At 38.0% G+C, this 72089-nt stretch overlaps 4 protein-coding genes and 1 pseudogene across 4 annotated transcripts; 3 read left to right on the top strand and 2 right to left on the bottom strand.

Annotated features, from left to right (window-relative positions):
- Positions 1–5429: 5429 nt before the first annotated feature.
- Positions 5430–32827, bottom strand: LOC134384404 (testicular spindle-associated protein SHCBP1L-like). Its single transcript, XM_063105925.1, has 7 exons — positions 32823–32827; positions 30412–30600; positions 25110–25215; positions 9578–9731; positions 8132–8382; positions 7159–7281; positions 5430–5681 (listed from the first exon to the last, which is right to left on the bottom strand). Exons 1-7 carry the CDS (start codon positions 32825–32827, stop codon positions 5430–5432), a joined length of 1080 nt encoding a protein of 359 aa, XP_062961995.1.
- Positions 11100–13493, top strand: LOC134383442 (polyadenylate-binding protein 1-like). The gene has a single exon (XM_063104491.1). It carries the CDS (start codon positions 11115–11117, stop codon positions 13023–13025), a length of 1911 nt encoding a protein of 636 aa, XP_062960561.1. The 5' UTR covers positions 11100–11114; the 3' UTR covers positions 13026–13493.
- Positions 21484–23848, bottom strand: LOC134383309 (protein NipSnap homolog 2-like). Its single transcript, XM_063104216.1, has 2 exons — positions 23796–23848; positions 21484–22009 (listed from the first exon to the last, which is right to left on the bottom strand). Exons 1-2 carry the CDS (start codon positions 23846–23848, stop codon positions 21484–21486), a joined length of 579 nt encoding a protein of 192 aa, XP_062960286.1.
- A 2366-nt stretch (positions 32828–35193) lies between the features above and the next one.
- LOC134383441 (liprin-alpha-1-like) lies at positions 35194–38461 on the top strand. The gene is given in 3 exon segments (XM_063104490.1): positions 35194–36114; positions 36250–38250; positions 38252–38461. Coding segments are annotated over 3 exon segments (3132 nt in total).
- Positions 38462–49448: 10987 nt separating this feature from the next.
- On the top strand, positions 49449–49740 carry LOC134383445 (procollagen galactosyltransferase 2-like; annotated as a pseudogene).
- The last annotated feature ends 22349 nt before the right edge of the window (positions 49741–72089 follow it).

Raw genomic sequence — 72089 nt, forward strand, 5'->3', positions numbered from 1 at the left:
ATCCAGTGCTTATACTTACACTGTGAGTAATTTAGTCTAGTATGAAAGCTTTTTTTAGTGTACATGAGCTGTGTATTGGATAGTTGGTCCTACTGGAAGAAACTTCTTAAATCCCATTTGAGGAGTAAAATTAGGATTTATCTTCCCTTGGCCTAGAATACTGGTTAAGATATAGGCAGTAGGCAGAATAATGGTCCCCCACGTTTAAACCCCATGTTGAAATCCCTAGATTCTGTGCTATACTTAACAGGGCCAAAAGGACTCTGCAAATGTGACTAACATTAAGGACCCTGAGATGGGAAATTTAACCTGTATTATCCAGGTGGGCTCAATCTAATAACATGAGTCCTTAAAAAGTGGAAAAGGTAGAAAGAATTCGGAAGACTTGCATCTGTTTCAATCTTATGGAATAGTTTGTAAAGAATTGGTGTCAATTCCTCTTTGAATGTTTGGTAAAATTCTGCTGTGAATCCATCTGGTCCTGGGCTTTTCTTTGTTGGGAGCCTTCTGATAACAGCTTCAATCTCCTTTATTGTTATTGGTCTGTTCAGATTTTCTATATCTTCATGGCTCAGTTTTGGGAGCTTGTGTGTGTCTAGAAATTTATCCATTTCCTCCAGATTTTCAAACTTGTTGGCCTATAGTTTTTTATAGTAGTCTCGAATGATTCCTTGTATTTCAGATGAATCAGTTGTAATATCACCTTTTTCATTTCTAATTTTTGTTATTTGAATCTTCTCTCTTCTTTTTGTTGTTAGCCATGCTAATGGTTTGTCAATTTTATTTATCTTTTCAAAAAACCAACTTTTTGATTCATTGATCTTTTGTATTGTTTTTTGGGTTTCAGTTTCATAATCCTGATACCAAAACCAGGTAAAGATATAACCAAAAAAGAAAACTACAGGCCGATATCCTTGATGAATATAGATGCAAAAATCCTTAATAAAATACTAGCTAACACAATATTGCAACACATACACAAAATTATTCACCACGATCAAGTGGGATTCATCCCAGGGATGCAAGGTTGGTTCAACATACGCAAATCAATAAATGTGATACACCATATTAATAAAGTCAAACACAAGGACCATATGATCATCTCTATAGATGCTGAAAAAGCATTTGATAAAATTCAACACTCATTCGTGACAAAGACCCTCTATAAGTTAGGTATAGATGGAAAGTATCTCAACATAATTAAAGCCATATATGACAAACCCACCGCTAATATCATCCTGAATGGGGAAAAACTGAAAGCTTTCCCTTTAAGAACAGGAACTAGACAAGGATGCCCACTCTCATCACTCTTATTCAAATTGGTGTTGGAAGTACTAGCCAGAACAATCAGAGAAGAGAAGGAAGTAAAGGGCATCCAGATTAGAAAGGATGAAGTCAAACTGTCCCTGTTTGCAGATAACATGATCCTATATATCGAACAGCCTAAAAAGTCTACAAAAAAACTCTTGGAGGTGATAAATGACTTCAGCACAGTAGCAGGATACAAAATCAACACACAAAAATCAGTAGCATTTCTATTCTCCAATAGTGAACATGCAGAAAGAGAAATCAAGAAAGCCTGCCCATTTACAATAGCCACCCAAAAAATAAAATACTTAGGAATTGAGTTAACCAAGGATGTGAAAAATCTCTATAATGAGAACTACAAACCACTGCTGAGAGAAATTAGAGAGGATACAAGAAGATGGAAAGATATCCCATGCTCTTGGATTGGAAGAATCAACATAGTGAAAATGTCCATACTACCCAAAGTGATATACAAATTTAATGCAATCCCCATCAAAATTCCAAAGATATTTTTCTCAGAAATGGAAAGAACTATCCAGACATTTATATGGAATAACAAAAGACCATGCATAGCCAAAGCAACGCTGAGCAAAAAAAATAAAGCTGGAGGCATAACACTACCTGACTTTAAACTATACTACAAAGCTATAATAACGAAAACAGTATGGTACTGGCATAAAAACAGACACACTGATAAATGGAATAGAATAGAGAATACAGAAATCAACCCACACACCTACAGCTACCTGATCTTTGACAAAGGCACCAAGCCTATACACTGGGGAAGAGACTGCCTCTTTAGCAAATGGTGCTGGTAGAACTGGATATCAATATGCAGGAGAATGAAACTAGACCCATACCTTTCACCATACAGTAAAGTCAACTCAAAATGGATTAAAGAATTAAATATAAACCCTGAAACAATAAAACTTCTTAAAGAAAACATAGGAGAGACACTTCAGGAAATAGGACTGGACACAGACTTCATGAATACGACCCCAAAAGCACGGGCAACCAAAGGAAAAATAAACAAATGGGATTATATCAAACTAAAAAGCTTCTGCACAGCAAAAGAAACAAATAACAGAGTTAAAAGACAACCAACAGAGTGGGAGAAAATATTTGCAAAATATACATCTGACAAAGGATTAATATCCAGAATATATAAGGAACTCAAACAACTTTACAAGAAAAAAACAAGCAACCCAATTAAAAAATGGGCAAATAGCTAAGCAGGCATTCCTCTAAGGAAGATATACAAATGGCCAACAGACATATGAAAAAATGCTCAACATCACTCAGCATCCGGGAAATGCAAATCAAAACCACACTGAGATACCATCTCACCCCAGTTAGGATGGCTAAAATCCAAAAGACTCTGAATGATAAATGCTGGCGAGGTTGCGGAGAAAAAGGAACTCTCATCCATTGTTGGTGGGACTGCAAAATGCTGCAGCCTCTATGGAAAATGGTATGGAGGTTCCTCAAACAACTGCAGATAGATCTGCCATATGACCCAGCTATCCCACTGTTGGGAATATACCCAGAGGAATGGAAATCATCAACTTGAAGGTATACCTGTTCCCCAGTGTTCATTGCAGCACTCTTTACAATAGCCAAGAGTTGGAACCAGCCCAAATGTCCATCATCGGATGAGTCGATACGGAAAATGTGGTATATCTACACAATGGAATACTACTCAGCTATAAAAATGAATGAAATACTGCCATTTGCAACAACATGGATGGACCTTGAGAGAATTATATTAAGTGAAACAAGTCAGGCACAGAAAGAGAAATACCACATGTTCTTATTTAATGGTGGGAGCTAAAAATAAATAAATAAATTCACACACACACACAAAAACCGGGGGGGGGGGGAGGGAGACATAACAACTATAATTCCTTGAAGTTGATACGTCAAGCAAACAGAAAGGACATTGTTGGGAGGGAGGGGGGAGAGGGAGGAGGGAGGGAGGTTTCGGTAATGGGCCACAATAATCAACCACATTGTATATTGACAAAATAAAATTAAGAAAAACAAAATTAATTAATTAATTAATTAATAAGTGGAAAAGGTAGGCAGACGAGTGGATCAGGGAGGTAAGACAGAGAAGAGGTAGGAGGAATTCAGAGGAGAAAGGCTTGATCCACTATTACTGACTTTGAAGATGGTAGAAGGGGGCCATGAGCCAAGAAATGCAATCAGCCACTAGAAACTGGAACTGAGCTGACAACCATCAAGAAAACTGATCTCAGTCCTAGATTGCAAGGAACTAAATTCTGTCAACAACCCAAATGAGCAAAGAAATACATCCTCCCAGGAAGGATCCAGAAAGGAATGTGTAGACCTGTCAGCACCTTGATTTTAGCCCAGTGAGACCAGACCCATGTCAGACTTTTGATCTACAGAACAGTGAGTTAGTAAATTCATGTTAAGCCTCTAAGGTTGTAGTAATGTGTTAATAGAAAACTAATACAACATATAAATTCAGTCTTTTATTATAAGATATGGGGGGAAAAGTAGGGGTGGGAAGGTGGAAGAAAAAATATGAAAGATCAGAATTCTTAGATAACCTTTAAAATGCTTTGTGCATGCATTAGGGATATGAGATTAGGAAAAAACAGTATCACTGTATTTTGAAGTTGACCTGGGAAAAGAGAAATTGGTTAGAAACCAGTGGCTGCAGCAGAAAGGAGGCAGATGACCAGTGAGAAGGTTGTTCACACAAAGCTATTGCTCTTTCCGCTCACCCCCAAAGATTCTTATTTTTGCCGATTACTTCTTTCTGAAGCTAAAAACTGAGGAAGTTGGTAAAGGAAGAGGATTGGAAAGGAAAATTCCCACTATTATCGCTCATTAAATTCATCATAAAAAGATTGTTCTTGTTAATGCCCCCATGGACAATTCCTGAAATTATCTTTTATAACATGCTAAATAAGATGTTGTTTAAATAAAACCTAAGGAATTGCCTATAGATTTTCTTCTTTAAACAAAGTGGGGGGGAGGCTCTTCAATGAAACACTGTAGAACAACCACGCCTTTAAAAATAAATTATCATCTCTTGGCCTCAGGAGATTCTCTATGGCAATTCGGAGTCATCTTTGCTAGGTTACAGATCACATGAAGAAGTAAAAGTCAAAGGTTGAAGTGTTTGAACCTGAGTGCTTATTTCTTTTCACATCCTTAAGTCAATATAAGTTCTGCTTAGTGAAAAAGACCATTTGTTGTTTCTTAGGAAATTAACCCCCTATTTTAGAGGACACATGGCCATCATGTAAAGATGATTATTTCCTGGTTTCATTTGCAGCTAGGTGTATCCATGTGATTAGATTCTAGGTAGAGGCATGAAAGTTGAAATAATGTGTGCAACTTTGTAGAAAGGTCCTATCCCTTCTGCTTAGCTAGAATTTGGACATAATGTTCTGAGCAATAATCGCTGTCTTGGACTCTGAGGTGATTTTTGACGGAAACCATACAATGGTGAAACAAGACAGAAGAAACTTGGATTTCTCACAACATGAAACACCTACCTACCAGAACTGCACTGAGGACCAACACTGAACATCTATCAGCGTTGAGTACCTCCACACTTCCTGAATATGAGCGAGAAATACATGTCTAAAATGTTTACCTCTCATTCTGGATTTCCTTGTTTCTTGCAGTTAGACCTAATTCTATTTTAATATAGTGCCATATTACCTTATTCTGGTGACTAGTACAGATAACTGGGAATTGTCTATAAACTTAATTTTGTCTACTCTCTACATAGAACACCTAATGCTTTCTATTGGAGTAGGAGTATTAAAAAACAATGTATAAAGCCATATTTGTTTCTGGAATTAAATAGTGATGATGGTTATACCATATATTAAAAATATACTAAATACCACTGAATTGCACACTTTAAAGGGTAGATTTATTGTATGTGAATTATATCTCATAAAGCTATTAAAAAATAAATTATTTAAAAAATACGTTGAAAGACTCATTCATTGAAAGCATTCAAATGTTTATTTTTTAAGTTTTGAATTGAATTAAAACTACCATTTCTGTGGGATATGAGAATTATTTATTCAACAAATTTTTGAAATATACACTTTAACATTAATCCAGATGCTTTAACTTGTGACTATTCTGATATCCCCCTTTACATTTGCTTCTATCTTATTATTATTCATTTCCAGATTGAGGTTTTGCATTACTTTGGAAAGCATTTGATCATCTTTTTTATCTCCTGAAGCAGCCCCTTTGTTGAGAGCTTCTTCTGCTACAATAAAAAATTGCTCAGTTGGTTGAAGAATGCTTACTCCATAGCCATTGTTGTTGTGAATATGATTGTTAGTCATCTTCAGTTTGGGTGCTGGGAGAACCTGTTAAATTATTTGAGGAAATTAGTTTTTCAATAATTCTTATTAAAAAAAATATGAACTAATGAACATGTAAAAATTACTCTATAACTTATTCATGAGTTTACAGGTTTCTTTAAAACATCTGAGACTCTCAACTTTGAACAAGTGCTATTTTTCTGGCACTGATTAATGTAATATTAACTACAAAAATGTTTAATGAGAAAATATTAAATGAGGTTTTCAATTTATTTTTATCAGTTATTGATTAAAAAACAAAACAAAACTGATTCTGGATAGAGATACATTCCATGAAGCTGACCTCTAGTATAACATGATAAACCTGAAAATAAATAACTTCAGATAATAATATGTGATACGGAGAAAATAAAATAGGGCAATGCGATAGCAGGAGTGGGTAGGGAGGAGCCACCACTCAGTTTAGCGTGTTCTTCACAGTGAAGTGTCCTTCATAGTAACGGCTTCTTTGAAGAAGGACAATTATGTTCAGAAATAAATAATGAGGTCTGCACCTTAATATCTACAGGAAGTGTTTCAAGTAAAGGTAATAGCCAGAATAAGGTTAATAATTTCTGGGAACACAGAGAAAGCCAGTGTGGCTTCAATACATGTGAAGAGGAGTGGAAGGAGATGAGTTTGGAGAAGGCAGGTGCCAGACCTTGTCAGATTTTATAAACTATGCTTATCGAACTTAATGTACATATCAATCACCTGTGGATCTTGGTAAAAATCAGATTCTAACTCTAGATGTTAGGTAAGGCTCAAGATTCTGCATTTCTAACAAGCTACCATGTGATGCCAATGCTGCCGGTCCATGGCTCACACTTTGAGTATAAAATACAATTCCTGCCCTTAAGTCATTTATAATCTATTTGAGGAGACAAAATGTACATTCATAAAACAAAGAATTAGAATGTAAAGTTCAACGGCTGTCTAGTTAGCTCATTTGGTTAGAATGTAGAGTTCTAGGGGAAAACATCATAAACGTAAAACGTATTAACTATACAAGCCTAGAGGGACCTAGAAAGGATTTACAGAAGCAAAAAAAAAAAAAAAATGGGAAGACATTTTACCTATAAATTATTGCTATTAATGTTTTAGTTGGTTAGCTTAAATCATTTTACACAACTTTGAAGGTAATACTTGAAGTGTTTCTTTATATATTATTATTCTCTTAATTTGCTTTACTTTCCAAAATGTATTATAGATCTGATGATGAAAAATCTAAAATATTTTTAAAAGAGCAAAACCTATCTACTTTCTCATGTGCAAAGTTATTTGCTAGAAGTTTAAATTGAAATTATTAAATTATAAGGCTAAACTTGTTTCCCATCAGACATCATTTAACCATATTTTAATTATTACTTATACTATTTTCCAAGTCAATGATAGCATTTAGACTAAATTTTAAGACTAAAACTAACATTTTACTATCAAATTACTAGTCTTACAATGATTCTACATTAAGAAAAGAGAATACCTTCATGTTAACTCCACCTAAAGTGCTTTTCGAACTATCACTGGTTTTGAGATTATTATAGTGATGAATTTCATTCCTTTCCAAAATGGCTGTGCTCCCAGGATATAGTTCAACACCAGCACCCTGTCAATTAAAAGCAAATAAAACAATCTACAAAACACACAAATCCTCCAAAATTTTCTTTACACTTGAAAACTGTAATTCTATATTAGCAATCTAAACACTAAGTTACGTGAATATATGTGATAATAAATGCAACAATTTATTGCAGAGAGAATGTTTACAAATGTTGAAAACTAAATCTCTGTTACAGAATCATTTGGCCTAGAAGGAAGGTTGAGGTCATATAGTTCGTTACCTTATTCTCCCACTCAAATTCTTTAGAAGGGAGTCCAAAACCTCTATAAGCAATTGTTTCAGTAATAAAAATTTGTACCTACTGTAAATCCTCCACAGTGCTGCTAACGTGTATTTCCTCATTTTAAGTGGAAATGAAAAAGTCATTCTTTAAAAGATCCTCTTGTTTTTCTTCTTCCTTTACACCTTTTTCTCATTCAATTCTCTGGTACTTTAATGATCTAGGTGAATGTTATCTGAAGACTCAAGTTTTCTATGTCCTGATTATTCAAAAGCTGTCAGAACTAAGCACAATATTTACAGCAATGTCTGAGAGCTTGTAAGTCCTTATTTCTTCTTAAATAAGCCTTCAAGTAACTGGCTCATGATTTGTTTTCTAGCCACTAATTTCTGGATGTTTTGAAAATCACACTTAAAGGTAATGATTCCTTACTTTGGACTTAGGCAGTTCTCTTTTCCTAAGTGTACTATGACATGCTGTACTTATCCTCGTTTTGTTGATTTCTACCAGTTTCCAAGTTTTATTATAATTCCTTTCAAAGATGGAGAAATTGTTACGCTTTGCATATTAAGATCACTTACAGTATAAAGCTGTACTTTTTATAGAATGAAATACCTGGGCACCAGTTATTTCACTGTCTGTAATTGTCAAAGCGGCCCCTGTGAGAACACACACTCCTGTTCCTTCACATTTTAATATACAGTTTTCTAGAGTCGTGTGACCAGATTCCACTACCACGATATCTTCAACCGTCCCTTGCTGTATCAAAGACAGATGCATTAGTTTTACATTGTCAGCTCTGGACATAACAAAACTGTCATGAGAAGGTTCAGAAGTAATCATAATTTCCTCTCTCTTTCCAATTCCTGATTCATAGAGACAAAAATACATAATTAAGTCAGTAATCCCCAGGTTTAAAGGCCTTTATTCATTCAATAATGCTTGCTCTTACTGTTTTCTTTTCAAATATTTTAAACAAGTTACATACTTATCCCATTGTTAACTAAGTAGATGCTTAACTGTAATGTAATTTTTTGTCTATATTTTGATGCCATGATGGAAAAATGTGGGTTTATAATCAATCTAAATGTACCTTTGGTATTTATTCAACATACTCATTCTGCTGTATATTTCCCCAAATCTTACAGTCAGCAGTCATGTACAAAATGTCTAAGATACAAAAAGTATACCATAGCCTAACCTAGTTTCAAAACTGTAATTAATTACTATAACTAGAAAAGACTGGCAGAGACTTTTGAATTAACTTAGATTAAGTAATCATACCCCTAATTTTGCTCTATAGTAGTCAAAGCAATTATTTAAACTTAACAACACACCCAAAAATGAGAGGTTGGATTCTCAAAGAAGGCTACAGATTTTTGAAATTGCTTATATGATCCTTATTACCCATATAGCTCAGCAAAATACTACTTATTAAAATAATCAAAATATAGTGAACATTTTGCTTGATTTTCCAATAGATAGGTAAGGTTTAAGTCAACTGCTCTTTTCGCTAGACAATGGGAATATCCTTACTTCAAAGTTAAAAGGGTAGAATTAGAGTTACTAAATATGTTAAGATCATAAAAGAAATTTACTAAATGCTGCTTTTCTAAGTTAGCAAGTAAATTAGTCCTTTTGAGGAGATGCTGTTAATATAACCTTACATCTGGGTTTTCTTACTAAAGTGATATAAAGAACAGTGGAAATAGATAAGAAAGGGCCGAGCCCATGGCGACGCTCCCGCCGCGGGTTCGGATCCTATATAGGAATGACCAGTGCACTCACTGGCTGAGTGCCGGTCACGAAAAACGATACACACACACAAAAAAAAGAAAGAAAGAAAGAAAGAAATAGATAAGAAAAAAGTCGTTTTGGTAAAAATGTAGATGGAGCCAATAGAAAATATAAACACATCTTACGGAATAGGTAAAAAGCACATAAGGATTCTCATGAAATATAAACTCTTCGAATTTCCAATAATTCCATTAAGCATGTTTATAATACAAAATTAGTCCAATATACATTGCTGTAAAAACCTACAAAGAATGCCCTGCTAACCCTTTATAATGATGTCATCAGTCAATAAAGCCAGATTTGCAGCTTGATATTCTCCTGGAAAAATAACTGCTGTATCTCCACTATAACAGCTATCCAAAGCCAAATCCAAATCATCATGCTGTTGGAGAAGTGTGTCTGACGATAAGTCCTTCACCTAAGAAGACATAAAACAGTGCACCTTCTACAGTAGTTAAACTGAAACATATCATTTTAATCAGTGCTTTTCCCCAAAGCCTTTCCTATACGGTATTTGTTCATTAAACGCTTAACGTATCAGTCCATCAACTCAGGAAATGATGAAATGAAATTTTCTTTACAATCACTAATAATTGTATAGTTATTAAATACTAGGTATGAGCCATTTGCCAGAAATCATACTTTGAACTTTACATATTACCTACTAAGCCTCACAGCGGTTCTTCGAGATAAGTCATCATTTATCCCTGCTAGAAACCTAAGGAAATTGAAGCTCACGGGGATAAAAGAGTCGCCCAAGGACACAGTGAGGAGTGATGCAGCCGAACTTTAGGTCCACATCTGTATGACACCAGATCTCACGCTTGTTCCTATGCACTATTTGTTTTCTTTCACTCAAACTGACACACCAATTTTGTAAATCAATAAAATATTATATATTAAAGATTCTGGAGCTAAAAATAAAAAGTACCAAGAATCTGCACTGGGAGTAGAAAAGATGAGACAATTTCACTATCAGTGGCCTGAAGAGTGAAGAGCTTCAGGTCTAAATTTGGAAACTAAAAATATATTCTGAAAAAAAAGCCTATTATTCTGTTATTCCAATGGAAAGGGAATTATCATTCATAAATCTTTTTTCTTATTATAAAAGTGGTGCTTGTTTGTTATTTAAAAACATACAGAATGAAAGCAAGTTTAACAAGAAAGGAAAAATTGTAAACTTTTACTTAAATAAAACCTTTGTTTACATAGACATTTCCTTCTATTACTTTTCCCACACATATATTCATTTATTCATATACCAATATATCATATCATAAACTGGATATAGTTTTGAATTCTTATTTTTTAATTACATTATATTACATTTCCCCATGTCTTTAAGTATTTTTTCGAAGCCCAATTTTTAGTGATTACATAATTATACAGATGTCTCAGAATTTATATCATCCCCTTCTCCCCGGCGGTTAGTGCTGAGGGTGCGGAGTGTGTGCTCCGGGCTCGGAACACACATTTATTATTAAAAAAATCCAAAAAAAATCTTAAAAAATCTTTTAAAAAACCCAAAAAAATTTTACAAAAAATCCGCGTCTCCCCCGCCGGAGACTTTTTTTTTTTTTTTTCCTCTTTTATAAAATAACCCGGTGAAGCAGCCGAGACCGACCCGCCCGCCCGCGGCCCCGCAGCAGCTCCAAGAAGGAACCAAGAGACCGCGGCCTTCCCGCTGCCCGGACCCGACACCGCCACCCTCGCTCCCAGCCGGCAGCCGGCAACCAGCGGCAGCGATCGACCCCGTCTTGCGGCCGTCGCGGCCTGTGGCCCTGCGGGCAGCCGTGCCGAGATGAACCCCAGCGCCCCAAGCTACCCCATGGCCTCGCTCTACGTGGGGGACCTACACCCCGACGTGACCGAGGCGATGCTCTACGAGAAGTTCAGCCCGGCCGGGCCCATCCTCTCCATCCGGGTCTGCAGGGACATGATCACCCGCCGCTCCTTGGGCTACGCGTATGTGAACTTCCAGCAGCCGGCGGACGCGGAGCGTGCTTTGGACACCATGAATTTTGATGTTATAAAGGGCAAGCCAGTTCGCATCATGTGGTCTCAGCGCGATCCATCACTTCGCAAAAGTGGAGTAGGCAACATATTCATTAAAAATTTGGACAAATCCATTGATAATAAAGCACTGTATGATACATTTTCTGCTTTTGGTAACATCCTTTCATGTAAGGTGGTTTGTGATGAAAATGGTTCCAAAGGCTATGGATTTGTACATTTTGAGACACAGGAAGCAGCTGAAAGAGCTATTGAAAAAATGAATGGGATGCTTCTAAATGATCGCAAAGTATTTGTTGGACGATTTAAGTCTCGTAAGGAACGAGAAGCTGAACTTGGAGCTAGGGCAAAAGAGTTCACCAATGTTTACATCAAGAATTTCGGAGAAGATATGGATGATGAGCGCCTTAAGGATCTCTTTGGCAAGTTTGGACCTGCCTTAAGTGTGAAAGTAATGACTGATGAAAGTGGAAAATCCAAAGGATTTGGATTTGTAAGCTTTGAAAGGCATGAAGATGCACAGAAAGCTGTGGATGAAATGAATGGAAAGGAGCTCAATGGAAAACAAATTTACGTTGGTCAAGCTCAGAAAAAAGTGGAACGGCAGACGGAACTTAAGCGCAAATTTGAACAGATGAAGCAAGATAGGATCACCAGATACCAGGGTGTTAATCTTTATGTGAAAAATCTTGATGATGGTATTGATGATGAACGTCTCCGGAAAGAGTTTTCTCCATTTGGTACAATCACTAGTGCAAAGGTTATGATGGAGGGTGGTCGCAGCAAAGGGTTTGGTTTTGTATGTTTCTCCTCCCCAGAAGAAGCCACTAAAGCAGTTACAGAAATGAATGGTAGAATTGTGGCCACCAAGCCATTGTATGTAGCTTTAGCTCAGCGCAAAGAAGAACGCCAGGCTCACCTCACTAACCAGTATATGCAGAGAATGGCAAGTGTACGAGCTGTGCCCAACCCTGTGATCAACCCCTACCAGCCAGCACCTCCTTCAGGTTACTTCATGGCAGCTATCCCACAGACTCAGAACTGTGCTGCATACTATCCTCCTAGCCAAATTGCTCAACTAAGACCAAGTCCTCGCTGGACTGCTCAGGGTGCCAGACCTCATCCATTCCAAAATATGCCCGGTGCTATCCGCCCAGCCGCTCCTAGACCACCATTTAGTACTATGAGACCAGCTTCTTCACAGGTTCCACGAGTCATGTCGACACAGCGTGTTGCTAACACATCAACACAGACACTGGGTCCACGTCCTGCAGCTGCTGCTGCTGCAGCTACTCCTGCTGTTCGCACCGTTCCACAGTACAAATATGCTGCGGGAGTTCGCAATCCTCAACAACATCTTAATGCACAGCCACAAGTTACCATGCAACAGCCTGCTGTTCATGTACAAGGTCAGGAACCTTTGACTGCTTCCATGTTGGCATCTGCCCCTCCTCAAGAGCAAAAGCAAATGTTGGGTGAACGGCTCTTTCCTCTTATTCAAGCCATGCACCCTACTCTTGCTGGTAAAATCACTGGCATGTTGTTGGAAATTGATAATTCAGAACTGCTTCATATGCTTGAGTCTCCAGAATCTCTCCGTTCTAAGGTTGATGAAGCTGTAGCTGTACTACAAGCACACCAAGCTAAAGAGGCTGCCCAGAAAGCAGTTAACAGTGCCACTGGTGTTCCAACTGTTTAAAATTGATCAGGGACCACGAAAAGAAACTTGTGCTTCACCGAAGAAAAATATCTAAACATTGAAAAACTTAAATATTATGGAAAAAAAACATTGCAAAATATAAAATAAATTAAAAAAAAAAAAAAAAAAAAGGAAAGGAAACTTTGAACCTTATGTACCGAGCAAATGCCAGGTCTAGCAAACATAATGCTAGTCCTAGATTACTTATTGATTTAAAAACAACAAAAAACACACAAAAAAATAGTAAAATATAAAAACAAATTAATGTTTTATAGACCCTAAGAAAAAGAATTTTCAGCAAAGTACAAAAATTTAAAGCATTCCTTTCTTTAATTTTGTAATTCTTTACTGTGGAATAGCTCAGAATGTCAGTTCTGTTTGAGGTAACAGGATTGATAACTGAGCAAGGAAACATAATTTGGATTATAAAATTCTTGCTTTAATAAAAATTCCTTAAACAGTGAAAAAAAAAAAGAATTTATATCATGATTTTCTTACTCTTATTTAGATTGTTTACAATTTTTCAATATTATGAAAATACTACAAAAAATAAATCTTTATGCATGCTTCTAGTTATTTCTTTAGGATAAATTAATAGACAGGGAATTACTGAATCAAAAGGTATAAACATTTTAAGCCTCTTGGATACACATTGCCAAATTGCTCTCCAGAAAAGTTTAATCAATTAAAAATTGGTTTGAGAATGTTCATTTGCTGCAAACTCATCAATACAAAGCATTAAAATTGTTTTTAAAAAATTTGCCACTTTGATAAACAAAAAATCTTCACCGTGCCTTGTTTCCATTTACATTCCTTTGATATGCGAGACTGAACATTTTTTTCCCGATATATGTGAAACTTCTAATCTTTCCTAAATCAGCAAACCTACTGAATATGTCTCAATGTATTATTTGTCTCAAAATATTACATAAAATGGTGATGCTCCATTGTGCCTACCGCATTTGGCCCCAGGAAGGCCCACTGGACCACAACAGCATTTTCAGGGGTATTCTAGAGGCAGAAGCTAGATCACAGTGAGCAGACACATGAATGTGAAAGAAAAGGAGATAAGTGCAGATAAATATTTCAAGTAGTTTTGCTCTGCAAGGGAAGATATAGAGGTGTGGTGTTTAAGGCACATATTGTTTTGTTACTTAAAATAGAATTGAATATGTCTCATGTATTCAAGAATAAAGAGGAGAGGTTAAAGATATAAGAAAGAGGTGAGGTCACAGAAATGGTAAAGAGAGCTCCAAGAATTGCTTCCACTGAAGCAAATGTTAACTTTGCAAACACTGACAGATTCAACTCTTTAGAACTCTAGGATCTAATCAAACACAGCAAAGAAGGGAGTGCTTAATGAAGAGGCTGCTAAAAGTCAGTAAGAAAGCACTGTGGCATTTTTTTCTTACCTGCCTACCATCCTCCACTTCCTATCTCAGCAGCAGCAGTGGGGATGGCAGCCTGCACTCTTGGTGTGGCTTGCTGGTGCTTGCAGAGGATAAGGTGGGGTGCAACACGGATCTTTTTCTCTAAATACTGTGGTTGTGCATACTGACAGTTCCCTGAAGAACCGACACAAAGAAACTGACCTTTGTTTCACTCCCTCAGGCTGGACCAGCTTTGTAGGCAGCATCCGATGAGAACATTTAAAGACATATACTTCCTTTAGTCGCCTGGGAAAAGGGACAGAGAAAGAGGCAAGCAAAAGCCCTCAAAGGAAGAGACTGGGAAGGAATATTCTTGAAGGAATAAGGGCTTGAAAGGACTACTTCCTATACAGGGGAATCTGTAGTGAAATGCACATGCCCAGGGCTGGTCAAATGCTCACAAGAGATCTGAGAGGACCATAGGCTTGAACCTGTGGCTGATCTTTGGGCCCTGCACAAGCAGGAGGCAAAAGCCAAAGCAGACTTTTAGGCAACCTGGCTAAGCTTTAGAGTGCCTCAGCTCAGCCAGTCTGAAAAGACTAAGAGAGCTTTTTTTTATTTTTACCTGCAGGCATTTAGGAAAATCTCTATCAGGTCACTCTGAGATAATATAACAGAGATAACATGACAGAGACTTAACTTGTCATGCAAAAAAGGAATACAGCCTTTGCAAAAGTAGTTTGAAAAAGTCATTAACAAACAAACAAATTTAGTCTCCCACAACCAATACAAACCCTGACAAGAGTACTATTTGATTTCCACACATTTTAATATCCAAAATGTCCAGATCTCAATAAAAAATTACAAGATATTTTTAAAAAACGGGAAACTGTGACCTATACTATTCAAAGGGAGAAAAAAAAAAAAAAAGAAATTGTCAGAAACTATCATTGAACAAGCCCAGAGAAGACTTTGGACTTGCCAGACAAAATGTTAAATCGATGTCCTAAATATGCTCAAAGAGCTAAAGGCAACCATGGACAAAGAACTAGAGGAAACCAAGAGAACAATGTATGAACAAATAGAGAATATAATTAAAGAGATAAAAAAGAATCAAACAGAAATTCTGTAGCTGAAAAATACAGTAGATAAAATGAAAATTTTACTGTACAGGTTCAGCAGCAGAGTTTAGCTGGCTAAAGAAAGAATCAGCAATCTTGATAGTAGGATGACATTAGAAATTATCCAGCCTGAGGAACAGAAAGAAAAGGGCATAAAAGCATGAGCAGAGACAAAGGGACCAGTGGAACACTATCAAGCATACCAGTATATATATGAATATTATGGGAGTCTCAGAAGGAGAGGAAAGAGAAAAAGGGACAGAAAGAATATTTGAAAAAATAATGACTAAAATCTTCCCAAATTTTGTGAAAGGCATGAATCTACACATTCAAGAAGCTCAATGGGCTCTAAGTAGAATAAACACAAATAAATAACACACCAAGATACATCTCAATTAAAGTAAGCCAAAGACAAAGAATCTTAAAAGCAGCAAGAGAAAAGCAATTCATTACATATGAGGAAGCCTTAATAATATTAATAGCTGATTTGCCATCAGACACCATGGAAGCCAGAAAGCAGTGAGATGATATAAAGTGCTGGGTGGGGGGGGAATTGTCAACCAAGAACTAGAAATCCAGCAAAACAATCCTTTAAAAATGAAGAAGAAACTGACATTCCCAGAAAAGCATTTCTTGTAAGGGAGTCCTTCAGACTGAAATGAAATGAATAATAGACAGCAACTCAAAGCCATATAAAGAAATAAAGAATTCTGATAAAGGTAGCTACATGGGTGAATATAAAGACAGTATTGTTGTATTCTTGGTTTGTAACTCCTCTTTTAGTTTACTGTATGATTTAACAGAACAATGCATAAAACAATAATTATAAATACATATTAATGGGCAGACAATGTATGAAGATGTATTTGTGACAATAACAACATAAAGGGGAGACAGAGCTGTACAGGAGCAGAGTTTTTATATGCTATTGAAACTAAGTTGGTATCAATTCAAACTAGATTATCATAAATTTAGAATGTGAATTATAATCCCCATGGTAACCAACAAGAATATAACTAAATAATATACACAAAAGGAAATGAGGAACAAATCAAAATGGTACACCGGAAAAAAAAATCATTAAACACAAAAGAAGACAGTATTGAAGGAGTTGAATAACAAAAAAATGATATTGTAGAAAACAAATAGCAAAATGGCAGAAGTACTTCCCCTTATCAGTAATCAGTCTAAATGTAAATGAATCAAGATCACCAATTTAAAAATAGAGACTGATAGAAAGGATAAAGAGAAATAATTTAGCTATATGATGTTACAAGAGATTCACTTTAGATCCAAACACACATATAGGTTAATAGTGCAATGATAGAAAAAGATATTCCACACAAATGGTAATCAAAAGAGAGCTGAGATGGCTATATTAATATTAGACAAAATAAACTTCAATCAAAAATTGTTGTTAGAGACAAAGAAGGACATAATAGATTGACAAAAGAATTAATTTATCAAGAAGACAGTCCCAAAATATATGAAGAAGGCCCCAAAATATATGAAGTAAACATTGACAGAATTGAAGGGAGAAGTAGACAATCCACAATAATAGTTGAGGACTTCTATACCACACTTTCAATAATAACTACAACGTCTAGATCAATAAGAAAACAGAAAACTATAATCAAACTAGACTTAACACACATGCAGACTCACACCCAACACAAAAGAATACACATTTTTCTGAAATGCACATGGAACATACCACAGGATACACCATATGTTGGGTCACAAAACAAGTCTCAATACATAGATCATCTCTGACCATGGTTAAAATAAAGTAGAAATCAGTAACAACAAGAAAACTGGAAAATTCAGGAATATGTAGAAATTAAACAACATACTCTTAAACAACCAATTAATCAAAGATGAAAACACAAGGAAAATTAGAAAATACTTTGAGATGAATGAAAGTAAAGACACAACGTATCCAAACTTATGGGATGCAGCAGAAGCAGAGCTGAGTGGAAAATTTATAGCGGTAAATACATTAAAAAAGAAAGATCTCTAATCAACAACCCAACTTTACATCTTGAGGATTGGAAAAAGAAGAGCAAACTAAACCCAAAGCCAGCAAAAGAAAGGAAATAATAAAGATTACAGAAGGCATCAATAAAATAGAGAATAGAAAAACAATAGAACTAATGAAATCAAAAGTTGGTTCTTTGAAAAGATCAACAAAATGTACAAAACAAGCTAAACTAAAAAAAGAAGGTACAGGGCCGAGCCCGTGGCGCGCGGCGCTGGGAGCGCGGCGGCGACACTCCTGCCTCAGGTTCGGATCCTGTATACGACTGGCCGGTGCACTCACTGGCTGAGTGCCGGTCACGAAAAAGACAAAAAAACAGACAAACAAAAAGAAGGTACAAATAACTAAAATCAGAAATAAAAGTACGGACATTACTACTGACTTTAAAGAAATAAAAATGATTGTAAGAGTATACTATGAACAATTGCACACCAGCAAATACGCTGATCTCACACCAATAAGGATTAGGTATACAAATTCCTAAAAACACACAAATTACTCCAATGGATTCAAGAAGAAATAGGAAATCTGAACAGACAAATAACAAGTAAAGAGATTACATCAGTAATCAAACACCTCCCAACAAAGTACAGGACCAGACAGCTCAATTGGTAAACTCTACCAAACATTTAAAGAGCCATTAACACCAATTCTTCTCAAATTCTTCCAAAAAATATGAGAGAACACTTTCTAACTCATTCTCTGAGGCCAGCATTCTCTGATAATAAAGCTAGACAAAGACACTGGAAGAAAACTATAGACTAATGTTTCTTATGACTACCTAATGCAAAAATCTTAATGCAAAAGTCCTCAATAAATTTTAGCCAACCAAACCTAACAGCACATTAAACTTCTACTAACTTGTTATATCTGAACAGGCTCCAGTTTAAGGCACTAGGAAGGATAAGTGTCCCTATCAGAGTAATATGACTGGAAGGAAATAAATTGAATTCTTTGTACTGGGTATATTTTCAGACATGGTTATTACCTTTTGTAGCACTAGAGGAAAAATCTGACAATAATGGCTACATTATTTGGACATGAATAGCGTAATAGAAATCACAATAGCAATTGATATGTTTGTAAGTGCTAGGCATTTTGCTAAAAGATTTATGTAAATTATTTTACTTAAGCCTAACACCCTATGGTATAGACTTCATTACTCTTTTTCAGATGAGGAAATAAGAGAAACCATGTAATTTATTTAATCTCATACAAATCTTAAGAAGCAAAACTGTGAGTCAAACCCAGGTTTCCAAGTCTGTGTTCTTCACCACCATACTATACTGCCTCTAGACTGAAAGAAGGAGCCGCAGAGAGGCCTGTGATCAACAGTGGAGACACCGCTGTTTCTCTAAATCTGGGAGAATTACTAATGTTTAACTTTAGTTCAGGAACTGGAACAGGTGGTCAACTCTTAATTGAGCATTTACTATGTTCAGGGCATTTGTATTCGTTTGTTTCCATTGCCTATAACAAAATACTTGGAACTGGGTGATTTATAAAGAAAACAAAATTTATTGCTTACAGTTTCTTTTTTTTTTTTTTTTTTTTTAATTTAAAAAAATTTTATTTACTCATTTTTTATTGTGGTAAAAACAATAACATTAAATTAACTGTCAACCATTTTTAAGTGTACAGTTCAGTAGCATCAAGTATATTCACATTATTGTGTAACAGATCTCCAGAACTTTTTTATTTTGCAAAACTGAAACTGTATACCCATTAAACACCAACTGCCTCTCCCCCACCCCCCGCCTAGCCCCTGACAACCATCTTTCCATTTTCTATTTCTATGATTTTGACTGTGTTGGATACCTCATATGAGTGGAATCATGTGCTGTCCTTTTCTGACTGGTTTATTTTACTTAGCACGATGTCTTCAAGGTTCATCCATGTTGCAGCATGCAACAGAACTTCTTTAAAAAAATTTTTTTTTATTATTTAAAAAAAATTTTTTTTGTACCAGGTTCCACCCCAGCAGGCTAGAACTTCTTTCTTTTTTAAGGATGCATAATAGTCTATGTACTTATTCATTCATTTGCCAATGCACATTTGGGTGCTTCCACCTCTTGGCTACTGTGAACAACGCTGTGATGAACATGGGTGTGCAAACATCTTTTCAGAATCCTGCTTTGAATTCTTTTGGATATTATACTCAAAAGTGGGGCTGCTGGATCGTACTGTAATTCCATTTTTAATTTTTTCGAGGAGCCTCCACAGTTTTCTATAACGGCTGCACCATTTCATATTCCCAACAGCAGTGTGCAAAGGTTCTAATTTTTCTGCATCCTTGATCTGCTCTTTTGATAGTGGCCATCCTAACGGGTGTGAGGCATTATCTTACTGAGGTTTTGATTTGCATTTCTCTTATGATTAGAGAGGTTGAGCATTTTTTCATATGCTTGTCAGCCATTTGTGTATCTTCTTTGTAGAACTGTCTATTCAAGTCCTTTGCCCATTTTTTAATTGGGTTGTTTGTATTCTTAAGCTGTAAGAATTCTTTATATATTCTGGATACAAGTTGCTTATCAGATATATGATTTGCAAATATTTTCTCTAAGTCTATGAGTTACCATTTAAATTTTTAAAATGATGTCCTTTGAAGGAGTTTTTTAATTTTGATGAATTTTAATTCATCAATTTTATTTTCTTCTGTGGATCATACTTTTGTGCTATATGTAAAACCTCTTTGCCTAACCTAAGGTCACAAACATTTTCTCCTATGTTTTCTTCTAAAAGTTTTATATTTTACCTCTTACATTTATGTCTATGATTATTTTGAGTTAATTTTTATATATAATATGAGGTAGGGGTACAAATTAATCTTCTTGCAAGGATATCCAGTAGTCCCAGGATCCTTTTTTGAAAAGACTATCCTTTCCCCACTGAATTCTTGGCACATTTTCAAAAATCAATTGCTTATAAATGTAAGAGCTGATTTCTACACTTTTAATTCCACTCCACTGATCCGTATGCCTATCCTTATGCCAGGACTATACTATTTTGACTACTCTAGCTTTGTAGTCAGTCCTCCAACTCCGTTTATCTTTTTCGATGTTGTTTTGGCTATTTTGGGTCCTTTGCATTACCAATGAGTGCTGAAATTTTGATAGGGATTGTGTTGAACATACAGATCAATTTGGGGAAAAATTGGTATTCTGCTACTCAAACTAAGAAGGAAAAGAAGCAACCATAATACTGAGGTGCTCTGTTTATGGAACAAAAGCAACATTTCAGAAAAGATAACATTTAAGAAGTATATAAAATAACCTCATGAATTACTGGTGGCTTTTTTTTTTTTTTTAAGAGAGTCCTTATCTTTTACAGATATATACTGAAATATTTATGGATGAAACAGTGTATTGTCAAGGATTATTCCAAATAATCTTGGTTGGGGGATGTATTAGTCCGTTTCTGTTGCTTATAACAAAATACTTGGAACTGGGTAATTTTTAAGAAAAAAAAAAAAAAATTATTGCTTACAATTTCTGAGGCTGGGAAGTCCAAAGTCCAAGGAATACATCTGGTGGCGGAGACAGTGACCCCTCACATTGCAAGATGGTGGAAGCAGAGAGCAGAGACAGAGACAGACTCTCCTCTTCTTTTAAAGCCCTCAGAATCACACTCCTGACCACCATTATTAACCCATTCACTACTGCATGGTCCTGCAATCCAACCAGCTCTTCAAGGCTCCACCTTTCAATTACCATAATAGGATTTTCCATCCTCTTAATAGTCACAGTGGGTGCTAAGTTTCTAATACCTAAAACCTGGGGGACACAATTCAAGCTTCAGTGAATTTTAGGGGGACATAATTCAATCCACTACAAGGGAGTTAGATCTAAATAAGATTGGCCATGTGTTGATAATTATTGAAGGTGAGTAATGGATATGGAAGGAGGATCCATCATATTATTCTCTCGAGTTCAGTAATTGCCCCATTCAATCATGGTTCCTGGTCGAAGTTGGTAAGACCTGAGTTCATATATGTTAGGTCCTGACCGTGGGACAGGCTCATTCCAGAAACTGAATTCCAATAGCAGCTGATTCTTCCTAGAAAGAAGCATGTCGCTTCTTGCCTTACGAAATTCCACAAACTCCTGATTTTTTCTGAGTTTATTCATGACTTCCGTGAGGGCTGGATAGCCACCTTCATATCTCCAGAGGTGAACAGCTTGATCCTGCTCGCCATACCACGTGTTCCAAGTTCCCACCAAAGAACAAGGGTAATGTTTATCTTCATGAATCTTTGGCAACACCTCTTGACAAATTTTGTTGTATGCTTCTAGGCATTCCGGTTTAACATTGTGAAACTGTAATTTGTACAGACTGCTTGTTTCCTTTTTGGCTAGGAGATTAGAGTGAGCATCCTTTCTTGGATCAACTTTCCGGACAAATAAGGATTTTAACCAGCTGTCTTCTCGAGGTCTGTTATTGGAGGATGCCAATCTCCTTTAATAAATAGGGATCCAGAACAAGCCTGGTCACTCTCACTTTAGCAGTTTTTTGCATTGCTGTCCCAAACACTCTCCCCACGATCCATTTGGCATGGACGGATGAACGAACTATTGACATTATGTGGCTTTGGTCACCCGGGCTGCTCGTGGCACGCAAGCCTAGGCTGAGCGGCCGCCGTCCTTTCCTTGACTCGGGGCTGCTCCCGCCGGACCCGGGGCAGGTTGGGGAGATTCGGTCCCCCTACCTTGGCAGTCCCGGTCCTATTGCTTACAGTTTCTGAGGCTGGGAAGTCCAAAGTCCATCTGGTGTTGGCGACACTGACCCAGGGGTCTCACATTACAATGAGGTGGAAGCACAGAGAGCAGACAGAGCGGAAGTCAAACTCTCTTCTTTGAAAGCGCTCAGAACCATTACCCTGACCACCATTTTTAATCCATTCACTACACTGTGGTCCTGCAATCCAATCACCTCTTCAAGGCTCCACCTTTCAACTACCATAATAGGATTTCCCACTCTCTTAATAGTCACAGTGGGGGCTAAGTTTCTAATACATAAAACTTGGGGGACACAATTCAAGCTTCAAGGAATTTTGGGGGACATAATTCAGTCCACTACATCATTATTCTAAGCATATTACAAATACGTACGTTTTTAATCTTTACAACAACTCTGTAAATATGGAACAGTATTATTATCTTCATTTTACATTTGAGGACGAAAGCACAGATGGGTTAAATATGAGTGTACTTCAAAAAGTTTGTAAAAAAATAAAATGAAAGATAATGTGAATATTTCCATGAACTTTTTGAAGATCCCTTGTAACTACTTGAAAATCATATAACTAGTAAGTGGCAAGGCCAGGAATCCAGGCAGTTTGGTCTTAAAGCCTATGCTCTCAACCAGGCCAGTACACAATTTTTTTCTCTCTCTCTTTAAAGCACTCTGCAAATAAGGAAATTGAGGTTCAGAGAGGTTATGCAGCTTGCCCAAGACTGCATAGTTATAAATGATCTCAGGTAGGGTATTTGAACATTGGAGCTATCTTACTACAAAGTCCATGTCTTTCCACACACCACTTTGTAAAGATGATGGGCATGGGTAAAACTTACTACAGGGAGAGTATAGAGCAAGAATTCTGAGTAAAGTATCTTCCAAGCTGAGGAAATTGTTAAAGGCTATGTGCATAGCTATGATGACTATCAAACCAATTTGTCAACCTCAAAGATAAATTTAAAACCAAAGATCTAAATAAAATAGAAGCTGATGATGCCGGCTCCTCTGTAGTCCTCCTCTCATTTACCTGACCTCTAAAGTTCAGGGATAATTACACAAATGAAGACAGGATAGCAAAGTGCTGGATAAAAATAAAATAAATTTCTCACTGTCCAATAGGAAAGTGAAGAAAATGAAGCCAGAACAGATATGAAAGCAAAAGTGAGAAGTAAAGTGAAAATGACAACATAAGGCTGGGATAAAAGCAAAACCTATACCTTACTTTTTACAAAGATGTTTTAAAAGATGTTTACAAAGATATTGGTAGAATAATTAACATTATCGAATGGTCTAATCCAATAAGCAATTAAAAGGAAATTAAATTTTAGTGAAAATGGTAAAAATGGGTAGGATAGCAGTCTAATAAGCCAGATTTATCTCTCACCACTGTCCTCTTAGGTTTTAAAGCCCAGCTTTGGTGGACTTCTTTCAGTTCCTCATATGCACCATACTCTCTTGTCACATATACACTCATTTACTGATTCAACAAAAACTGATGGGCACCCACCATGTGCCAAGCATCATGCTAGGTGATTCCAGGAGTGGTAAATACACAGTCATTGCTCGTAAGAAGCTCATATTTGAGCGACAGAGACAGTCAATAGATAGCCACAAAAAGTACTATATATAGTCATGATATGCGGAAGTGCCAGTAAGGAAAAGTGCAGGGTGCTGTAATTGTATATAGCTGTCTAATGTGTTCTGAGAGGTTTAGAAAGCCTTTTTCTGTGGAAATAACATTTAAATTCAGACCTGAAGAGCAGTGGCTCAGCAGGTGGAAGAAACAATACGGCTTACACAAGGATGTGGGGTTAAAGTAAGGGAGAAAAGTGAGTGTACGAAGGTGATGAAGGCTAGGAGGAAAAACACTCCCAGAAAACTGTAATTAGCAACGGGTAGATGGTTGTGCCATTTACTGAAACAGAGAACTACAGAATATAAGCAAGTCAATGAATATGATCATGAATTTAATTGCAGACATCTGAGTTGAAGTACTTGCAAGACAATCAAGTGGTGATGAGCAATAGGCAGTCGGCCATGTAGGCTTGGGGCTTAGAACAAAAAGTCTGGGCTGTGGATGTACATTTTGGATTACAAATATATATAAATGAAGTTATGGGAGAAGATTAATCACTTAGGGATAATATAGAGCAGTAAAAAGACAAGTACCCATACTTTAGAGGGTATGAGGAAAAAAGCACCTAGAGAGGATAAAAACCAGTATAGTAAAAAACAAAGGAAGACAATATTTCAAGGAGAGAGCTGTGAAATGCTACTGAGAGGTCCAGTGAAATAGAAATATTTACTCCTTGGCTTAGAACACTTTTTGCTCTTGGGCTGGCTAAATTGATATTCATCCTTCAGGTTTAGGCTGAGTTATTTCTTCTAGCTAGCATTGCCAGAATTCCTAATTCTGTCTTATATCGCCATTCTATGTGCTCCTTATACATACCCTTATCATAGCATTTATCATTTTGTCCTTTGATTGTAATTGTCTGCTTACTTGTCCACATCTCCAAAATTGGCTGAATGTATGAAGAAGCAAGACTGTGGGTATCGTTCAATGCTGTATCTCCCCTGAATGCAATCTTTTTTTACATCTGTGTCTCAGCCTCCCAATAGCAACGAGCATAGTACCTGGCAACAAGCTTAGTACTCAGTAAATTGTAGTCAACGTTAATTTATTTAGTACCTATTATATGCCAATTGCTGAGCTGGATGTAATGGGGAAAATAAGGCATTAATGAATCAGACAAGAACTTCTTTTCTGAATATGTGCAGCTAAAACTTAAATGAACAAATAAGAATAAAGTATACTTACCATTTCAGTAGTCATCACTTTTGCTACAATATGTGTTATAGTCTTTCCAAAGTCTCTTTTTCCTTTCCTACGCCTCAGAATTCTTGGAAAGAAAGGTCCATGAACTCTATAGTTAAAAATATTTATTTGTGATTAAATCAACATGAAAAATACTCTATTTCTACCCAGTAAATAAAAACTTGGTACCAAGCATCTTTAAGAAACGTTTCATTAATTATAAGCTCCTTGAGAGTAATGAGCAACTTGAGAGTGATGTAATGATTAAGATCTTTTTACCTTTAAACTCTAAAATCTTGTTATTGTAATGGATTGTACCTGGAAATCTGTACACAACCTACTACAACCTTTGCCTCAGCCACCTCAACCTTCCTGTAGAAAATTTTCCTGATTATACTTTCATAATCCACTGAGTTGTAGACTCACACAAAACAGAGATGGTGATGTCTGTGATACTGAGGCATAAAAATGTTTTGGGACATACCTAATCTTTGATACTTTGTTCAATTCACAGATTGTTTTGTTTCAAAGGGTATGGTTTCCATAGAGGAGCTGGCTGTTAGCCTCGCTGCAGAACTATTACAGCTTCTCTTAGTTGTTTTCATATTGTTTGCTGCTCAGCATTTCTAATTAATTCCATTCTTTCTCTTCTTTCTGCTTTTCTTTATATTTCCTGTTTCCCGTTTCTTAATCATTTAAGTGTCTCCAAAGCAAAGTCAGAGAAAAAATTTCACTCTAACTATTGTCTTTCATAATTACTATCAGCCAAAAGGGACAACAATCCTTTGCCAGTAGGTATAGATTTACCAACAATCTCCTTAGGTATCATTTTTTGGGTTCTCTACAGTTTGATTATTGCTTTAATCTAAGGGGATGCAGCTTTAAGTGCCAGTATTTTTGAGCTTATATCTCAGTTATCAAATATTTTAGTAAAGCATAATATTTCAGGGAATTGTTTCTAAGAATTTTCTGTGCAAATTATTAAAATTTGAATTTCAACATATTAGCAGTGTCTCCCAAAGTTTTCTCAGACATTTAAAAATCAAGTCACTCAGCATTTTTATACCCATTTAAGCAAGTGGTTTTGATCTTGAGAGATAAAGAACTGCTCATGCATTTTTTCATCATGTACCAAATTACCAGCTACTCCAAGAGTAAAGCATCCTAAATATTGAGGAAACCATAGCAATTTATCATGCTATGTTAGTTTTAAATCGAAGGTATATAAGTGAGTTTTTTAAAATTAAATTTATTAAGGTATAATTTACATCAAATATACTCATTTTAAGTTAACTGTTCCATGAGGTTTCACAAAGGTTTATACCCATTTAACTCAAAATCACAATAATCAAGATATAGAACCTTTCCATCATACTGATAAGTTTCTGTATGCATCATTGCAGCCATCCTTTACACACACTCCCAGGTAAACACTGATCTGCTTTCTGTCATTATAGATTTCCCTTTCTTGAAATTTTTAAAAACAGATTTTATTTTTTAGGGCAGTTTTAGATTCACAGCAAAATTGAGCAAAAGTTACATAGAATTCCCATACACCCGTTGTTCCTATACACACGCAACCTTCCCCACTATTGACCCCCAGTACCAGAGTGGTACATTTGTTACAATTGGTGACCCTACCCTGACACATCATTATCACCCAAAGTCCTTAGTTTACATTAGGGTTGACTCTTGGCACAGTCCATTCTTGGGGGTTAGACAAATATATAATGACATGTAGCCACCATTATAGTATCACACAGAGTAGTTTCACTGCCCTAAAAATCCTCTGTGATCTGACGATTCATCCCTCCCTCTCCCCTAATCCTTGGCAACCACCGATCTTTTTACTGCTTTCATAGTTTTGTCTTTTCCAGAATATCATATAATTGGAGCCATACAGTTTATGTAGCCTTTTCAGATTAAATTTGTTCATTTAGTAATATGCATTTAAGTTTCTTTCATGTCTTTTCATGGCTTGCTAGGTCTTTTTTTTTTTTTTTTTTTTTTTTTTAGTGCTGAATAACATTTCATTGTCTGGACATACCAGTTTATTTACACATTCACCTACTGAGGGACATCTTGGTTGATTCCAAGTTTTGGCAATTATGAATAAAGCTGTTATAAACATCAGTGTGCAGGGGTTTTGTATGGACACACGTTTTCAATTCATGTGGGTAAATACCAAGGAATTTGATTGCTGGATCGTATGGTAAGGGTATGCTTAGTTTAGTAAGAAACTTCCAACCTGTCTTCCAAAGTGACTGTACCCTTTTGCATTTTCACCAGCAATGAATGAGAGTTCCTGTTGTTCCACTCCTTTCTTGGAATTTTTAAATGGAATTTTAAAGTGGAATAATGGGACTTGTCTACCAGCCAGCTACCAAAAAGAAATAAACAAATAAATAAAGTGGAATAATATACTATACACTCTTGGGTCTGGCTTTTTTCACTCAGCCTATTTTTGAGATCCATCCATGTTACCGTGTGTATTAGCAGTTTGTTTCTCTATATTGCTGAGTAGCATTTCATTATAGGATTTTTAATATACAAGATCATGTCATCTGTGTAGAGATAATCTTACTTTTTCCTTTTCAATCTGGAGGCCTTTTCTTTCTCTCGCCTTACTGCTCTAGCTAGAACCTCCAGTACAATTTGAATATAAATGGCAAGAGGGAACATTCTTGTCTAATTCCTGATTGTAGGGGGAAAACATCCGTTCTTTCACCACAAAGTGTGAAGTTGTGGATTTTTCATAGATGACTTTAAACAGGTTGAGGAAAATCCCTTATATAACAAGTTTCTTCAAAGTTTTTATCATGAAAGGGTATTGAATTGTCAAATGCTTCTACTGTGTCTATTGAGATGATCACGTGACTTTTAAAAATTCTATTAATATCGTATTATATTGATTGATTTTCATTTTTTCATTTTAATTTATCAATATGCACTATAGCTGATTTTCATGTCCCTTTACCAATTCCTTTTCCCCCACTCTCTCTCCCCTTTACCCACCACCCCATCAACATCATATCTGTTCACTTATCTTAACAAATTCAAGGAATTATTGTGATTGTTGTGTGTCCCCCCCCCCACCTTGTTTGTATACTTATTTATTTATTTCTATTAGCTCCCACATATAAGTGAGAACATGTGGTATTTCTCTTTCTGTGCCTGGCTTATAATCACTCAGTATAATTTTCTCTGAGTCCATCCATGTTGCTGCAAATGGTAGTATTTCATTCTTTTTTTTACAGCAGAGTAATATTCTATTGTGTAGATATACCACATTTTCCTTATTCGCTCATCCGATGGGCATTTAGGCTGGTTCCAACTTTTGGCTATTGTAAATGGTACTGCAATAAACATGGGAGTACAGGTATCTCTTCGATATGATGCAAACAACTTTGCATTCCTGGGATAAATCCCACTTGGTCATAGTGTTTTGTCCTTTTTGTATGTGAACAGACTCAGTTTGTTAGTATTTTGTTGAGAATTTTGCATCTAAATTCATTTATTAGTCTATAGTTTTCTTGTGATGTTCTTGGTTTTGGTATCAGAGTAATATCAGACTCATAGAATGAGTTGGGACAGTGTTTCCTTCTATTTTTTGGAAGAGTTTTTGAAGAACTAGTGTTAATTCTTCTTTAAACTTTCATTAGAATTTATCCGTGAAGACATCTGGTTCTTGGCTTTTCTTTGTGGGTAGTTTTCCATTTGCTAATTCAATGAACTTACTTGTTATAGATCCGTTCAGAATTTATGTTCTGCTTGAATTGGTTTTGATAGATTTTATCTTTCTAGGCATTTGCCTGTTTTATCTAGGTTCCCTAATGTGTTGGCATGAATTGTTCATAGTATTCCTTTATGATCCTTTTTATGTCTGTGCAGGTTTTTATGTGAATATAAGTTTTCAGGTTAGGTAAATACCAACTAGGAGTGCAATTGCTGGGTGCTATGGCTAAATTATGTTTAGCTTTATAAGAAACTGCCAAACAGCCTTTCAAAGAGGTGGTACCCATTTTGCATTTCAACCAACAATGAGTGAGAGTTCCTGTTGCTCCATATCCTCACCAGAACTCGTCTTATCAGTTTTTGGATTTCAGCCATTCTAATAGGTATGTAGTCGTATCTCCATGTTTTAATTTGCAATTCCCTAATGAAAAATGGTTGAGTGTCTTTTTATATGCATATTTGCTACCCATGTATCTTCTTTGGTGTAATGTCTGTTCAAGTCTTTTGCCCATTTTTAATTGTGTTGTCATCTTATGCTTGAGTTTCAAGAGACCTTTATATATTTCAGATATAAGACTTTTATATGATATGTGTCTTGCAAGTATTTTCTCCCAATCCGTGGCTTGTCTTTTGATTCTGGTAAGTGTGTTTTGCAGAGCAGGTCTAATTTCAATAAAGTTCAACTAATTTTTTCTCTCATGGATGACACAGTTGTGGTTGTATCTAAAAACTCATTGCCAAACCCAAGGTCACCTAGGTTTCCTCTTATATTTTATTCCACAAGTCTTAAAGTTTTCAGTTTTATGTTTAGGTCTATGGACCACTTCAAGTTAATTTTTGTGAAAGGTCTACATTCATGCTTTTTAATATGGATGTTCAGTTATTCCAGCACTATTTGCTGAAAAGAATATAATTTCTCCATTGAATTTCCTTTGTGCCTTTGTCAAAGATCGTCAACTATTTGTGTGGACTCTCTATTCTGGACTATATATGAACATTCTATTCTGTTCCATTCATCTGTGTATCTATTCTTTACCAAGACCACACTTTCTTGATTACTATGGCTTTACAGAAAGGCTTAAAATTGGGTAGTAGTATGAGTCCTCCCTCTTTGTCGGCTATTCTAGGTTTTTTGACTTTCCATATGAATTTTAGAAACAGTTTGTCAATATCTACAAAATAGTTTGCTAGGATTTTCACTGGGGTTGCACTGAACCTATCGATCAATTTGGGCCAAACTGACATCTTAAAAATACCCTCTTCTTCTTGGTAACAGAAGAAACCCTAGGAAATTACTTAACTTCTCGGAGCCACAGTTTCCACTGTTTTCTCATCTATAAAATGGGGAGCAGACTAGGTGGTCTTGAAAAACCCCCTCTCTGCTCTAAAGCTGTAAGGCTCTGTAATTAGCACGTCAATAACCTTGAGAATTTTACGCCCATGTCAATCCTCCAGCAGCTTGTCTTCTGAGGGCCCCAAGCTTTCCTAGTCAACCAGTACAGGGAGAGCTTTCCTCCACATGGAGGCTGGAAATCAGAATCTAGCTTTTCCCTGTGAGCAAACTCAGTACTCACTGTCAGTTTCCACTTCTTGCTTCTGAAACTGCTCAAGAAGGTTTTGTGCTCTTCGCTCTGGGTCAGAGCCTGGCATCATCCGTTTGAGGTAATCCAGCAGCTTCTGTAAGCACGGGAAGTGAGGGGGTTCTCGGAAGTCCTCTGTGCATTGGTCAAGCCAGGCCCTCCGGATTGAAGCGATTGCACTGAGAATGAGAAATGGATAATCACTGCACCCAACTGGCTGTGGGCACTAAAAACAAGCCCTGGGCACAGAAGCCTGTCCCGGGCAGACCCTGGGAAAACTTGAGCAGGTGGCCAACAGGTGGTCAATTTATCCAAAAGTTCCTGGAAACATCAATGAATTTTAAGCACCTTAAAACAAGCTGACCACACTTATTAAGTGGTGATTGAGTGGTGAGGGGAGACTGATAAGGTACCAAAAAAAAAAAAAAGAAGAAACCTAACCTTTGGAAAAACCCATACAGGGCAGAAAAAGACATGTAGAAGACGCTTTCGTGAATCCTGAAATAACTTCAAAGCAATCTGTACACAGTGGGATATGTGGTTTCCAGTTCTGGATTTGCTCAAATCAGAGGCCACAAGATCTACCATACTAATAGTTTAGGAAATAACTGCCTGCCAGTAGGCTGGAAATCCATCTGATGGAAGGAAGTGCCTGGGTTTGGAAAAGATAAATGCATAAATTTAATTTTACAAAGATCTCCAGGGTTTCAACATGAGTACCAAAATATCCCCTTAAAATTATGCTTTTGTTTATGTATTGTAATGATGAATAAGCTAATTATCCTGATTTGGCCATCACATATTATACACAAATATTGATAGTCAACTCTGTCCCCCACAAATATGTATAATCAATTAAGTTTCAAAAAAGCAACCAAAAAATGAAGAGAAAAGAACATTGAATATAAAAAAAATCCTTTTGTTTCTCAAATTACAATGAGGAGAGTGTTTGAAGATAGAGAAACAGTAGGGTAGAAAAGTTACATCTCTGAAAAATAAAGGAAAAAACTTGATAAGGAAAACCACCGTGAAGGTGACTTCCTCTGATGTCTCTACAGGTCACCTGCAGAGTTCACTTTGGGTGAAACAAGGGCCCGGATCCCAGGGTGAAAGAGACAGAGTCCTTGTGTGTGTACAGCTCCCTCTAGACACGTTACTGATAACACAAGTGTGTTGTCTTAGGTTAGGGGCAGCGTCTTACTCCAGGGAAGAGGCAACCGGCTGAAAGGTAAAGAGGATAACATATTTGGAGTGCGATTATTATTCTGTGCTTTTTATTCAAAGAAGACTCTACAGACACTCCTGAACCGGGCACATGCTGGGCTGTGTCCGGTGCAGAAGAATAGCGGCCTCATCAGCAGCCACCCACCCCACAGCCCAGGCACATTCGCTGAGGATGGCTGGAAAAGATGACAGGGACCACGAGTTAACCCGCGCATGTTCTATGGACAGAAACACAACACCTCGTCGTAGCTAAAGACCTAACTGACCAAAAATCTTACAGCTAGAAAAATCTTTTAGCAAATTTTAAAATTATCATTATCCAATTATACTTCAAACAAATTGTTTATTTAATTTAAAAACTATAACTAAACTAAAAGTTCTTATCCCTCTATGTGAGACTTAGGCTGGGCTTTCACAGGTGTGTCTCACTTTCCCGTCTCGGTCTCATACCAAGGAGCAGAACTGTGATCGAGGCATAAATACAACTAAAGCCAATTTAATGCTGAACTTTTGGAACTGAAGTACAAACAGAAGGAAAATAAATGTGTTAATAACTGTTTTCACTACTGTGTACATCACTGTTTCACTAATGCAGACATTAAGGCATTTGGAACTATAATATTCAATTATCTACACCTAAAGTAGATGACACAGGGCCGGCCCGTGGCTCACTTGGGAGAGTGTGGTGCTGACAAGACCAAGTCAAGGGTTAAGATCTCCTTACCGGTCACCTTTAAAATAAATAAATAAATAAATAAAAATAGAGTAGATGACACAAAACCATTAAAATCATAGAAATAACTCAATACTCTCCAAATCTTTAGTTCAGATTACATAAAATTATAAACATAAATTTCATTCCCTTCCAGAAAGCTAGAAGAAATTAATCTGGATTCTGGGATTAATTGAAAACGTAAGTAAAAATGAAATCAATGGACATTTATTTTTTGAGGGCCCACACATAAGCAATCATCATTTCTTCTTTCTTTTACAAAACCAAATATCATGAATTAAAGAAGAAAATGATGAAGTGGTATTTAAATATTTCATTTTTATAAAAAAAATTTTTTTTCTGTGACTACGTTCCCTTCCTTCCTGACAAACGTTGAGCCCAGATCAGTGGTGCACACAGGTGGAGTGACAGCCTAGAACACAGGAAAGCCTGCCATTTGCATACGGCATGTTGACTCTCTGACTCTTTTATTTAAGCAGCTGATCAGTACGGGATCGGAACACTTGACTTTGGTGTTATAATACTGTGCTCTAACTACTTGGCTACCCAGCCAGCTCCTAGCAGGTTGACTCTTCCAGGACTTCTGGAAGAAGTTTTGCACTTCTCAAATAGGAATGAATTAATCTAATTAATATCCCTGTTCACTTAACATTTCTTAATATTTCAGTGAGAAGATACTCTCCCGATGACACTGATGGAAAAACAGACATGGGGAAGTGAGCATTCACATGACACAATGACAGTCAATAAGGACGTCAGCCTAACAATGAGACAAACAACCTAATGACCCCTCAGCGTTTCCTAACTGAAAAGAACACCCAGATAGAAACACAAAATTATAGACAGAAACCAATGACACTAATACACCATTTACTCCTTCACTGCTTATAATTATTCATTTTAAAATGATAAAACTCATTATTTATTGCAAAAAAAGTAAACCTTACAAATGAACATAAACCAAAAAAGGAAAATATCTACTCCTCCTTCATTCTAATCCCATCCCGTGACCTTTTTTCAACAGATTGGAGTATGTTCTTCTAGACCTTTCTGTGGATGTGTGTACATATTTAAACACACCTGCCATGTACATACGAGTCAGCATGGGTTTGTCACTGAACGGTGTGTTACAGACACCTCTCTGTGCACAAAACAGGAAAGGAGGCTTGCAGGAGGAAAACCTGACTTCTCACCCTAGCTGTGCCACCTGTGAACTGCGGGAACCAGAACAGGTCCGCTAACGCCACTGACCCCTATCTGGAGAAGAGACATAAAAACACCTGCCTTCATCCACCTGACTGATTAGCTGTGATTTCAAATGACACAATGACAATAAGGACATTTTGAGGCACCTGGAGAGAGAGACAATTGTTAGGTCTGCAACTACCTGCCAAAAGTCACAAAAGGAAGAGACTGAAAGAGGTAAAATGGTTTGGTGAAAATCAATCAGCACTCATGGAAATCAACTCAAACAATTTGCTACCTATCATAGGAAAAATGACATAGAATACAAAGTGTGCTGCAACGCATAGGGCTCCAGGCCCGCTGGAAGATGATAATCGCCGTGAACAAATGCTGAGTGCACATGTATGGCACCCACGCACGCACATATGCACACGTGTGGGCACACACATGCATACGCATGCACAGATCATGCACACATGTGGGCACATATGTACACACACCCTGAGGCATCCTCCCTGGGACAGATCAATGCAAAGACATCAAATTATACTATTAACTCCAAGAGGCTCTTCCAGTGTCCGGCCACAAGCCGGCCTTAGTGACTGGGGCTGAAGGGACGCGCTCTCGGGGCCACGTGCCGCCCTTCCCCCGGCCCCACGAGCCGGGACCCAGCATGGGTTCTAGAACCCCAGCTGGTGCAGGCTCCTTGGAAACGGTCTTCAGTGCCTCGTCAGTGCCGTGGTGGCCGCGGCTTCTGCAGCACCTGATTCGGGCACAGAGAGCGGGACGCGGCTGGGCCGGGGGTCAGCCTCACCTTGAGGGGCGCCAGGGGTCCGCCGTGCCCGGACTGCGGCCCGGACCCTCAGAAGCGGCCCCCTTGCCCTCGCCCCGTCTGTGTGTTGGCGACACTTCATCTCCTCTCATCGACTCACCTATCACTTTTCCTTCCCTCCTAGCCGTCCCCGGCTGTCCGGACCTGCTGGCTCTATTTCCATCGTGGAATTTGACTTTGGGCTGGAAACTGAGGTAAGTTAGGTTGACCGACCAACCACTGGAGAAACCTCTCCCAACCCTTCACGACTCCTGTTCCTTTAGTGCTCACCAAATCCAGCCCAAGAATTCAGGGAGCCGTCAGTCCTTCCCAGGAGCTGACTGCACACATTCCTATAAGATGCCTGATGGGTTCTGTACCTGTCAGTGCTGCGGGCTCTGTGCTCCTGCTATGCTTTTCCTGAAAAGTGACTGGGTGGCATGTGTGTTTGACTTGCTCTCCCGACACCGGGAAGTTGGAAAAATAGGTACCCGAAGCACACTTGTTCTCAACAACTAAAAAGTACAGCTTTGCGAACAAAATACTGCTGGGTTTGCTATTTATGTGAGGGGCAGTCCTCTGGCCTTGACCCCTTCACGGGCTTATTGTCCCCGTGAGTATCTTCATGGTGTGTGTTCCTGCACTTGGTATTTGCCGGTGTATGCTTTCCCAACTTATTTGCATACAAAGTGTAACAGATCTGAGAATAAAGAGGCTGTGAACCTTTCATTTATTAGCTGCAGATGCTTATGAAATTGCAGATTTACAGGAACCTGTATTCTGCTCTTAATGATTCTAGTCTGGGTCTTTCATTTGCAGATGATGCGTGAGGTGATGCCAACCATCAGTGAAGCGGAAGGCTCCCCAGGAGGAAGTGGGAGCCATGCATCCAGCTCCCCTTCACAGGCAGACGCAGATTCACATATAGAACAGTTGATGGTCTCCACGCTAAAAGAAAGGGACCGACTTCTTGACACTCTTAGAGAGACTCAAGAAACGCTGGCATTAACCCAGGGGAAATTACACGATGTTGGTCATGAAAGAGATTCCTTGCAGAAACAGCTCAAAACTGCACTTCCACAGGAGTTTGCTGCACTTACGAAGGAACTGAATGTATGCAGGGAGGAGCTCCTTGAAAGGGAAGAAGAAATTGCTGAACTGAAAGCAGAAAGGAACAACACCAGGCTGCTTTTAGAACATCTGGAATGCCTTGTCTCTAGGCACGAGAGGTCTCTCAGGATGACTGTGGTGAAGAGACAGGCACAGTCCCCAGCAGGTGTGTCCAGCGAAGTCGAAGTGCTCAAAGCACTGAAGTCGTTGTTTGAGCACCACAAAGCTCTGGATGAAAAGATGAGAGACAGATTACGAGTAGCACTTGAAAGGTGTGGTTTGTTAGAAGAAGAATTAGGTGCCACACACAAAGAGCTAATGATTCTTAAAGAATGGAATAAGCAGAAAAAAACACTAACAGATGGAGCACTTGACATGAACCATGAACAAGAAAATACCCCGAGCACGAATGGAAAGAGATCTTCTGATGGTTCGTTAAGCCACGAGGAGGACCTTGCTAAAGTAATAGAGCTCCAGGAAGTCATAGACAAGCAATTGAGGGAGCAGAGCCAAATGAAAGAGCAACTGGCCGCCCTCTCCAGTCACGTGGCAGAGCTGGAGGAAGATCTCTACACTGCCAGGGAAGACTTGATCAAATCTGAGGAGATGAACTTGAAATTGCAAAGGGACATTCGTGAAGCCATGGCCCAAAATGAAAACATGGAAGAGAGAATCAGTCACATGGCAGAGCTGGAGGAAGATCTCTTCACAGCCAGGGAAGACTTGATCAAATCTGAGGAGATGAACACGAAATTGCAATGGGACATTCGAGAAGCCATGGTCCAAAAGGAAGACATGGAAGAGACAATCACTACTCTTGAAAAATGCTCCCTCGCTGCACAGCGTAAAGCCATGTCTGTGCATGACATCAATGATAAACTTGAAAACGCAATTGCAAACAAAGATTCTATGCATCGCCAGACTGAGGATAAAAACCACCAGTTACAGGAACGGCTGGAATTAGTGGAGCAAAAGCTGCAGCAGACCATGAGGAAAGCCGAGACACTCCCGGAGGTGGAGGCGGAGCTGGCGCAGAGGGTGGCAGCGCTCTCGAAGGCTGAAGAGAGACAGGGCAACACTGAAGAAAGGTTAAGACAGATGGAGGCGCAGCTGGAGGAAAAGAACCAAGAACTGCAGCAGGCAAGGCAGAGAGAAAAAATGAATGAAGAGCATAATAGACGTTTATCAGACACTGTTGACAAGCTTCTTTCAGAATCTAATGAGAGGCTCCAGCTTCATCTGAAAGAGAGAATGGCTGCTCTAGAAGAAAAGAATTCTCTGTTAGGAGAAGTTGAAAATGCAAAAAAGCAATTGGAAGATACACAACATGATAAGGATCAGCTGGTCTTAATCATTGAAGCATTGAGGGCTGAACTAGACCAAATGAGACTAAGAGGTGCTTCACTTCATCATGGCCGACCCCACTTGGGCAGTGTCCCAGATTTCAGGTGCCCTGTGGCAGACAGTCACACAGATTCCTACAGCACCAGTGCAGTGTTGCGGCGCCCCCAGAAAGGCCGCCTAGCTGCTCTACGGGATGAGCCTTCCAAGGTACAAACTCTTAATGAAGAGGATTGGGAACGTGCCCAACAGGCTAGTGTCTTAGCAAATGCAGCACAAGCTTTTGAGAGCGATGTCGATGTGTCTGATGGTGAAGATGAGGACGCCATGGACGTGAGAAACTCGACAGGCTCCCAGGACGGTCCCGTGAGCAATCCCAGCAGTAGTAACAGCAGCCAGGACTCGCGCCACAAAGCCCCAAAGAAGAAGGGCATCAAGTCCTCTATCAGCCGCTTGTTTGGCAAGAAAGAAAAGGGCCGACCTGGTCAAGCTGGCAAAGAATCATTACGACACCCTGCTGTTTCAAAGACAGATAATGCATCTCAAGATGCCTTGTCACTGAGCAAATTGGGAGGACAGGCTGAAAAAAGTCGTAAACTTCCAAAAAAGCATGAATTGCTCGATGAAGCCCGAAGACAAGGTTTGCCTTTTGCCCAGTGGGATGGGCCGACTGTAGTTGTGTGGTTGGAGCTCTGGGTGGGGATGCCCGCCTGGTATGTGGCTGCCTGCCGAGCCAACGTGAAGAGCGGGGCCATCATGTCAACCCTGTCGGACACCGAGATGAAGCGTGAGATCGGCATCAGCAACCCCCTGCATAGGCTGAAGCTGAGGCTGGCCATCCAAGAGATCATGTCTCTTACCAGCCTGTCCGCCCCTCCCACGTCACGAACGACACTCGCAAATGGGGACATGAACCACAAGTGGATTGGGAACGAGTGGCTGCCCAGCCTGGGCCTCCCTCAGTACTGCAGCTACTTCATGCAGTGCCTGGTGGATGCCAGGATGCTGGACCACCTGACCAAGAAGGACCTCCGCGGGCAGCTGAAAATGGTCGACGGTTTCCACAGAAACAGTTTCCAGTGTGGAATGATGTGCCTGAGAAGATTAAACTATGACCGAAAAGAACTGGAAAGAAAAAGAGAAGAAAGTCAGCATGAAGTAAAAGATGTGCTTGTTTGGAGCAATGATCGAGTGATTCGCTGGATCCTGTCAATTGGCCTTAAAGCATATGCAAACAATCTTTTAGGGAGTGGCGTTCACGGTGCCCTTCTGGCCTTAGATGAAACCTTTGACTTCAACGCACTGGCGCTATTGTTACGGATCCCAACGCGGAATACACAGGCTCGTGCTGTCTTACAAAGAGAATTTAACAACCTTTTGCTCATGGGGACTGACAGAAGGTTTGATGAGGACGATGATAAAAGCATTTAGGAGAGCACCTTCATGGAGAAAAAAATTTAGACCAAAGGACATTCATGGCTTAGCTGCTGCATCAGCAGGGACTCTCTCTGCAAACTTGCAGGTTACTTCTTCTATGTCTTCACCCTCCACGCAGCCAAAGAACATGCAGATGGACGGCAGTGTGTCAGGAACACAGAGGTTGGATTCTCCCACAGTCAGGATTTACTCCTGCTAAAGCCTCCTGCTGTTTACCCACACTACTTCTACAGATGATTACGCAGCATTTTGAATCCAGCAAAGACCACATTTTAGAATGCAATGGAATCTTTAATCTCTTAATACTTGTTATATGGACCCTAAGATATTTTATTACAGAGTTTTTAATTAGTGAAAAATTCATGAATACCATCGAGAAAATATTTTAGAATTTAATGCTTCTTATATTTATGTAAACTTATGACTCTTCATTTATATAGTTACTTACTTTTTCTTGTCTATCCATGCTATAAATATCCTTTCATATCAATTCATGTTCTTATACCTAATTTTAGTTTTTCAAATGAATGTACTGTAATGCTTATATGTATAAATCCTATGGACAAATATAGGGCTTTTGTAAATTATACATTTATTGTAATTATTATTGTTTAATTTTTTAATGATAAACCATTACAGAAAAGAAAAAAATAAATAAATAAAATAAAATAAATTTTTTTAAAAGTATTAACTCCAAGAGATGATTCTTGTATGTGAAGACTAAAAAAGCAATTTCAGAAACCAAATGGAAAGATTAAGATTGTGACATAATCTAAACTCAGGAAGGAGATAAGCCAGGACAGGACCTCCTCTTACAGTCATCTTTGGTGGGTTACAGAGCAAAACTTCTGTCTCAAGGGGAGGTGTAAATCTTGTAAGCACAGGGAGTAGGTGGCCAGGGGCAGGAGTCCAAACCAGACAGCCGAGGGGACAACTAGAACTGTGTTGTCCACCTCAGGCACCCTTGGCAATATGTAGAACCACAGTGCATGAGCCTTTTCCAACCCACTGCAGTGGCCCATAGAGGAAGGAAGACACGCTCAGATGGCAACGTGTGCAACCTACTAATGCAGCTTCTAAGGTTTTCCTTCTAAGAAAACAGACTCCTGGGTAGAATTAATTCACTAATTAAACTGATATTTATTGAGTACTCTTTATTTATATTTACAAAAACTAATTATTTATGTGATGACTGTCAGAATAGGGAAGTTGAGCCCCACGGAAGCATTTAACTTCAGAGGGAGCTAACCTGGCCAAGGCTTCAGGGAGAGCTTCCCAGAGGAAATAAAGCTAAAGCTGGGATCGTAAGGGTTAGGAGGCGTCAGCAGGGGGAAGACTCTGGGGCGACAGCGGAGGCAAAGGTCCTGAGGTGGCAGAGAGCCAAACACGAATTTTAAAGAGACTTGAAGAACTGTGTAGCTGAAGAATAGAAAGAGAGGGTAGGAACCGAGCACAATGGGATCTGCTGTACACGTTGATTTCCCAGCCAATGAGAATCACACTTCATAACACTGGTAGAAGATTTTGTGGGATTTTAGTAATGGAAAAATATAGCTCTAACCTGCACAATTTGCTAGTATAGCTTTAACCTGTGCAATTTGCTTCTGCAAATGCTTTAACCTGTGCAATTCGCTTCTGCAAATGCTTGCTAATATGGGGAAACATATCTAAAGGCATTTTATGTATAGCAGCTTCTAAGGGGCTGTTGAAATGTAAAGCAGCTTCGAAGGGGCTATTAAGCAGCAGGGGGCCCAAGTACACTAAACATTCCAGGAGGGGCATGCCCCCCCATGGTCCCCCGGACAGGCTGGTTCCTTATCTAAAAGCCTCCTTGCCAGGCACCAAGGATGATATACGATTGAAAGAAGTGCTGTTATCAGGGTTACCAGCCTACTAAATGCCACCTGTAAATCTAAAGGCACCACAGATCTACCGGGGTACAAGCCTGCTAGAGTCTGCCCATAAATCCAAGGGTGCCACTGATAACCGACAACTCATCCTGTCATAAAGATCTCTTCAAGAAAAACTGTATAAAAAGTGCTTGCGTTGTAAACTGGGGGGGCTTTTCCGAAAGGCAAAGCATCCCAGCATGATGGAAAAATAAAATCCCTCTTGCTGATTGCAGCGGTCCTGTTCTTGTGGTCTTTGTGAGGCGAGCCACTTCGGCATGTAGGATTTGTGCTTGGTACATGGGTCTTACATTTTTGGGGGCTCGTCTGGGATCAGCTCGCTCTCCCTGGGACCAAAGACTAGAGAACGGAGGATCGCTCGAGCTGGTACCGCGGTTGTCTGTCTGACTGTGTCTGTTTCTTTTGTTGTTGGCTGTAAGCTGTCTATTATAATCTAGTTTCGGTGGCTCCAGGACGGAATCACCGGTCTGATTTTAGATTTTCTGAGGCTCCAAAGCGGAGCCATCTGTAGTGGTCAAGCAGTGGGGCAGACGTGCCGGCACGCCGCAGCCACAGGAGTCCTGGAGGACGCTCCAGATTCCTCTGCAGGAGATGAACATGTTCGGCTCCAAGGGAGATCTCTAGGAAAGAGACCCCTCCCGAGTTCTCTGATAATCTGGTTGTGGCGCTCGAGGCAGGGGCGCATCGGTGTTTTGTTTTTTGTCTGTCTGGTTGTGTGTGTGTGGGGACTGATGATTTTCTGGGGCGACATGGGGCAGACTGTCTCAACCCCTTTGAGCCTGACTCTGAAATACTGGAATGACGTGAAGGAAAGAGCTAATGATTTGTCTGTGCCAGTTAGAAAGAATAAATGGGTAACACTTTGTTCTTTGGAGTGGCCAGCTTTCCAGCTCAGATGGCCTGCTGAAGGTCCCTTCTCTCTGCCGTTGATCAAAGCGGTAAAAAGAAAAATTTTCAATTCTGAAAATCTCCTAGGCCATGCATGTTATATCATTGTCTGGGAAGATTTAGTCACGGATCCTCCTCCGTGGGTCCGTCCCTTTGTTCCCTTAACAGGTCCAATGGCTGTGTTTGCTCTCCAAGAAGTAAAAAAGAAACCGGAGGTCCTGCCGTCCACCGGCCCGGACTGGCTTCTTCCTGACCCCCATCTCCCTCCCAATCCTTCTTTCCGATCACAGGCAGCCAGCCGTCCGCTCCACCAGAGGAGGACCCACCAGAAAATGAATCCGAGGGAGGGCCTGCTCAGGGGACACGCAGTGAACGAGTGGGCCCTCCAGATGCTCTTCCTATCTCCCCCCTGCGGGCTTACGGCCCCCTGATGAAGAGGGCAACCAGCCCTTACCGTACTGGCCTTTCTCTTCCTCCGATCTTTACAACTGGAAATCTCAGAATCCCCCTTTCTCTGAAAACCCCCAGGGTCTCACTAACCTTGTAGAATCTCTCCTATTTACTCATCAGCCCACCTGGGATGACTGCCAGCAGCTTCTACAGGTCCTGTTCACTACCAAGGAGAGACAACGAATCCTCCTGGAAGCTCGAAAGAATGTGCCAGGAGACGATGGGGGACCTACCCTCCTCCCTGATGTTATAGATGCAGGGTTCCTGTTAATCAGAACAAACTGGGACTTCAACTCGGCAGAAGGTAGGGAGCACCTGAAGGTCTACCGCCAGGCTCTCATGGCAGGTCTCCGAGGGGCAGTAAAACGCCCCACCAATTTGACTAAGGTAAGAGAGATAACTCAGGGGCCCGATGAGTCTCCATCAACATTCCTGGAGAGACTCATGGAGGCATTCCTTCGGTTCACCCCGTATGATCCTGGTAGTGAAGAGCATAAGGCTACAGTGACAGTCGCTTTTATTGACCAGTCTAGTAGGGACATCAGGAAGAAACTGCAGAGACTGGAAGGGTTGCAAGATAAGTCATTAAGAGAATTAGTGCAGGTGGCTGAAAAGGTTTATCATAACAGAGAGTCAGAAGAAGCAAAGGAAATAAAAAGAGAAAAGTGCCAAGAAAAAAATTTTCACAAACTTCTGGCCACTGCAGTTAGGGAGACTAGGGAGCCCAATAAAATGGTGCCAGGCAATAAAAAGGAACCCCTGGCGAAGGATCAATGTGTGTACTGTAAGGAGAGAGGACACTGGGTTCGAAACTGCCCCAGGAAAAAGAAAGAGCCTCAAGCCCCCAAAGTCTTGGCCTTGCAGGAAGACAGTGATTGGGGGGATGGGGTTCAGGTCCCCTCCCCGAACCCAGGGTAACTCTCAAAGTGGAGACCCACAGTGGCTAGGGAAAAAGCTAGGAAAGTAACAGCAAATAAAATCCCCCCTAAGTATACTGTATTTAATCAGATTCATTGAAGTCTGGCACTTGCTGTACTGATTACCCAACTTGATATCCTGAGTCAGACCATTTTATTCCTACAAAACAATCTGTAGTGTCTAGGCAGAGACATACTAATTCAGTTAGAGCCTCAAAAGGAGAATCAAACATTGAATTGTGATGTGAATCTTCAGTGTGTTTCAAAAAAAAAAAAAAAGAAAGAAAAAGAAAAAAGCTGTTACACAGTATTGTATAAGACAGTGATCCCAAGCAGAAAAATGTAGGCTAGCATTCTGGATCAGCTTTTCATTCACTGATTGCAGGAATGTTCATGTATATCTTGTGTTTGTACACAAAGCATACAAATATCTGTTCTCTGTGTTTCAAGAATAGATGAGATGTTAATACTTTTAATTAGATGCTAATACTTTTAGTAAAGTATTTAGAAAACTATATTTTATTATTCATATGCATGAACATATATGAGGGATCTCCATCATATAAAAAAGAATTTAGAATGAACCAGATGATGTTCCCTCAGCTTTTTCCATAAATTTAAGAGTGTGATATAAATTATCCATTTACAAAATCAGGATATAGTATATTCACTTTAAAGCTTACATGTAGAACAAAACAACAAAAATAAGATACCTAAGACAAATACAAGCAAGACCTTTATGGAGAACATTATGAATGTCACTGAAGGTCATAAGAGAAGACCTAAATACGTAGAGAGACAATGTTTCCGGAGAGAAAGATTCAATGTTGTAAGTGTGGCAATTTCATCCATCTATAAATTGATCTATAGATTCAAGCAATCCCAAACAAAATCCCACTAATACCTGATAAGCTGATTCTGAAATATGGGCATGAAGGACCCCAAATAAGCAATACCCATCTGATGGACAAATGTAGGGAACTTCTTATAAAGGTCTGTGATTAAGTGTATGTGACATTGGTATAGGTATAGGTAAATAAACCAGTGGAACAAAATAGCCAGCCAAGGAATAGACCTATACAAGTATGGACAGAGGTGACATTGCAGATGTGGGAAGGGAAGAAAAGAAAGGATGATTCAATACATGGTGTGGAGGCAAATACTCTTAACCTTTTAGCAGAAAATGTAAAAGAATATTTTACAACACCAAGATAGAGATGGATTTCTTAAACAAAACTAACCAACCACATGAAAAAGGTTGATAAACTTGACTATATGTCATTTAAAAATTTCTGATCCAAAGAGAGTGGGGGGGGGAAGCTATAGTCTTGGAGAAGGCATCTGCAAAACATAATTGAAAGAAAAGACACCCAGACTATGTACAGAACTCCTGAAAGTCAATTAGAAAACAAAACAAAACAAAATACCCCCTAGGAAAAAAATGGGAATAAACAGAAGAAAAGACAAATAGCCAGCAAACATGAATTGGAGCTCAATCACATTGGTTGAGTGAGAAAATGCAAACTGAGGCAAAAAGATACTGTAACATACCCATCAGATTAGCAACAAAACCCAGGAGTCTGCTGAAAAGTAGAGCAAAGAAAGGATGCACAAATCCTATGATCCTGTGGTTCTACTCCCTGATACATACCCTAGAGCAGTATTTTTAAAATGGAGTGTGAGGTACTGTTTAGTGGTTGTGGAATAAAATGAGTGGTTTTGGTGCAGTTTTATAAAAGGAATTATTTTCAAAAATAGTTTCAATCAGCAACTTGAATGAATCTCAAAAAACCTTAATGTATGGTCAAAAATGTTAGTCACAGAAGAATATTCTAAGTATGATTTATATTATATAAAATTCAAATATAGCAGAATTATTCATAATAGCCCCAAAGTGGAAATAACCCAAATGTCCATCAACTGGTGAATGTATAAATCAAATGTGCTATGTCCACACAGTGGAATATTATTTAGCAATAAAAGGGAATAAAGCACTGACATGCTACAACATGGATGGACTTGAAAACATTATTCTAAGTGAAAGAAGCAGGTCACAAAGAATCACATAATGTATAATTCCATTTATATGAAATGTCTAAAACAGAGAATTATAGAGACAGAAAGTAGATCAGTGTTTTGCTAGGGCTGGGAGAGTTGGAGGAAATGGGATTGACTGCAAATGAGGACAGGTTTCTTTCGGGGGTGATAAAAATGCACTAAAATTGATTGTGGTGATTTTGCATAACTACCGAAAACCATTGAATTGTATACTTTAAATGGGGGAATTGTATGTATGCAAAAAAGTCAAATGCAGGCAAAACTAGTACATATTTAGGAGGTTTATTAGTCAGGGCTTTTCAGAGAAACAGAAGCAATAGGATATATATATATATAGAGAGAAAGATTTTAAGGAATTGGCTCATGCAATTGTGGGGGCTGGAAAGTCCAAAATCTGCTGGGCAGGCTGGCAGGCTGGAGACAAAGGAAACAGTTGCTGTTGCAGTCTTGCATCCAACAGCAGTCTGGAGGCAGAATTCCTTCCTTCTCAGGGATCGCATTCTTTTCTCTTAAGGCTTTCAACAGATCAGATGAGGTCCACCCACATTATGAAAGGTAACCTTCTTTATTCAAAATTACTGATTTAAATATTAATTGCATCTGAAATATACCTCACAGCAACATCTAGACTGGTTTGACCAAACAACTGGGCATCCTAGCCTAGCCAAGTTGATGCATAAAATTAATCATCACAGGAGGTAAAGTTCTAAGCAAAATAAAGAGACCGATTAACACAAAATTCAGTCTAGTGCTTATCTCTGGGGAGTAGAGCAAAGCATTGAGAAGAGAAGGGACACACAGAGGGCCTTAAGCCTCAAAGTTAATGGTCATGTTCTGTTTCTCAAGGTGGGTGCTGGGTATATGGGCATTCATTTTATTAGTAATATTTAAACTAATATATTAGTTTGTGGATTATATACCATATACATTAGCTTATAAGATATATTCCAGTTTCTTAAATATTTTATATTAAATTTTTTCTAAAATCTAGAGTATAAAGGGATAGTAAGTTAGCAATTTATGTAAATAAACAGTTGCAGATATGCAGCCTTAAATAATACCTGGCTTTGTACATGAAATCTATGAAAAGGCATCAAAAGCAATTCATGGTCCAAAAAATATCCCATCTCTGTCTCTAGATATTTATTCAACACCTGCTGTCAACATGGATATTGAGTCTCACAGAGGAGGACTGAGCGCAAACCCATATGGAAGTTACGCACATTGGAAATGCCCATAATGTTAATAGTGGTGTGGTGGGGTAGTGGACTATGAGTGGTTTTTCTTTTTCTTTTTCCCCCAATTTTCAACATTTTTTTTTATCCTGTAGTAAAATAAACTTCAGTAAATCATTGAATTTTAGAGCCTTGGCCTAGAAGGACCAATCCAACTCGCCACATCCGTGTTAAAATATCTCTTACAGCATACTTAACTTGTTTTAAGTGTTCCTCCTTGCTCTTCTATTTTTCCCTTCCTACTTCCCTCCCTCCCTCCCTGTCTCCCTCCTTCCCTTCTTCCCTTCTTGCCCTATCTAAAACCTCCAGTATAACACTGAGCAGAAGTGATGCGATCTGACATTCTTGTCTTGTTTCTGATCTTAGGGGCAACACTTTTAGTCTTTCTCCATTAAGTATGATGTTAGCTGCAGGCTTTCTGTAGATGCCCTTTAGCAGGTTAAGGAAGTTTCCGTCTATTCCTACATAGCTGAGATTTTTTGTGAAGAATGCATGTTGGACTTGTAAAAATTTTTTTTTTCTGCATCTTTTGAGATGATCATACGGTTTTTCTTTTTCAGTTTGTTAACATGATAAATTGCATTAATTGATTTTTCCAATTTTTTTATTGTGGTAAAATACATAAAATATAAAGTTTACCACTTAACCATTTTTAAGTGTACAGTTCAGTCACCAGTATCCATCTCCATAACTCTTTTCATCTTGTAAAACTGAGACTCTATAACCATTAAAAAATAACTTCCCATTTCCCCTACCACCAGCCCCCGGCAACCACCATTCTACTTTCTGACTCCACAATTTTGACCACTCTAAGTACTTCCTATAAGTGGAATCATACAGTATTACTCTTTTTATGACTGGCTTATGTCATTTAGCACCATGTCCTTAAGGTTAACATGTTGTAGCATATGTCAGAATCTCCTTCCTTTATAAGACTGATTAATATTCAATTGTATGTATATACCACATTTTGCTTATCCTTTCATAAGTCGGTGGACACTTGGGTTGCTTTCACGTTTTAGCTATTGTAGATAATGGTGCTGTAAACGTGGGCGTACAAATATCTCTTTGAGAACTTGCTTTCATTATATATATATATATACAATGCCAGAAGTGGAATTAATGGATCATATGGTAATTCTATTTTTAATTTTTTGAGGAACTGCCATACAGCTTTCCCACAGCAGCTTTACCGTATTATATTCCCACCAGTGGTGCACCGGGGTTTCAATTTATCTACATCCTCACTGACACTTGTTATTTTCTGGTTTTTGGTAGTGGCCATCCTAATGGATGTGAGGTGGAATTTCATTGTAGTTTTGATTTGCATTTCCCTAATGATTAGTAACGTTGAGAAATTTCTCATGTGCGCATGGCCATTTGCATATCACCTCTGGAGAAATGTCTATTCAAGTCTTTTGCCCGATTTAAAGAAATGATTATATATAAAATGATATAATTTTCCAGCTTTCTCTCTTTCTACTTCCCATCCTACCCTCCGGCCATGATCTACTAATTGTAATTTCTCAAGCGTGCCATGTTGCTTCATTCCTTGATTCTGCAGTTCCATCTACCTGGAATTCCAACCTCTGTCTCCCCTTCTGCCCACGGTTCTTTTCCTAATACATGATACTCATTTTTCAATACTTAGTTCAAAGACATCTCTTTAATGAATTTCCTAACCATCTTCACTTCTTTCCTCATGCTCCTTTTCCCACCATAACACATATAACAATTTACTGTATTTATTCATTCATAGGATATATCTTAATTGCCCATGCATTTCCAGCACCTGTACCTTGCACAGAGTAGACACTGAGTGACTAAAGGAATGAGTGAATACAACTTAAGGGACGCTTCTATTTCTTTTAAATGAGGTACAGGAGTGTGTTTTAAATTTTTATAAATTTGTTTGGAATTAAAACATTTTTGTAGTATATGGTTCTCGGATGTAGCCAGAGCATAGACAAAACTTTGAAATTGAGACAGTTTAACTTTAGCCCTTCTCGCCTTAGTCGCTGCCCCCATATCCCTTCCCTTTCTAGGACTCAGAGTCCTCAAGCCCACATATCAAAAATTCATAGGACTTGCTTTGTGCTTTGTCATCATGATCCAAATGAGGATTCCATTTAGTCCCCTTGACCAAAGCTTCTTATAGTGCATCTCAGTTTAGGTGCTGAGATTAAGACATCTGATTTAATTAATTCACACATATGTAGGAATGACATAAGATATTGCCTAATATTCTTCTCTCAAGTATTTGCATGTCAAAATTGGCATAATTGCCAATCCAAGTGAATTTTACATTGTAGGATTTTAGGCTGGACAAAATAAGCAAGTAAAACAATCCAAGAGACTCTCTTTCTGCCAACTCTGGCCCAGCAGGACTATATGGGGGTGGGGGGGTACAGGCCACCTTCTGCCCCTTTTTTCCATGGGAGAAGGATCCAGATTCTCAACACCCAAATAATTGGCATTTAGTAATTTCATAAATGTTTGTTGAATGAAAAAATGAGGTAGGCATTTAAATTTTTTTTACATAGGAAGAAATAGGTGTTCAGAGAGGTCAAGTTTCCAAGGTCATGTAGAGAATAAGTGACACAGTGAGATGGAAATTCAGCTCCAACTCCAAGCATCATTGCTCTTTCTAGCATGTCACAGCTGTCCCAAAGGCATTTATTTCCTCCTCTTCTTGGCTGCTGGAGCCACAGACACCTTGAGAAGCTTTTCTGCAAGAAGCCCTCTGCTCACCTCAGAGGTTCTGTCTTGACCACAGCTGCACTAAGGGTGAGAGTCAAAGAGGTTTTGTTGTCCCAGAAAGAAGCCCCTGTGCTGGAACAGTGTGGGGAGGGGATATGAGAGAAAGTGCTTACTTCCAACCTCATGTAGGAACTGTTGGGACCGTCTACTGGCACTGGAGACAAAGGGATGTATGTGCATAACCCTGACTTTCCATTCAACCAATTTTCCACAGAAAGAGTATTATAAGCAATGGATATTTTTTAATATAATTGGATTTTATTTTTTAACTGGGCTTTGCAAATTAACTGTCTTGTGACATTGATTGTATGAAGGGAAAAATATCCAATGAATTTCAGAAGTGTATAAGGAAATGCAAACTTTTTCTGCCTTCGTGGTAGCTAAAACATCGTTCATCGTAGCCGTGAATGGCTGGGGTGACTTTCCATTTAAGAGCGCTACTCATTAGTCAGTAGGTGCATTATGAAAAACTGGATCCGTTGCATCACTGTGAAGGACTTCAGACGGCGGTTTGCAAAAGCAGAATAAATTTGGGGGGGGTTGTACTGTTATGTACACACACACGCACACGCACGCACGCACGCGCGCACACACACACACACACACACACACACACACACACACACACACGCACGCACGCCCATTGGCAGACACGACCACACCTCGCATCTCTGGGGCAAGCCACAGACCTCAGCTGTGTAAGCTGAGCCTGGACTAGAGGAACTTTCCGCAGGCCCGGGACAGACAGCCCCACGGCCACGACTGTCTGCGAGCCTGGCTGCAGAGGAGTGCCAGCGGCGGCAGGGACGCGGTGCGCACCCGCGTCAGGGCCTGGGCGGTGCAGCGGCGACGCGAGGGTCCCGGGAGCTGCCGCGTCGGTGCCGCTGTGCGCGCGCCGCAGCCCCGGCCGCCCCTCGCAGCCCGCTCGCTCCCTCGCGCAGCCCGGCCTGGCGCTCGCCGCAGGACCTCCCCGCCGCCCGCCCCGGCCCGGAACATGGCTGCGCGCCCCGCCGCCACCCTCGCCTGGTCGCTGCTGCTCCTCTCCTCGGCCCTGCTCCGCGGCAGCTGCCGGGCGCGCTTCGCCGCCGAGCCGGACTCGGAGGACGACGAAGAGGAGGCGGTGGCTTTTCCCGAGTCGCCCTTGCAGAGAGCCACGGTGCTAGTGGCCGTCCTCGCCGCAACGCTGCGCACACGCTGCCTCACTTCCTCGGCTGTCTGGAGCGGCTGGACTACCCCAAGAGCAGGATGGCCATCTGGTGAGCTGGGCAGGGGTCCCGCGCCGCCGCCGCCGCCGCCGCGGGAGGGCACGCGGGCCACCGGGCGCGCACACCCCTCACTGCCTGCGCTGCTCCGAGCGGGTCGGGCGCTCAGGCTGGGGAAAGACACGCGGGTCTGAGTGCGAATGCGGTGCTCGTGAGGGTGGTGTGCGGCTTGGGGTGGCCTTGTCCCTCCTCTCCCCGCCAGACGGGGCCTGGGGACAGCCCTCAGGGGGGCTTTCAACTCCCTCCCTTTCCCTTTTAGTGGAAGCTAAATTCCTGGAATATCTCTGAAGAATGTGGTTAGGGACATTTGGGGCTGTGGCATTCCCAACAGGAAGGAGTCCCTTGCTGGACTAATAGACTGCTTTTTGGTTTCTTGGCTGCTGGCCAGCCCCATAATCCTGTCCAAGCTCCACACACCACAGTGATTATGGTTTAGACCCGCCAAGATAGTGGAAAGTTGCTGCCAAGTGCAATCAGGATTTTGCATGTCATTACTGCACCATTGAACAGTAAGCTTATCTGCAGCTCCCACGCTGCTGCTTTCTCTCTGCTAGGAGCAGGTGGGATAGGAGTGCATTCAGACAGATGGACATGTCTTGTGTTGCAGATGGATTTTGTGGAGTTTGTGTGTAAGGCTTGAAACAGCCAGGGTACTGAAATGTTTTAGGAAATTACAAGTCCCTCTCTGCCTTTTCATGATCTTTAAGTTTTACTAGGCACGTTGATTTTCATTCTTGAATTTTCACTTTAGCAGGATATGGATTTCTAAAACAATGGATTAAAAATATAATATATATCCTTTTTTATTCAGCCATCACAGTTTGTCTATGTGAATAAACCCAGGAAATCATGTTGAAATTAGCAGCTGAAGCGGCCTACAAGTGGTTCAGCCCCACTGGTCTAGTTCATTGGCTGTTGAGTGGACCCTCATCACTGTGTTCTGCTGACCTTTGGGTAGAAAGCTGTTAGGATTTGACTCGTGTTTCCCAAATACTGGCTCAGGGACTAGTATATCTCAACACCTGGAGCATTTGTTAGAAACGTGGATTCCTTGGCCTCAGAAGCAGCCTCATTCAGTCAGATGGTCCACGGGAGGGGCCTGGGAATCTGTATCTGGAGCACACACACGTGTGACTTGGGTGCACCTCTTGGTTTGTGAACTACAGGAGATGAGCCCCCACCTGGCCCAGTCAGGACTAGGGGACTTTTACACAATGACCGAAAGTACAGAACATGGGATTTTCAGACTTTGGAAAGTTGACATGCTGTGAAATCTCCTAACTCCAGATTCCAGATGCTTAAGTCATCAAAAAGGCCAAGGGGTTTTCTTGTTAAGAGAAGTAGTACAGGATCACACAGGAGAAGACACACCAGGCATGCATCATCTGTGTTTTTTATTAAGTCAAACACATATGTTCTCCCTCCATCCAAAAATGACTATTGAAAAAAAAAAAAATTAAAAGCAGTGTCCTAAACTCTTTGCCTACTGTATGAAGCTCCTTGCACTGGGGCTCAGTATAAAATGGTACTCCCTCAAACTCTTCTTTTCTCAATGTATCTTGCCTAATGAGTTCATTAAGTATTTAGCTTTATAGAAGAAAAAGTATGTATTGATGAACGTCTTTTAATAGAGTGGAGGGAAATCACACCAGTGCATTTCCTTTAACTGAATAATATTCATTTGAGCCACTTCAGTCCCCATGTTCCCTAATCTTGGTTCCTTTGTTGCTTGTATTTAATTTTCTGGCCTTTGATTTTCTCTTTGTCATTCCATTAAAAACTCCTCCCCTCATTTGTGATACTGTAAACAGTCTATTAAATTAGTCTGTTTTTAACAGCTTGTGGCTCAGCCTTAATTACATGATATCACAAAGTCCCGAAGCCTAGTGTCTTCACTAGTAATGAACTCAAAATATAATTTTTGGGAAATTCACACAGTTCTATTCTGCTGTACAAAAGATTGTTCTGAATTTGTTGCTGCTGTACAAAGAAATGTTTTAAGAAGTTGATATAGTAGCGTTATTACAATTGCATGTAAAGCAGCTGCCTGTGGGGAAGATCACAACTCAGTTGCTAAATCTTGTACTGTTCCACATTGTATTTTCTTGTGTTCTTTTGTGACAGGGCCATCAAAAACTCCATAGCAAAGGCTCTCCAGTTTATGCATCCATTTTCTTTTTTAAATACTTTTTCCTTTTCAAAAATGTGAGCTGCATTTTAGCACATCCCACCAAGAAGACTATAATTACCTGGGATGAAGGTGAGCCTGGTGCATGGAAGGGGCTGTCCCTAAGATGAGTCACCTCTAGCTTAAAGCAGCTTCTTCCATATTTTCCCCCAGTGTGCAAATATCATCGTTTTGTTATTTGTGTTGTCTTGCGAAAGGACTGGGAAGCATTCCTCATGACGGATCACTTTGAACAAGTCACTTATTCTCTCCGGGCCACAGTTTCTTCTCTTGTAGCATAAGGGAAATGTGTAGAATTGTGGTTCTCAAATGAAGCTGCTTATTAGAATCTTTGATAAGGTCTTTAAAAATACTGGGCCCAATACCAGACCAATTACCTGAATCTCTGGGATAGATCCAGGGCAACTGACATATTTTCAAAACCTCCCAAGGGGTAGTAATGTGCAATTAGGCTTGAAACCCTGTGGACAAGATGTTCTCTGGGGTCCCTTCCCGATCTGACATTATTCCCTTCTTCACACAAGTGACATATCTGAAGAATTTTCAAGAATCATAACTCTGCATAATAGATGGTTTCTGGACCCTCAGCCCAACTTTAGGAAGCTCAGGTATTTCATCCTGTTGTATACTGTACACAAAGTTGTTTGTTAATACTTCCTTTGGATGCTTTAGTTTCCACATATGAGTTTGTACAGTGTCTGTCTGTCTGTGGCTGGTTTATTTCACGTAACATAATGCTCCCGGGTTTCTCCATGTGGTCACAAATGGCAGAGTTTCCTTAATTTTAAGGCTGAATAATATTCCAATTCTCATATACATCTCACACATTTTTTTTAATCCACTCATCAACCGACAAACATTTAAGTTCTTACCATATCTTGGCTACTGTGAATAACGTTGCAATGAACACAGAGTGTAGATACCTCTTTGAGAGGCTCATTTCAATCCCTTGGATATGTACTCAGAAGTGGGATTAATGGATCATAGGGTAGTTCTATTTTTAATTTTTTGAGAAACTTCCATACTGTTTTTCATAATGTTTGTACCAATTCACATCCCCAACAACACTGTGTAAGAGTTTTTCTGCACACCCTAGCCGATTCTTAACTTTTTTGTTTGTTTTGATAAACTGCCTTGCCAACAGGTGTGGGATGGTATCTCACTGTGGTTTTGATTTGCACTTTCCTTACGATTAGTTATGCTGTGTTGTATATATCTATTGGCCATTTGTGTGTCTTCTTTGGAGAAACGTTTATTCAAGTCCTTTGTTCATTTTCTAAGCAGGATGTATGTTGAATCAGTTGTATGAGTTCCTTATACATTTAGGAAATTAACCCTTTATCAGATATATGATTTGCAAACATTGCTGGTCCCTTAGATGTTGTTCACTCTTCTTTATCCTTTTTTGTTGTTATTCCTCTAACTGGATCATTTTAAATGATCTGTCTTTGACTTTGCTGATTCTTCGTTCTGCTTGGTCAAGCCTGCTGTTGAAGCTCTCTATGAAATTTTTCAGTTCAAACATCTGTTCAAACATTGTATTATTCAGTTCCAGAATTGTTTCATTTTTTTTTTATGGTTTCTCTTTCTTTTTTATACTTATTATTTGTTCATGTATTGTTTTTCTGATTTCTTTAGTCAGTTATATCTCACTGAGCTTCTTGAAGATGATTGTTTTGAATTCTGTCTTAGGCAATTCATAAATCTCTACATTGATCAGCCATTGGAGCTTTCTTTCCTTCCTTTGGTAGTGTCATATTTGTTAGAGCCATATTTCCTTGATTTTTCATGTCCCCTAAAGCCCTGCATTGCTAACTTTACATTTGAAGAGGGAGTCATCACTAGTCTTTACTAATTAATTCGGGAGAGAATTATCTTTGACCAGTGAGCCGAACTAGAGATTCTGGGGTTCTCTCAGACCTTTTCTATGGATTTCCACTCCACTCATCTCTCCTCTTGGGGGGAAGTTTTAGAATTGTGTATCTTCTCTCAATCTCAATCTCAGTTATGCTGAGAGCCCTCTATGTATTTTTCCCAGGGCAGTGCCCTGAAGTGTTCAAGATTGCCTGCCTTCTTTCAAACCAGCAGAGTCAAGCTGCTTGCTAAGATCTGCGCCAGCTGTTGAGATGTCTGTTGTGCCTGCAGGAGTTCATGAGGGCCTTGCATGCGAATGTGAGTGCATCCTCCATGAAGTGGCATACAGGTTGTTGGGGGTGCATGTTGATGGGGGCGATCTGCAGTTGATAATTCTGTGGGGTTCATGGGTGGGACTCTAAAAGGAGTCTGCTAGCTGGTTAGCAGGATCCGTGGCCTGCTGTTGAGAACCACGTGCTGATTGCTATGCACTTCCACCTTACTCTTTGCTCCTAGCATCCCGCAGATGATTCAGCCATGCCAATCCCTTCAGTGTTTCGGGTGGGGTGAGAAAGAAGTGGGCCTCCTAGCAGTGTCCCACAGGCTGGGGTATCCAGGCACTCACTTCCTTCTTACTTTCCCCCATGGGAGCGATTGTGGGCTGAGAGGTGTATCTGGGTACCACGCTGTGACATCTTTGGTGAGAGGTGACACAAAGTGAAACTACTTTTCTTACCCTTTTCAATGTGTTTATTCTTGAATTTTTTGCTTCACCAGGATTCTGGAATGTCTCATCTAGACCCCAGGGCTCCCCCAAAGGTATTCTTGTTTGTGGGTTGTTGCCAAAGTTTGCGTTTTATGGTAGGATAAATGCTGGAGCTTCCTATTCTACCATCTTTCTGACATTTACTCTCCCTTTATTTTTAACCTACAATTATAATTCCAAGCCTATTTATAATATATATCAAGTGGTTGAATTTTTAAAATTTATTTTATTTTATTTTAAACCATTTTCACGACATATAGAATTATTCTCCTTCATTTATAATCATGTCAACTTGATTATTGTCCTAATAATATGTTTAAAAATTATGTTCCAAAAATTGAGCACACTTTATGTGGCCTTTTACATGTGTCATTATTTTATCAAGCTGTGACACACAATTTCAAATTCACTTCATAGTGAAAAATATGAATTTTTTTGTTTAAAAATTTGAACACAGCTTATTCTAGATCACTTGTATTTCTTGGTTAAATTCAACAGTTATTGACTCTGAAAAACAATATTTTAAAAAATATAAAAAGGAACTAAAGTTAAATGAGAGTTTGGAAGTTTGGTTTTGAGATTAGGCTGAGAATTCCTGCTGTCTGGGGAACAGAAAATATAGCAGGTGAGTGTGTACGATACAATCTGGTCAGCTTACTTTTACTACAATGAATGACTTACATTTCCTACTCATGTCCTCCTGTCACTTGCATGTGATATAAATTTCTGGCTGATGAAGTCTCTGCTTAGTCAAGCAAGCATAGATCAATATGACTCACCTGTATTGGGAATGCTGGAGAGGAAAATTAACCCCTTACACCAGAGTTATTTTCTCATCAATACTGTACACACTAGAGTAGAGAAAAATCTTTTAAAATAAAATTGACAAATGTACAGTATACAGTATAATTATGCTACAATTATAAATCAAACAATGAAAAAAATTCAATCATATTTACAAATGTGTGCAACTCTTGGAAAAATAAAAGAAATATATTTAGAGTTTTGATACATATTAATTGAGACAAAGCATATGTCAACATATGAATTTTGAGTTCATGTTTTAGACAAATAGAGTATTTTTCTTCAATAAAGGGGAAGGGAGAAATAAATGAATATTTAGGAAATATAAATGAAATTACAATATTCTTGGAAGGTTAATTTTGGAGCTGTCCTTAAAACCATAGCCAGATTCCCTATATCAAAACATTCCCTGAATATGAGTTTAACTTCATATTACAAGTGCACAAACTGCATGACCAGAATTTCTAAGTCCTTACTGAGTGATGCTGTCATGCAGACATGCAGCAAAATGAAAAGATTATTGTGCTTGATTTAATTTTCATGTACTTAAATAGGTCTGGTGTTTGCTAAAAAAGATAAGATAGGGCTTGATAGACTAAATGAAGTGGAGAGTTGAAATGTTATCTTGAAAATTTCTACTGAGATAGAATGTTAAATTTGATTAGGAACTAAAACCTAATTTAGAGCTGAAAAAATGAAACTGGAGATTTATTTCATTCATGTTTATCAGAGAATTATGAAAGATTTCCAGTGCTTAAGGCTAGGCTTATTTTTTTCTCAACACCTTTAACTTAATGGCAACAACATGGTGGGGAAAATACAATTTCTTTTTTCTTTCTTTCTTTCTTTTTTTTTTTAATGAAGCATTTTGCGATGTTTTACATTTATAAGCATTCAAGTATAGATTGTGTGGAGAGCAATGCATTAGGTACTGGCAGCGGATGTTCCAGTAAGGCAAGATGTACAAAACAGATTAGATGTGACAGCAGTTTCTTCATAATTAAAGATTAGATGCTAGATTGCTTCCACACAGAAGATTGGTTACTAGAATGTTTCCAAACAGAAATACTAGTTTGTTTAGATCCATTTTTATTTCACTATGATCTAAAGGTGTATTTGATTGAATACTTATGAAAGACACCTAGGACAAAAATTTGGGGATAATATTATCTACCGGATAAACCTATATATACTTTTTTAATGGAGGCTTTATTATGATAAAACACGTTGGAATATGATCTGTGTTACAAGAAGTAAGTCTTTGGAAATGTAAAAGTCACATGTTGGCTTCAAGGTTCACAAGATGTTAGGTTCAAATTGTGCTAACATTAAAATTAATTCAAAACATTTAAGTGATGATACTACTTATTGTGTCATCAGTTAAAAACAACACAATACAAAGACAAAAACAAAATTTATTGATGAATCAAATACATAGAGCCCAAAAAAGAATTTTGTATTTTTAGGGAAGTTGGGCTGTTTACTCTACTTTTGAACAAGCAGGAAAAAAGAATTACATTGAGGATAAATTTTAACAGGAATAAGTATGCTTATTAATTTATTAAACAACTATATTTGATCATCTATAATTTTCTTCCAAACTATGTGCTACTGTGATGAGTAGACCCAAGACAAATAATAGATGTCTTCAGAGACCCCACAAAAAAAAATGCTCATGTTTAGCCTTCACTGTAAGTAACTAAGTATTATAGATATTATGAATTACATGGTGACTATGTTTATTTTTCACTGGATTCAAAGAATCTATAGTAACGAAAATTGGAATAAGCAAAAAGGACATCTGGGTATGTCCAAAAAAAAAAAAAGAAAGAAAGAAAGAAAGAAAAGAAAAAAAGAAAGCTGAACTTTTTTAGAGCATTCTGGGTATTATCTGATTTTATCCTTTAAGGGCATTTTCTTTTTTAATTTAGTTGGTTGGTGAGAAGTACCTACTTTTTCCCTCCTCTTTTCCTTTTTTCTTTGTCTCTTTCTCTGTCACTTTCTCTCTCTCTCTCTTTGTGAAAGACTCTTTGTTACTATAAATTAAATTCTGATTGGGATACTCTTGACCAAATTATTTCTGCATTTTAGTTATTGGTTTTGGATTTTTCAGGATTTTCATAAATATTGGACTAAGAAGGTAGAACAAGCATCAGTGATATCTACTAGCTATATTGACTTTAATCATATTTTTTTCACTTCACTCTACAGTAGTTAAATGATCTGAAAACTATTATATGTTGTATATGCTTGCTTTCAAGTTTGCATGTAATTTTATTTGAATTTATCACATATGATTGTTTCATATTTTATGCTTTTCTCATGGTTAAGTGGTCACTTTAACATTTTTCATGCATCGTTTCTAAAGAATGTCAGAATACCTGCTACTATGTATATTAGTTAAGTATTTCTGTGTAAGGAATCACCTCCAAAGTCAGTGGCTTAATATACATTTACTATCTCATAGTTTTTGTGGGTCAGGAATTCAGGCACAGATTAACTGAGTGTCCGGCTTGGGGGTGTTCACCAGGTTGTAGTCTGGGTGTCAGCTGAGCCTGTAGTCACCATAAGGCTTGACTAAGGGAGGATCCACTCCCAATTTCACCAGTGTGGCTGTTGACAGATCCTCATGCTTGGCTGTTTCACAAAGAAACCAGCTCTTTGCCATGCTTGTTTTTCTACAATGCTACCTGCAGTATGGCAGCTTGCTTCCCCCAGAGGAGTAGGGCAGGGGGCAGGGAGGATCCAAGAAAAAGGAACCTTTTTTTCTTTTTAAAACATTGTCAATCTCTTTTTACAAGAAAAATGTCCAAAAGTTTTTATTACTTCTTTTCCATATTCTCTTTATTAAAAGCTAGTCACCAAATCCAGCCTACACTCAAAAAGAGACAATTATATAAAGTCACAGATAACAGGAGGTGTGGGTCATCGGGAACCAATTTATATAGGTTGTCCCCCACGCAGTGATAGCAACCACAACAAAAACTAATTTCCCAGAGGATTATGTGAACCAACCTAGTACATTTAGGTGGATTTTAACCACCAACCTCTTATACCTAAACATACTAGCCAACAACAGTGATAGCTTAAAATATAATACATAGATAATAAAAAACTTTGTAGCTTAAAAGTTAATAAATCATTAGGTTTTATTATCTTTCCATGAAGACTGTCTAAGAGCTAGTATTGGTTGTAAATAAGCTGGTAACATAGGTCTTCAGCCATTAGCTATTTTTGTTTTTTCTTTTTCACCAGAATTTTACATCTATTTCAAGGAGGTGTTTCTTACCTAGAAACCTGGTGATTTATGAAAAATGGTCAGAAACATTCTAAATAAAAAAGTTTTGGTAGGACAAAGTGCAGTAACGTCCAGAGGACGGGGTTGAGTTAACACATCAGTGACAGAATTTTGCTTTATGTTTCCAACACATGAACTTTCCTAACTACTCTAATCACAGATCTTGCCAAGTCCTGAGACATGCATATTTAGAATCCGTCTCTGGCAAGTACTATGAGACCATCTAAACTATCTAAACTTATGCTTTTTTCTCATGTCTTGATTATGGAATTAAATGAACCATGATACTATTTCCTCTATGTTTTCCATACTTGAAGATTTATGATACATATTTTAAAAAGATATTGGTAGGTAAATGGGCACAGTAATGTATGGTTTGTAGGAATGTAGGTGACTCTGTAGGAACTGACTTGAAATGGTTTCTCGATTATATTTTTTAATTTAGAAAACCAAGGTTCATAGCCGTTCTTTAAGTATGCTATCACTGTATATATACATAAATTTGATATATACATAAATATTTGTATATGCATTAATCTATAGAAAAAGACAGAAGTTGTTGCTTTGCAGAGAAGGACTTCAGGATTCAAGGAGAGAATTACTTTTCACCGAATATTCTTGTATTTTTAGATGTTTATCTCTTCTGTGTATTAAAAATTCAAAATGAAAACAGTAATGAAATAAATCTAAATAAATAAATAATTTATAACATTATTATCGCAGAACTGAAATAGGATACTAATGGTTTGATAAAATATACCTTTTCATTAAATTAAACGTTGACCATTGTATAGCAGCTATTAAATGGTTTGAAGTTGATCACTGTATAAATTTAAAAGACACTTTTTTCTGCCTACATTTGCTTTAATTACAAATGAATTTATGATTACACCAAAAATATTTTCATTAAAATACTCAGTGACTAAGAAAAAAATGGTTTTTCATATTTACGTGTTCATAAAAGTAACCATTTAAAAATACCTTATCTATATTATACGCAAATCTGCATAAATTAAGAATTGCTTTTATCAATTAATTTTCATTTAAATATCATATATCTTTTTTTAACTTATAACAATTTTAATATATTCTCTGACTTTTAACTGAAATATTTCCTTACAAAGAATTCCGGAGCATTGCATTTTACAGTCTTATAAAATAACCTCATTAGGAAATGCAATTCATTCTTTATATCTTGTAAACATAAGTAAGAGAATCAAATGTCTACCTTTCTTTGCTACTTATTAACATGCTTTTCTCTTAAAAATCAAAAAGTGCATAACCATAGGATTTCTCTAAGAACTTATTTGTAAACTATAATTGGTCATTCTTAATCCATTGAAATTTAATTGCTTCTAATTTTTAAGATTATGATTTTGTTTTCTTATTACTTAAATTCATGTTCTTTTAATATCCATATCCAACTGTATTAAAGATAACCACTTTTCACTTTGGAGGACCAAGACATTCTGTGTCAAGAAGAATTAGACCAAACTCTCTTAAATTTCATTTAGTAAATTTCTTAAATTTGTCTCTAATGCTGAGTGGTAGATGACATTAATGGCCCCAATTCTTCAGCCCTTGGCTATGTTACCTTTCAGTGTCTCCTCATTTTGACGTTGGGCTGAGCTGTGTGATTTGATCTGGCCTGGAGGTTAAAGTGGAAGTGATACCTTGTCAGTCCTGTGCCTAGGCCAAAAACGGCATTGTTGCTATTTTCCTTCTTGCTCTTTGGTCATCTCCACTAGAAGAATGGGCCCAGACTGGGCACATAGTCTCAATAGGAAAGTGAGAGGAATGTGGAGCAGGGTAACCTCAACTAAGCTTTTTGATCCTAGCCTAAACTCACACGCATACATGGCCATCAGAAAACCCTCAAATGCATGAAAATAAATGCTTATTATTATACGCAACTGAGTACTGAGGGCTTTCTTCTTAATAGACTTTATCTAGCAGAGTAGTTTTAGGTTCAGAGAAAAATTGAGTACCAAGTGCAAAGAGTCCCCATATAGCTCCTGTTGCCACACATGCACAACCTCCCCCACCATGGACCTCCCACATCAGAGCGGTATACAGAAGGTCCCAATTTATGATGGTTCTACTTAATGATTTTTCAACTCTATAGTAGTGCTAAAGTGAAATGCGTTCAGAAGGAACTGTACTTTGAGTACCCATATGATCATTGTGTTTTTCACTTTTAGTCCAGTAATCAATAAATTCCATGTAATATTCAAGATATAATTACAAAACAGACTTTGTGTTAGATGGTTTTGTCCAATTGCAGGCTAGTGTAACTGTTCTAAGCATGTTTAAGGTAGGCTAAGCTAAGCTATGATGTTAAGTACACTAAATGTATTAAATGCATTTTGACTTATGATATGTTTAAGTTATGATGGGATTTTTAGGATATAACCCCAACATAAGTCATGGAACACTTGAAGCTGTGAAGTTCTGTCATTTTCCATTTGATGTAAGGGTAGTGTTGTAAAATGGCTTATCTTTCCAATTTAGTAAAACAGAACTTTTGCATACTTGTATGTATACACAAACAGAAGTGGGAAGTGAAGTGTTAACATTTGTTGCCCCTATCTTATCAGAATAACACACACGTATGTATATGTATATAGTCACGGAACACTTAATGATGGGGGAATATTCTGAAAAATGTGTCCTTAGGTGATTTTGTGGTTGTGAAAATATCGTAGAGTGCACTTACACAAACCTAGATGGTATAGCCTATTACATACCTAAACTAGATGATATATCCATTGTAATCTTATGGAACCACCACCGTATATGCCACCCATTATTGACTGAAACATCATTATTCAGTGCATGACTGCATATATACTTTCTGGGGCTATTAACAAAACCCAGTCAACTCCACAGTCTTTCAAATTTTTATTTTACCATTTCTATATTAGTACCATCACTACTGCATAAGCCTAACTGCATCACATCCCATTCTATCACCAATGAAATCTTGTTAATTACTATGATACTACATTCTAGGGGTTCCACCCACCTAATTTGTGGTAACAATGGTTATAAGATCACTGTTTTAACTCTGATCTTGTTATGGAACATCATTATAATTTATAGGGTTAATATTAGCTCAGTTGCTCCCACAATCCTGAGCCTGAGGAACAGGTTATATGTCATTTGTATTGGAGTGTGATCCATGGAAACAACTGTGGACAACTAGAAGTACAAAAGACAGAAGAAAGCAAGAAATGGTGAGCTATCAAGCTTATCATAACTAGGAGCAAGTGGGTGTCCAGCAAGAGACACACTAAGGAGCCATGTGTGATGTGTTTGACATGTGCACTAGCTCTCAACTATCATATGACAAGATTTACCCTACAGGGAGTTAACTGTCTCACATTTGCAAGTTGGTACATGCAGTAGAATATAAAAGTATTTTCTAGGCCATTTTATGTGGTGGTAGCAGACAAGTTTTAGGAAAGAAAGGGAGACATTTGCTAACACAGCTACAGTGAGATGCTGTCAACATACATTGGGTCACCATAGCAATGGGTAAAAGTTGTCTTGAAAAGAAGAGTTGAAATACAAGACATGTCCAATACCACTTCAGCTATCATAAAAGACCTAGCCTTTTATGACATAGATAAAAATATATTGGATTTTCTAAGAAAACCTCAGCTGATACAGATGATGATTAATAGTTTGAGTAGGATGTTATTTTACTACCACTGCATTTTGGAAGAGACATATTGATGCTATTACAATTTTACCATTGACTAAAAAGACAAAAAACAGTTAGATGAATGTTTTTCAATCCTACTGATATATTGCACACAAGGTGCTGTCAGAGTCGGTCACAGAAACACTGAGGCAAGAGTTTTAATGTGCAACACCTGATTACTTACATTTAGAGATTTATTGTTCCACTGGGTTAACAGATATTATCATGAAAGTGGTAAGAGGGATGGACCAACATATCGGGATGCAAACAGGTGTTTACCAAAGCCATCTTTCCAGTTATTTTCTAGATTGTGGAAAGAAACTTGTGCAAGCCCTTTCAGAAGCAAATGAGAAAGATATACTTGAAAGAAAATAATACAAATGTAAAAACTATTAAATAAATAAATAAATAAATATGTTTAATATCAATCTCATTACTGTACTCCAAACATGACAATGGTGTCTTATACTGCATAAGAAACACGTTTTTCTTTTGTTCTGAAAGTCTTCACATTGCATTAGAGAGAACGTTTTCCTTCAGAAACACGGATTATTCCATTGTGATATGCAGTATTTTCAAAAGATAAAGGACTAGAAAAACAATCTTTAAAGAAAATAGATTTAAATATATATGGTGCCATAAAAGAACTCCATGCCATAAAACACACAGGAAAAAAAAAAAAAAAGGTGAAATTGCTGTTAGCTGGTAAAAAAAATAGTAGCATTTTGTGGATTAGGAGAGTTTTATGACACTGCCTAATGATTTTCTTTGTTTGGCCAGTGTACAAACATTGCAGCATCCATAGTGTTCTGTGTCAAAATTGACAGTTTGCTCATACACATGGTTTTTCTCCAGTTATTTTATGAACCTCAAGCTTAATAGATTTCATTGCTGAAAATGCAGTTTCTTCAGATTTAAGGTGGCCGGCATCACCTCAGTGTGGGTCATTTCTTTCATGTTGTGCTTGCACTTAATGACTGTGTCCGTACATCACAAAATAAAGTGGTTACTTGGCAACTGCATACTTTATATGTTTTATTTATGGCTCAAGAAGGAATCTTGAATGTCTAACTCCACCACAAACAAAGCCATTTAAAGAAAAGAAAATGAAGAACTAGAAAATGGAGAGTTTTTCAACTTCTCTTTAATATTTATTAAGTTTATTTTGCCTTATTCCAAGATACACTGGGGAAATTCACAGCCCAAATTAACATATGTAAAACACTAAATCATCTACATTGATTAGGTTAAACAAATATATAGAAGTATAATAATTTCTTTTTTAAAAACTACAAAGTTAATTGAGACAGAAAAAAATGGAATCAATTATTTCAAAAAACTTAGTTCTTACATGTAAAAATAAAAAAAAAACAGCTGTAGAGGTATTAAGTGACTGAACCAGTATCACACAGCTAATGGAGAGCTATATTTTAAAAAATTAATATGTTTGTTGTTCTTTGAATCACTGCATAACAGGACTTTTAATTTATTTTCTCTCTCTCTTTTTTATTGGTTATGAATACTCATGAGATACAAAGTTGATTTGCCAACCCTCGTGCCCAAGATGTGAAGGTCAGATTCATACTGGCAGCATGCCCATTACCACAAATTGACATTGTACCCCATGTCCCCCCACAACACTCCCAAATCTCCCACCCCCTCCTTCTTTCCCCCCACTTCACTTTGTAACCCAAGGTATGTGCTCTCCCTCTGCAAGTCCAATGCACCACTGTGGTCTTTCTTTCTTTCCTTCTTTCTCTCTTAGCTCCCACTTATGAGTGAGTACATATGGTATTTATTCCTCTGTGCTTTGCTTATTTCACCCAACATAAGGTTCTCCAAGCTCATCCATGTAGTTGCAAATGGGAGAATTTCATTTTTTTTTATGGCAGAGTAGTATTCCATGGTGTATATATACCACAGTGTCCTTATCCAATTATCTATTGATAGACATTTAGGTTGGTTCCATATCTTGGTTATTGTAAACAGAGCTGTGATGAACATAGAAGTCCAGGTTATCTCTTTGACATGATGATTTCTTTTCTTCCGGGTATATACCTAGAATTGGGATTGCTGGATTGAATGTAAAATCTATCTGTACTTGTTTGAGGAAACTCCATACTGTTTTCCATAGTGGTTGGACTAATTCACAGTCCCACCAACAGTGCAGGAGCATTCCTTTGTCTCCACACCCTCAGCAGCATTTGTTATTCATGTCTTTTGGATTATAGCCAGTCTAACTGGGTTGAGGTGGTATCTCAGTGTAGCTTTAATTTGCATTTCCCTGATGACTAGCGATGTTGAGCATTTTTTCATGTACCTTTGGCCATTTGTATGTCTTTCTTTGAAAAATGAAAGCTCCTTTGCCCATTCTGATTGCTAGTATTTTGCTGAGGATTTTTGCATTTATGTTTATCAAGAATATTGGCCTCTAATTTTTTTTTTTTATTGTTTCTTTATCTGGTTTTGGTATCAGAGTTACGTTGGACTTACAGAATGAGTTTGGGAGAGTAGTTCTGTTTCAATTTTTCGGAATAGTTTGAGAAGAATTGGTATTAACTCTTCTTTAAAAGTTTGATTGAATTCAGCTATAAATCCATCTGCCCCTGGACTTTTCTTTGTTGGAAAATTGCTAATTACCACTTCTGTCTCATTGCTTGTTATTGGTCTGTTCAAGTTTTCTATCTCTTCTTGGTTCAGTCTGGATAATTTGTACATGTCTAGAAACTTATCCATATCATCCAGATTTTCATATTTGTTGTTGTGAATTGTTTATAATAGTCTCTACTGATTCTTTGTATTTCTGTGGTATTGGTTGTAATGTCTCCCTTTTCATTTTTGATTTTTGTTATTTGGGTCTTTTCTCTTCTCTTTTTGTTAACCTAGCTAATGGTTTGTCTATTTTATTTATCTTCTCAATAAGACAACTTTTTGGTTCATTGATCTTTTTAAACAAAAAAACAGAAAAAGAGACAAAAAAGGCTACTATATAATGATAAGAGGATCTATCCAGCTAGAAGACATAACAATCATAAATATATTTGCATCCAGTACTAGAGAACCCAGGTATATATATCAAACATTCTTATACCTAAAGAAAGAAAAAGGCCTTAATACATTAATAGTGGGTGATCTGAATACCCCTCTTTCAGTATGGGACAGATCTTCCAGGCAAAATATCAACAACGAGACATAAGATTTAATCTACACCTTAGACCAACTGGACCTGGCAGATATATACAGAACATTTCACCCAACATCTAAAGAATATACTTTCTTCTCATCAGCTCATGGAACATTCCACAGGATAGACCACATATGAGGTCACAAATCTAGTCTCCTTAAATTTTAAAAAATTAGAAATCATTCTAAGTATCTTCTCAGACCACATTGTACTAAAACTGGAAATTCACAGCAAGCAAAACTCTGGAAACTATACAAATACATGGAAACTCAACAATAGGCTCCTGAATGATGTATGGGTCCAAGAAGAAACTGAACAGGAAATCAAAAAACTTCTTGAAACTAATGAAAATAAAGATACATCTTACCAAAACTTTTGGGATACTGAAAAAGCAGTACTAGGAGGCAAATTTATTGAAATAAATGCTTACATCAAAAGAACAGTAAGACCTCAAACAAATGACCTAGCATTACACCTCAAAGAACATGAAAATCAACAACAATCCGAACGTAAAGGTAGGACAGAAAGAAATAATTAAGATCAGAGCAGAACTAGGGCCGGCCCCAGGGCTCATTTGGGAGAGTGTGGCACTGGTAGCACCAAGGCCACAGGTTTGGATCCTACATAGGGGTGGCTGGTGCACTCACTGGCTGAGCATGGTGCAGACCACACCGTGCCGGGGTTTGCGATCCCCTTACCGGTCAAAAAAAAAAAAAAAAAAGATCAGAGTAGAACTAAATGAAATAGGCTTTCTTATTTCAAAGCCCTAAATTTTTAAAATCTTCCTAAAATCTCTGTAGTAATTAAATGTCTAACTAGAAACCAGAAATAAAAGAAATTTATTGTTCCATTACAAATCTAAGCTAATTTTTCCAGAAAGAAACAGAAAGGAGACAATCTATGTTTTGTTTAGAATAGAAATGCTAGTTTTTATAAGGTTATTTTCCAAATAGAAAAATTGAGCAATTGGGAAAGGTATTGACACATTCTAATAAATATCAACTTTAAAAATATTTTTAATGGCCTAAATGATTAAAAATACTTTTTTAGGTCTAAGTTAGCAGGATAGCGAGCATGTAATGTATTTTTAAACCTGGCAAAACAAAGCACTAGCAATTTTCACAAGGCATAAGGGAGATGATCTTAATGTGATTATATTGAAAATTGCTCCACACATCTCTTGTGTTAACTGGAAAACCACTGTGAAAATACTCAGTCTAAGAACTCAAGTTGAGATCCAAGCATATAAAAAAATATGTAAAAAAGCATACCCCAAGCTCCTGCCAAAAAGGAAAATTGGGAAGTCCCAAATAATGCCACAGAAGATAATTGTAGTGTGCACAATTTGACTTATATTCAGTTATAAATGAGCCAAATTTTCTTAGGTATATAATTTGTTAAATCTTTTGCAGGGATTCGAGTACTAAGAAACAATGTTATGTCTAAGTGTCAAAACTGGATGCATTTTAAGTATTTATTTTCAGTGATAGTGTTATTTTCATTAATCACTTTCTCTTGGTTTGTCTCTTTATTCTCTTTTTTCACTTTTTCTTCCTTCCTCCCTCTCTTCCTCCCTACCTCCAAGTTTTCTTTCTTCCCCTGTTCCTATTGTTTCCTTCATCATTTTTAAATTTTCTTCTTTTTCTTATCTTATTTTTTCCATGTTCACTTGAGAAGTCTTAGTAACTTTTACCAACATTCAACAATGGATAATACTGATTTTGAGCATGACTGTTCATTGATATTTATTTATGGTCACTGGATAAAATACAGGATGGCCAGTGAAATTTGAATTTCAGATATACAACAAATCAATTTTTAGTACAAGTATATCTTATACAATATTAACTTAGTGCTCTGTATTTTGATTTGCTAATCTGACAACCCTAATTTATGTAGTGTATTAATCTCTTTTATGAAATAAATATAATGTAGTAATAAAAATTTATGGATTCTGTCACATGGTTTTTGTCCTCACACATCTTATTTCAGTTGCCTGGAATAGTGTCAGTTAAGAACTTGAGCTTTAAAGCCAGATAATTCTAGGTTTAAATAATAGTTGTGTAATACTGATCCAATCACTTTACTTCTTTATGGTTATTTTTCTCATTTCAAAAAGATCTGTAATATTAGTAAAATTTCCAGAGCTTTTTTGTGAAGATTAAGTCATATTATATTTACTGGCAAAATAAGTTCTTGTTCATTCTAAAAATGAAATTAAATGAAGTAAAATTAAATCAATTCCCTCACGACATGATAATACTAAGTTTCTCTTTCTTTTAAAAACATATTCATTTATTTTAAAGTCAAGAAAATGATATAAGGCCATTCGTTAATCTTTGTTTGTTAAGTGCATATGTCATTTAAAGAGGAAATTAGAAGTTCACATACTGAGCCTGCAAAATTAGAAGTCAGAACTTGGAGAGCTAAGAGGTATTTTGAAAATATATTCTATCAAAATAGGCGAACCTAAGCCAAGATTAAATTGGTCATTAAACACTGAACTATCAGTCAGGCCAAGTAGCAAGTGTGAAACAAACAAACGAAAAACAAAAATTCGTACTGACTTCACTGTCAAAGAGACCAATTTATTTACACAGTATTCATCTAGACTCTACTACAAATAAAGGGTTTTACTATTATCAGATTAAGTGAGGTTGCATATTACAATCTGTTTTCAAGGAATTCACAGTATAAGCTTGAAGAATAAACACATCAACAATTATTTTTAAAATGTAATAATCATGGAGCTATAAAAGATATTAATCTCAAATTACAAGAAAAAATCTTCAAAAGTCACTTCTGAGTTTAGATTTATTTATTATCTATTGAAACATGATTGATTGTACATAACTGTGGGATACCACAATTAATATTAATACCTGCGTGCAATATGTGATGCTCAAATCAGGATAACTAGTATATGCAACAATATGAATTGGTAAAGGGCCACAAAAAATGATTACCAAAAAAATGAGTTTATATTTTAAGGTTGGCAGAAATTAATGGAAGTGAAGGGAATAGAGAAGACATATCCCAAGCATGGGGAGAGCATGCATAAAGTGTTGATATCACATATAATTGTTATTATAAACAGTTAAAAACACGTTATCTTAAAATGTAAGGAAGAAAACATCAAGAGATAAGGATAGAGACTCTATTATGTCCAAAGCAAATTAATAGTAGTAGATTAATTTGTCAGAGCTCATTAGCACCCAGATTTAAATCATGATTTTGCCACTTGTTTTTGGACAATTTTCTGCCATTGAAGGATTCATGTAGGAAGGTGAAGAAATTTGGATAAAAGGCGTGTGAAAGAGGAATCATCTTGTACTTAGGGGTGGAAATAGATGATGCTGAACACATCATGGATGGCTCACAGAATCACAGTTTCTTACATTTTGAAATTCCCATGAGACACCCATATAGATATGTCCAACTGACATTTGGACTTCAAAATGTGAGGCTTAAGGGACTGTTAGGGTTCTCCAGAGAAAAAGAATCAATGGGACTTATATAGAGATATATGGAAATAGATATATTGTGAAGTATTGACTCATGTGATTCTGAAGACTAAGAAATTTCACACTCTGCCCTTTGGAAGCTGCAGGCCCAGGAAAGCCAGTAGTGTAGCTCTAGTCCAAAACCAAAGACTCCAAAATCAGGAACGTGGATATCTGCTGTCTGAGGGCAGAAGAAGGTAGGTGTCCCAGATCAAGCAGACAGGGCACTTTCACCCTTTCTTTACAGTTCTGTTCTATTCTAGTTCTCAACAGATTAGTTGATGCTTACCCACATTGACGAGGGCAATCTTCTTTACTCAGTGTATCTATTCAAATGCGAATTTCTTCTAGAAGTAGCCCCACAGTCACACTCAGAAGTAATGACTTATGAGCTATCTAGGCATAACATAGCCCATCAAGTTGACACATACAATTAACCATCACAGGAATTGATGTCATATAGAACAGCTGGTTTGGAGATAAATCAGTAAGTTGAGTGATTGTTGATACATTTTACATAAGAACCCACCTACCCTGTTCTTGCAGAACAGTGTGTAAAGGAGAAATAAGAAATTCAATAAATTAAAAAATAACTTTCAGAAAACTCATACCTTAAAAGTTGGGCTCAGCTCTCTCTCTTCCACTTTCCCTTCTCTTCTTTGTCTGAAAAAAAAATCAATCTTAAACTCGTTAAATGTGAAAGCACATGTAAGCATCTTGGAAAGAAGGGAAAGATGAGAAGGATGGAGGACAGTTGAAGGCCTGAGCAGAACGAATAAGGTTTCCTCACTGGGGGTTCAAGCCTGGCATGAGGTGTCAGAGACTCAGCAGTGAGAGAAGTTCAGGAGAGAGAGCCTCCGGGGGGTGGGGGTGGGGGTGCTCTGGTGTCAGAATTGAAGCCGAGTAAAGAAGGGCATCTCCACAGCTGCATGCCTATGTTTGTTATATCAGAACTTAATTAAATTCTAGAACATACGGGATGGGGCACAACAGCTCAGCATCAAGTGTTGGAGTCTAGGTAGATCCGAGAGAGCATCCATTGAGGTTTTGGAGTGATCATTTGTAGGCTAAGTAGGGTAAGAACACATTTTGTAGGGTGTCAGAAGTCAAGAACATTGGGGAAGGTCTACTACACGAGGGTAATCCGATAGTGGCTGTCAGAGCCTGAATGTAAGAAAAAGGGCTGCTGTGAACAAAGACAGCTTATCAAGCTGTGTCAGAACCCAAGCAGGCTATGCAGGGTGCCTAAGGGGAAGCCTCTGCCAGGGTTTCCCTGCTGCCACACATGCACAGCTTCCACCAGTCAGCATCCCACACTAGAGTGGTACATTTGTTACTTGAAAAACCTACATCAGCGCATTAGAGTGACCCAATTCCATAGTTTATATGAGATCACTCAGTGTTACACATTCTATGGGTTTAGACAAATGTATAATGGCATGTACCCACCATTACAGCATCATACAGAGAAGTTTCACTGTCCTAAAAATCATCTGTGCCCTATTCATCCCTTCCTCCTCCATACCCCCTGGCAACCATGGATCTTTTTACTGTCTCCATAGTTTTGCCTTTATCATAACGTCACACAGTTGGAATAATACAGTATAGCCTCCTCAGAATGGCTTCTTTCAAATACGCATTTGTTTCCGCTATGTATTTTCATGTCTTGGTAGCTCATTCAGTTTTAGCACCGAATAATATTCCATTGTTTAGATGTACCACAGTCTGTTTATACATTCATCTAGTGGAGAAGTCTTGTTTTTTTCCAAGTCTTGTCAATTATAATGCATATAATAAGTTTTTGCAGGCCTTTGTATAGACATAAGTTTTTGTTTCATTTGTATGAAAACCAAGGACTGCAAGTGCTGAATTGCACAGTGGATATTTTTATTGGCTCATTTAAGTTCTTGATGTGGTTAAAGCAGCAACAACTCTATCCTCATTAGGTTACTCGACTGTCTCTTTCTACATCTCAAACATCTTCTGATATTCATTGGAAGGTTATTTTACTAGGATTTAAACTGTAACTGATCAGTTATAAGTACAGAGGTAAATTATTACAACTCCAGTAAGGCATATTTATAGACAATAATTTTACTAAAGTCCATCACCTTCTGACAGTCTCTTCTTGTATTTTTTTTCCTTTACTTTATGGATCAGGAAATGAAATATATAATACATGTTTGTACAGTTGAAATTTGATCTTGATAAATGAGTACCTACCAAAATATATAATTGATTTAAAACAAAGGTTGGCAAACCTTTTTTATCTAAAGCAATAGACAGTAAATTCACATTAACTCGAAAATATATAAAACTTTATACATAATTTTCCTAGCTTTTGCATAATTGAGAGTTAATACAGCAATGCGGATACTGCAAACTTTGGACTTGAGTAGACATGAAATTTAATATCTATGTCCTTAACAAAATTTGTAAATTTGTTTTACCTACAAAGTTGAAACAAATATTTTGTTCTTTATGGTATTACACTTATGATTTAATGGAGTAATACGTTCCAAAAAATCTAGCAAAATAATGATACTAATGCTGCCTCTCATATCTGACATTATTGTGTGACTTTACTTCCTCTTGTGCTTATTATAGTTATTTGTCCCACCTCCCTTTGCTTTTTTACAATGACTCAATTTTTGTAAAACTCATGCCTACCTTTCTTCCTCTTTTCCAATTCAATTATCTCCTTCTTATCTCCCTTAAAATTTCAGATATATAGCTGTTCCTTTACATATGTGATACAAAGGGGCTATTTTCTTAAGAGTCAAAAGTGTAAAATGAGATATGAAATCCTGGAAGAAAGTGTGAGAATGCCACCTTTTACCTTACGTGATGAGAAAGTACAAGCATATGTTGGGGGGGAGGGGGGGAGGGAGAAGGGAGGGAGGTTTTGGTGATGGGGAGCAATAATCAGCTACAATGTATATCGACAAAATAAAATTTAAAAAAAAAAAGAAAGTACAAGCATAAAAAATTCATGATTGAAAATGAGAAGTTAATGACTAAATTGCCTGAGGATAAAGAGAAAG

This window comes from Cynocephalus volans, chromosome 8 (assembly GCF_027409185.1).
Source record: "Cynocephalus volans isolate mCynVol1 chromosome 8, mCynVol1.pri, whole genome shotgun sequence".
In the NCBI taxonomy this organism is placed as follows: domain Eukaryota; kingdom Metazoa; phylum Chordata; class Mammalia; order Dermoptera; family Cynocephalidae; genus Cynocephalus; species Cynocephalus volans.

Excerpts from the sequence above, each read along its gene's own strand:
- LOC134383442 (XM_063104491.1), top strand. The coding sequence starts at position 11,115 with ATGAACCCCAGCGCCCCAAGCTACCCCATGGCCTCGCTCTACGTGGGG.
- LOC134383309 (XM_063104216.1), bottom strand. The coding sequence starts at position 23,848 with ATGACTGTGTATTTACCACTCCTGGAATCACCTAGCATGATGCTTGGC. Across the intron at positions 22,010-23,795 it reads AGCATGATGCTTGGCACATG|GAGATTGGCATCCTCCAATA; the intron begins GTGGGTGCCCAT and ends TATTTATTAAAG.
- LOC134384404 (XM_063105925.1), bottom strand. Across the intron at positions 25,216-30,411 it reads GAAGTGGAAACTGACAGTGA|AGTTCATGGACCTTTCTTTC; the intron begins GTACTGAGTTTG and ends TTTTAACTATAG. Across the intron at positions 9,732-25,109 it reads AAGTGATGACTACTGAAATG|GTGAAGGACTTATCGTCAGA; the intron begins GTAAGTATACTT and ends ATGTCTTCTTAG.